The following is a 54,436-nucleotide window of genomic DNA, read 5'->3' on the forward strand; positions in this document are numbered from 1 at the left end:
AGGATAATAGTTGTACGTGGTGAAAAACTTTCAAAATAAATTTTCACTTTAATCCTATAATCTAATACATGCAAGGGAAAATACTACCCATCATCCATACCGGTATCTTGTTGATGAAGCCAAAGTCATGCTTTTAAGTTGTAAATGATTGGATAGTTACTTTTATTCTTTCAGATAAAGTTCATATAAGCGGTAAGGGAAAAAAAAAAGATGAATTTCCCCAGTATTATTTCTCTCACACGTATGTCTAATATTTCAATTATTCCCTTGATTTTGCATACCTCGACGTAACTCTATTATATGCACTTCCTCCTACCACTTTCACAATATGATTTTTTTTTTGGATCTTGATTGTGGAATTATTCATATTTATATAAATTTAAGGTACTGTTAGAACCGCTCACTCCCTATTTCCTTGTTTAGTTGTTTTTGTATTCTATTTTTCGTGTTTTTTGGGGTTTTTTTCTTTTGGTGAATGGTGAATATACAATATTCAACATCCAATGGTCTTTTAGACCCTATTGTAATTAATTATTGTCGGTTAATTTCTATGTTCCCAAGCTTTGCATTGCTTAAGCTTTTTCTTTTCTTTTCTTTTTTTTTTTTTGCAAAAGAAAGTTAAAAAGTTGGCTGTGCCAACGATATGGATACTGGTCAATGGTGATGTAAGAACTAGCCAGTTACCACCAAATTACAGAAATTTCGTTGTGGTATGATTTGTGAGGTGTTTTATACCTTATTGTTCAATTGTTAGATATTTGTTTTCCAGGTTTATACATTCCTTACATGTGTTTTAGAGCAGAGAGAGAGTTAAAAAAAAATTTGGATTCTCTCTATTTTCTTTTATTAATTACATAGAGGAAGCTAAAAACTTCAAGTAACTACCCTAATGGACACTCTATTAATTATCAAGGCAATAAGAATCAGATTGATCATTGAATCAATTAAAATATTAATTCAAGAACTAATAGTCAAAATTATAATTAAATAATGATTAAACTTTTTTTTGGAAAAAAACAATTAAACTAATTATAAATAAAGCATTTCATCTTGAATCAATAATCAAGATACATGATTTAATGGTAATAATTGAACCAGCTAAGTTGACTTGGTTTAATTTCCTTGTTTTTTTTTTTCCACCGGGTTTTCAGTATTAATAGTAGACTAATTGTGTACAAAATTGTTAGGTTGCTTTTTTTTTCCCCCCAAGCACATCCTCTATCTACATTTCTATGAAAACAAGGATCGGATGTGGAGTGTAACTTTTGGGATTTGGCATATGGGACATGGCTATACCTTCGAGGTGATATTTAATAATACCTTGGGATATTATTTATATTCGGCACTTTTAAAAAAATATTTAAAAGATCCTAATTCTGATGATCGGAAGGTCACATTATTTGTCTCCATATTGAATTGTTTATATTTGTATGTTAAAGTATATTTTACATTGATTTCTATTTTTTTAATATTAAATTTCATTTTTTAACTTTATAATTTTGCCAACTTTTTAAAAATGATTAACGGTATATAGTTAATATTCTAAATATATATCGTTTATGATAAAAGATAAAACTATAAAGGTTAAAATTAAATTAACTCACAGATATAATACATTAATATGACAATAAAGATGAACTTAAATTTTGACCAAAAAAAGATTAACTTAATATTGTTGAAAAAAATATTTAATTATCAACATTAAAATTTAATTTACTATAAAAAAGAATAAAATACAACAAACTTCCTTGTATTTTTTTAAAATTAAAGACTTTTTTTATTTTTGAAAACATATATTTTAGTCTAATTTTTAAAACCATAAAAAATATTTCATTAAAGATTTCAAAATACTTAAATTATTACTTATAATTATATTGAAAATTAAAAATTATTAATTTGAACTAATAATCTGATTGCCATCCGTCTCCCTCTCCCCAATTTAAATAAATTTTAAATAATGAAGTATTATATTATGTAAATAAATAATTTATAATGTCATATTAAAATTAATAAAATCTAAAGAAAATAAAAATAAATTATATTGAATAATTTATCATTAATTATGTTAAATTCTTATTGCATTAAATTTTTTACATACCAGTTTCAAATATCATTTGAACCAACTTATATATTTAAAGTTTTAAAATTACTAAATAATAATTTTTGATGAAAAATTAAAATATGAATAAAAAATTTTTAAATATATTTATTAATTTTTCTGTAATTTCAATGAGATATATATATATATATCTCTTTGAAGAAGAATATTTTAGTCTAAAATATGTGACTTAAATATTCACTAACAACTGAGTGAATGGATATGAAATTTTAAAAGTAAAGAGATATTTGTATTATACAATTATTAATTTTAGATGATATTAATATAATTTTTAAAACTGAAACAAATTTTTATACAGTTAAAGTAAATTTGAGGAGAAGTCAAATTAAACATCAAAATGTGATTTTCAATTTTTGTCCTATTTTAATTATATTATATTATAATTTTTTTTGGCCAAAGAGAATCAAATTTATTAATGATGAAAAGAGTTTACAAACTAGCTACCAACACAAAACTCAAAATCAGATAATATATTATAATTTATAAACAATGCCACTTACACGCGTTCATATATCGACTTGATTTTTATAACTCTACAGAGTCGTATTTTTGCTTTTTAAAGGTTTTTTGTTTTATTTATAAGCATGGTATTGTTGCTTCCTTGTTTTTTTTTTTTTTTGAATAAAAACGGAAGAAATACATTAACCAAGCTAACTAAAACAATACAAACTAAACGAGAAAAGAAAAAGAAACCAACAACCATCAATTAGCAACCCCATATTTGAAAATGAAAAATGGTAATTGATCAAAGGCACAAAAAGGGGAAGTGGTGTTGTGAGACCATTTAGCAACAGAGACAACAATTGCATTGGCTTCCCTGTACATAAAATTAATTGAAATCTCCCAATCCCTTTCCTGCAAGCTTTTAGCTAGGGGTGGACAAAACTAATCCAAAACTACGAATTGAATCAAATTTTATTATTTGATTCAATTTTTTGATTTGATTCTTTTTTTTAAAAAAAATTATTTCAGTCAATCGGATCAATTCGGTTAGTAAAATTTAGAATTGAATAAACCGAACTAACTGAATTATCATATATATATATATATATATATTTTACAAATTATATTTAGGTTATTAATTACTTTATTTTATTTTATTCTTTTTAATTTTATACTTAAATAAAAGTAAATATATAATTTGATAAATTGAAACCCTAACCCCTCATTAAAATGGGTTATTGTTACTTTACAAGCCCAATTTTATATATAAGCCTTATTTGTTTTAATAGGAAAAAAAACAAAATTGGCTCAAGTACAAACAACCCAACATGAAGTCTAAAACAAAATTAATCGACTGAACTGAATTATCAAATTTTTGGTTTGGTCCTTGTTCGGTTTGATTACTTTATTCGATTTGATTCAATTCATATTTTTAATATTATTTGGTAACTTGGTTTTACACATTTTAGCACCAAACCTATTGATATTCACCCCTACTTCTAGCTTCATTTATCATGTTCTAATATGGGTGTGCATAATGAGTACCTCTTGTAATGCTTACTTGCTTTATTGGCAGCGTGCTTAATTTAACCTTTTTTTTAAAGGACTTTTATTCAATTAGTAACAAAACGGGGCTTAAAAAAACCCATAGCATCCTTGTACAATAGCTCCTACAACTCATTAGGAGGGTCAATCAAAACTTGAAAGGGAAAATTTTAGTGAGGGACTCTTGACTAAAGATAATGAAAAAGAAGATCCTTGAATTTTTGAAATTTCACTGAAGGACCCGTATAAAATTTTGTTTGAATTAGTGACAGAAATAATAAAATTGCTCTCATTTAAATGAACAACATAAATGATTGTTCGTTTACTTATGAAATGTTGTTCATTTCTTTACTTCACTTGTTTATAGTCCTGCTTTCACTTAATTTCATTCCAAGGCCGTAAACAAGTGAATTAAGGAAATGAACAGCATATAGTATGGGAACAAACAAGTCATCTTATTGTAACATCCTAAATTCTTAATTACTTGATTAACTATTCATTGAGGGTAAAGTGATAATTAGTGTAGGATTAGAGATTTGGATGGTTAGTTGATAATTTAACTTGTTGGAATGTTGTATGAACAAATTGGGTGGAAAGATTTCATTTTGGGTCAAAACAAGCGTGTGTGGTGAGAATTTTTTTTTTCATTGTGCCACACGCCACGGCTTGTGCTGCATGCGTTACGGCACATGTATTAGAAAGTGATATCTTAAGTCATGAAATTTTAGAAATTTCATAATGGAAAAATCTGAAACACATGAAAGGGAGAAGAGAAAAGTGAAGGGTGTGCTAATGGAAGAGATTTCGAAGCCGTGGAAGGTACTTCTAATCAATAACTTGGCGAGTAAGCTATGTATAACTCTTACCTTCCATTTTATCCAAATTTCTCTAAATATGAGTTATAGAGAAATTGAATGGGTAAAATTTTAGGGGTTTGATTCTTGCCCAATAGTAGTAAAAAGGTTCTTAAAAGTTAAATTAGAGCTTTGTGATTGGTTTAGAGTTAAACGATAGAGCTTTAAACCCTGTAAGTTCAATTTGGCCCTAATTCTATGAGATTTTCGGGTGAAAATCATGTTTGAGTAAAATGAGACCAGTTGAAGTGATGTAAAGTAATAATTGAGTAGTAATGAACCTAAAACGGATAAATAAAAAAGAATAGACGGCTAAATATAGTCATAAATAGTAAATATGTACTTTTAGTTGAATTAGATCAAATGACTAAATTGTACCAAATATATTCAGATTAGCATATCGAGCGTGTGAGTTGAGAAAGGAAGCTTGTGATAAGTTGTACTGGTAGTTGAAATCTATGGGTAACCTTTCTAATAATAAAAGGGTTGAGGTAACTGAATAATTTTCTTTGTTTAACTATTTGTTGTAACTATGTGTGAGTATATTATGTAATACATGAAATTATTTTGAACTAAGCATATTTTATAGCATTGTGTGAATGATACATGAAAACGGCTTTTGATCAAATAACTGAGTAAGAACATGTAATTTCATACTTTACATAAATATATGCTATGTATTGAGAATATATGTATGAATGAAGAACCTATGAATGGTTCAAAAAGCATGATCATAGAGGTGGGAGTTCACTCATGTGGAGTGTGGTGATAAGACCATATGGCATATTTTCCTTAGTGCCCGACGGGGTGCGGTGTTGGAGAATTATACTTCCTTAGTGCCTTTCGAGATGCGGTGTTGGAGATGATAATCTTAGTACCTATTAAGGTACAGTGTTGGAGATTTAAATTCCTTAGTGTCTATGTGATATGGTGTTGGAGTCAATGACACCCCATTGTGTGTATTGAGAAAAACTATAATTTGAAAATAAGATAGAATACCTTTGGCCAAGTGATTCTACCACTAAAGGTGAGCTCAAGACCAATGAGTATGTACATTTAGAGGTTTGTGTTGGGGTGATTTAGAAGTTTGGTCGGTAATGATCATGCTACATCTTGCTATATGTTGTATTAGTGGAAAAGCAGAGAAAAGTGGTAAAACAAATGTAAAAGTGATGAACTAATTGATATAAGTGATATTCAAAATGAAACATTTGATTATATTATGATTGAGGGTATATTATGCTTTACTTTCATGTAATTGAATGTGATAGTCAATAGGAGTGAGTTATTTTGTTACTAAAATTTTTATCTTACCCTTGTGGTTACATTTTTACAGGATAGAGCAGTGATTAGGGTAAAGAAAAGAGTCAGGATCGGCTTAGAGTTGTGAAATCCATAAGATCATAGAGTTTGTGTAATGAATTGAAATTTTGGTAGATAATGTGTATATGAGTTGCCATAGGATCGCATGCATGTGTTGAGTAGTGTATTAGAGTAATTGTAGAGATTTATGGTAAATGTTATGAATTGTGGTGAATTTTAGCTAATGAAATGAGTAATTTAAGGCTAAGATTAAATTGTGAATGTGTTATGGATGTGGTTATATGTGAATATGTGTTGAGAAAAGGCCAAGTTGTGCCAAATTGTAACAAATTGTGAAAAATTGAGGAATATGAAAGTTGGCCGTTGAAGGGTCAAATTTCGGTATATGTATATGTATGCAATATATTGTGGTTAATTAGGTGTAGTAGATCCTTTTAAATTTAGTTCAAGGCCTTGTGTGTCTCATGAGAGAAAGGGATAAATCGATTTAAGCACTTGGGTGTGTAAAATTTTCAAAAAAAAGTAACTTTATGCACTCAGGTGTCTAAATTTTGATTGAACCATTAGATTGCATCTAAACCTGTCTCATTAGCTAGCTTATGAGATAATCTTTGTATGGGTACTTGAATCACTCCAATCGGATGTTGTATGTGGAAACAGTGCATACCGAAAGTTTATCATTTTTGTTGTCAAATGACAGCAGACAGTTCGAATGGGCACGTCGCAGTGCATGGCATCTCATACCGTAGTGCATGACATAGAGAGTCAAATGTATGGCTCTATACCACATGTCGCAATGTATGTACTGCATGTCGCAGTGCTTGGCCTAATTTTCAACTTGATTTTTTAATTTGAGATGCAGGCATTTGGTGCTATGAATGTACGTGATTTGCTTCCACTATGTATTGTTTAAATGTGTTCTAATTTTATTGATTTTGCAAACAAGTCTTTGGCCAAAGCTTTTCAAACAAAAAATTTGATTACTAATTAGTATCATTGATGTAGTGATTTAGTTAATCTTCTTCTATATCGAGCGAATATGGGAGGAGGTTACACTTATCATGAAACTAACACTTGAAATGAAATCAAGTGAAACTAAGGTTATAAATAAGTGAAGTAAGAAAACAAACAATATATAGTATGGGAACAAACAAGTTCTTTATGCTGTTCATTTAAATGAGGGCAATTTTATCATTTCAGTCATAAATTTGATAGAAATTTTGTACGGGTTCTTTAGTAAAATTTTAGAAATTCAAGAGTAATCTTTTTCATTATTTTTGGTCAAGGGTCCTTCGCTGAAATTTTCCCAACTTAAATCGGCCTCTCCATACCTAAGCTCCAATCAGTCAAAAAATTAGCACAAGTATTTCGTTCGCTATAAGTACAAACAAATTGTAAATCCCAACCTGTATTAATGAGATTGGCTGTACACTTCATAAATCTATTCTTACCTCCTCCCATTTTCATACAAATCATGTAAAATATTTACAACAGCAAGAGAATCAGATTCTACAACAATTTTACAATCTTAAAAGTTTCACTGGCTATAAACCTGACCGTACAGCCTATAACTTTGACTCAAAAGCAATGCCAAATCTCACTCTGTGACAAAAACCTCAATCTAGCTTCCCACATCATCCCTTACCAATCCTCCACACCCAATCTCCCCTGAACATTTATTGGTAGAACCATCAATATTTAATTTGACCCAACTAGAGATAGGCTTTATCCTAGTAATATTTAACCCTTTCTTTTTTAGCCGTAATTTATCACCCGTTTTTGGGCCAGCAATTTTGAAAGTTGAAGCCCATTGAAGAAGTTGAAACCTACAATTCAATTTACATATATTTTTGAAAGTTAATCAATCAACTATCAACTATATTTTACAAATCTCATAGAAGTAACATCATTGGCTGAAAAAAAACCCATTCTGATTGGTTCACAGACTGGTCTAACTTTAATATCCCAACCTCATTGGCTAATATCATTATGTGTGCACGTACTTGGTTCTGGTTATCTGCATCTCACATTTCAAATTTCAAAAGTTATTAGCTATTTCCACGAGAGTGTAAACCGTTTCTTCCTCTCTCATTTTTTATTGTTGTCTCCTCCCCTTCCCCATTTGTTACGTTTGTTTCTTTTTCATTCCAGGGGTCGTTCGTTCTATTCGTTTTCACCTTTAGCATCTTTCTCTCAGCGTTTCGTATCATTTCAGTTCCTTTTAGGATTCCTCTGTTCTTGCACCACTGATCAGGTTCTATGTATCCCATCTTCTATTTTCGTTTTATTACTTCATACAGTTTCGACAAAATAAAATGGTTTCATGCTTTATCTTCCGTTGTAGTTTCATTAAGAGTCATTCATTTATGTTTCTTTCATGTGCTCGTTCCAAGTTCCAGCTTTATTCCCCTCAATAGTTATTTGCGTTATTGTTGATACTGTTACAGAAGTCCAAGGAAGATTTGGTTGTTACTGTTGAGAATGCAATGATGGAGAAGAAAGGAGGTAACTCATTATTTTTCTTTTGTCAGTTTAATGCTTTCCTTCCACGCATATGCAGACAATAGGAAATCAGAACATTTTTGGGATAAAATTATTTAAATCAGAGCATGATGATGTTAAATTAACCATCTTTTTTGGGATTCCAATCACTTTTTACATAATCTAAATTATTTTTTTCTTTCAATTCTGTCAGGATACTCCTTTAACTAATACATTCTCTGGAGGTAATGATGTCTCCACCTTCTAGGTCTACTGAATCAAAGAAATCTCTTCATTCTTCAGGGATTGATGATGATGTTGAGCTTTCCAACTCCTGAATTCCCCAACCTTCAAGAAAATAAGGGTAAGAAGCGGATTAATCATGGGCCATTTGTTACCAAAGAAGATCAGATAGGAATAAATAACTACCATGTCTACCCCCAATTTCAGCTCCACCAAGAATCCACTCTGAAGAAGGAGAAGTGATCCAATTATGTATCAGCATTTGACTGCTGTTTCCTTTTGGTTTAATTACTTTATTATGCTTAAACTTCTTCTGGCTTTTTTGATCCTTATTTGTTTCGTGATTTCCATCCACTTTTAGAATGTCAAGTTTTATTTACCAACTTAATGCGCAATGCTATAGTTCCTAAGCAGTAGATTTATGGTTGACAGTCTCCTTGTTAACCAAACATTTAACTGATCATAAAAATGGAGTTCACCATCATTTTCATAAATAAATGTTAATATCTGCTGGCCACCATTACAGCTTCTTCTAAAAGAATCAACAATTAAATCCTAAGGACATTTGGCAAGCTTTTATATGTTTATATAATCGTTAAATGCAAGAGGTAGTTGTAAGTATGAGCTTACTATATAAATACATCAGTTTAATCACAAATATCTGCATTTTGAATCATTTAACACAATTCAATCAGTTTAAAATACTGCACTTCGTATATGTATTCCACCAAAAATAATAAGATATTATGTTTGTATATGAATTGAATATATGTAACCATTCTCTACACATCTGTCAATGTGAAGCTATTCTAAATCAGAAAATGCTGTTATTTCTCTGAAGTTAAATAATGGTTTTAATTATTAAAAGGAACTAAAATTTCAATTTCTATTGCAAACGTTGTGAAGTTACCACCTATCCTCATTTGCCATTTCAAGATAGCCTCTTCCATGGATTCAAACTACCTATATTCATTTCTACTTTATAATCATTCAAAGGAAGTAACAGGAACTTTCCCCAAGATAGATTAAATGATCTCAACTTCCAATTCATAACAAATAATCCCAACTTTTCCCATTTCAATGCAGCAATTGATAAAACCATCATCAGAGTATTTTAATCTACCGTTATAAGTAAAACAATAGCTCTTTCCAAGTTTATAAAGTCCAAGTAAATAGAATTGAAGAGAAACTCTTGAATATTATGCTAAAATGTCCCTCGTTAATCTAAGTATATATTTGTCTAACTGCAATACTCTCCTACACGCTTTCCATGGAGGGTGTTCAAGTGAACAAATTTTTAAAATTGTACTGATGAAGTGTATATTTCAATATATATTAGGCTAAAATATCCTCTACTAATTTCTGCTCAATTTTCCTCTTTGTTGTAACTTATCAGTTTATAATTTCGCAGACACTTGCTTCTAGGATAAAGCCTGTCCATCAAACAGTTTTGTGAAGATATATGTTTTTAATAAAAAGATATTTTTTATGACTGCAGAATGCAGGTATATATTTTATTAAAGTGTTCCCAGGCCTGTAGCACATTATCTTCATTCAAATATAATGTTCCTTGGCACTTGGGCTGATTTTCAATTTAATTGGAAGATGCATTGCTGCATTCTTCACATTGATATGCGTGTAGAGCTGGACAATTCAGTAACATCAATTATTCTCCATTTTCAATAAAACATTTATTATGATTGAAATGGGAGTTCCAAAGACTATTAGGAGTACTTTCAAAAATGAAGCACTGCTATTGTCATGTTCATATTACTGTAATGTCATCTCCTACTATTATTAATGGACAAATCCGTGTGTTCTTTTCATGTATTTTCCGATTGAGGGATTGGTTAATATAAAGGGTTAAAGTATATTTTTTAACCTTAAACTTTTTTTCAAGGAACAATTTTACTTCTGTATTGATAAATAAAGCAATTTTACCCTTAAATTATTTTTTTAAAGAGTACTTTTGCTCCTCGAAAAAATAATTTAGAAGTAAAATTGCTCCACTTATTAATACATAGGTAAAATTGCTATTCAAAGAAAAGTTTAAAGATAAAATTGCACCTTAACTCTGATATAAATTATGTTAAGATAACTGATAATACGAATAAGCCTTTAATCTATTGCCTATGTGAATATAGGTTCATCAAGTTCATTGATTAATGAATAATGGAGAATCCTACTAATCCCTGTATGTGATGAGAGCTTGAAAAATATGCTGCTTGTGTTGTTCTTTGCAGTTTTATTCATACACTAAGTCAACATGAGTTCAAACGGCAGTATCATCAATACTTCAAAACTTCTCCTTCACTACAATCTACATTAGTTATCCTAAGTTTTCCGCTTGCTATCTCAATTGACAGCTAACTTTCCTTAGAGATCAGTTCTGAGAATTAGAAGAGCTGCTAGAAAATTAAATAATGAAAATGAATCCAACCAAAGCCTCTCTCTTATTCATCAGATGGTACTGTTTGTTTGTTTTAACATAAGCTGCAATGGCCAAACTGTACAGTGATAATTAATTGCTTCCTTTCATTCAGGTACACTTGGATCTCAACCATCAATAACAAAAGATTTCATGTGAAGCAATCACTGCAAGGGAAAGCCTTTGCAAGAGATCCCCTCTGGAAAACATCAGTTGGAACACTCCTTTGTAGCTTCCTCTCCGATATGTAATGACGTGTGTGTCTCAAGTAATATCTCACGGAGGAAACAAAATTTGATCCAATTAAGCAACCGGTCTCCAAACTCAATGATTCATTTTCAGGTCAATTCCACTTTAATTTGAATGTTCAAATTTTACCTCTCTGAATTTAGACGCATTCCACAGTTATCAGTAGTAAGAGTATAGAATTGCATTTTTGTAATTACTCCATGATTGAAATAATGCTTTAAAATGGCGTTAGGTGGGACTTCTCGTGACAAGTGGGAAGGGGAGTTCACGAAATTAATGTAGTTTTAATCAATTGAAGAGGTAACTTTAAATGGCAAATGAGTCTTTTCAACAGTAACTACTAATAGAAAAAAATATGAGAGCTGCTAAAGTGCTAAATTTAAATTGCCAGAGCATTTCAAAGAAGATTTTTTTCATAGATAGAGCAATTTTGGCTCCCATGCTTCAAGTTATGGATCAATTGAATAATTACATTTGCTTCAGATTCCCAAGAGAGCCAGTAATATACATCAATTCTGACTCAATATGTAAAATTGACTAAAATTCTGACTTTTTTATGACATATATAACAAAGAGTTCTTTAATACAATTGAGAGTTCAAGAATCGCTCCACACAAGTTGACTCTTAAAGTTGGAATTCCAATGGTATTAATGAGAAATATAAACCAAACAAATGGTCTATGCAATGGAACAAGAATCAGAGTCACTTTATTGGGTGACCACATTATAAAAGAAAGTAACACTAAATGGTTAAAAAAGGAGAGTTTATATCCACCATGGATTTAAATCCCTCAAAGGAAAAATTACCATTTCTTATGCGATGTTGTCAATTCCCAATTGTCTTATCATTTGCAATGATAATAAATAAGAGCCAAGACCAATTATTGTCAAGAGTTGGAATTTATTTGCCAAGACTTGTTTTCTCACATGAACACTTGCACGTAGCAATGTCTAGAGTAAAGAAGGAGGATGCCTCAAGTTCCTGGTACACGATTCCGAATTGAAGCCATAGTGTCCTACAATTAATGTTGTTTTCAAAGAGGTCTTCCAGAATGTAGACAGATACAAGAATAATAAAAAGAAATATTCTTGAATGTTTATTCTTACATTTATCTAATAATTTCCAATGTAAAGTGTTGATTACTGAGCATTTGATTATTTGTTTAAAATAGCTTAATTTAAAAACAATCAACCACATTGGTTAGATTTTTTTTTTTGGTGTAAAACATTGGTCCGATTTTTGGGGGAAAAAAAAACTCAAGTCATCCTTTTATCAATGCCCAATGAAATATTGTTAGATGAAAATTTTGAAATCATTTTGAATAAATAACCTTCTTCAACGTTTTTTTAAAACGGAGAGTAAATCTCTTTGAAATAGAAAAATAATAATTTAGTTCTAAAAAATATGATAATGATGATGAAATCCCCAAAAACTTTTTTGATATTATGTGTAAAATTATTTAAATACTTATTTGTGAGATTATTTAAGTCATTTTAATCAAATCAAATTTACGAATACTTATATTAAATTTGTAAATGATATAAAATTAATTGGATTCATTGATAGAACTAAACTTGCAAAAATATATACCAAACTTGCAAATAATATAAAATTAATTAAACTTTATTAATAAAAAGTTGTGATTTTTTAAATTATTTTAATCATTAATATAACCAAACTTGCTAATACTATTATCAAATTTGTGAATCATATAAAATAATTGAACTTGCTGATTGAAGAAAATTATTAATAGAAAGTTGTAATTTTCTAAGTTGTTTTAATCATTAACAAAATCAAACTTCTAAATACTTATATCAAAATTGTAAACTACATAAAATTAGTTGCAAAGGATTACTAAAGTAATTTCACAAATAAATTTAATCTCAATAAATCCCTTAACACTTCACTGTCATTATCACACTTTGCATAACCAAATTACCATTTTTTTTATTTTACAGAAATTTACCTATCATTCTCTCTTTTTAAAAAACATTCGCTTCATTTTTTTCTTAATTTCAAATCTGTGCAACGGATGAAGTCTGGTTTCCGTGAGTTGCAATCGATTTCTAACATAACTAGTTTTTATAATGAGAAACAAGAATGTTAGAAATAGATGAACATGAATCACATTATGCAACTAATTTTATAACACCAAATAAAAATAATTGTAATAATACACCCTTTCAGGTTACATTTAATATATCAAAAAATAATGAATTTATACCAACACCATTAGCACAATATAAAAGTAAACAAATATCTAATTCAGGAATATGGTTAGATTTAAATTGTAATTTAGATAATAATAAAATAATAGAAGAATGGGGAAAAACAACATTAATAGAAAAAAATATAGATATACAAACTGATACAGAAAGATTAAGAAGTAAACAAAGTATGATAAGTTATAATATTTATAGAATAATAGAATATTTAGGAATAAATCCTCATAGCAAAGTAGAAGAATGATCACAAGTAAATATGATGAGAATAGTTAAAAATGAATATATGACTGAAGAAAAAATAAGAAAACAAGATATGTATAAAAATATAAAACAAACAAGAATAAAAACAGAAAAAATAAAAAAAGGTCAAAAATAATGAACAATAATATATGGTTCATACATGCATAAATAAAAAAATTAGAATTACAAATATTTGATAAAGAAAATGGAACTAATTATGCAAAGAAAAAAGAAAAGAAATAAAATAAAAATTAAAAATAGAAGTAGAAAGAGAAATAAAAAGATAAAATGAAATAGATGAAGAAGAATGAGAGAGTGCAAATAGAGTTGCAGAAATGATGTTAAGAAATTATAATTATAAACCTAAAAAGAAAATTCAACAAATACCACAACCAAAAGTAAGTATAAATATGACACAAACAATAAATGAAATAGAAGATGAAATGAAAAGTCAATATGAAGAATTAGAAATAGAATTACAAAAATTATTAAAAAATGAAGAAAGAGAAGAATTAGAAAAAATAAAACAAGAATATAAAAATTTGATAAATAACAATGATGATGAAGCCTTTATAAATATGCAACATTCACAATTAGTAAATTATGAACAACCCTATAGAATACCTCAAAATTTTAGACCACCAATTTAGATGATCCATCTTATAATAATAGAAATGCAGAATCAAGTAAAATATCAAAAGAACCAAAAGATACAAAAATGTTAGAAATAGATGAACATGAATCACATTATGCAACTAATTTTATAACACCAAATAAAAATAGTTGTAATAATATACCTTTTCAAATTACATTTAATATACCAAAAAATAATGAATTTATACCAACATCATTAACACAATATGAAAGTAAATAAATATTTAATTCAGGAATATGGTTAGATTTAGATTATAATTTATATAGTAGTAAAATAATAGAAGAATGGAGAAAAGCAACATTAATAGCACTAATAGGAAAAAAATGTAGATATACAAACTGCAACTGTTACTAAAAGAAACATTTATAGGAAATGTACAAAACTGGTGGAAAAATAAAACCCATGAATTTAGAGAAAATTTTAAAAAACCAGATAGAAGTTACATAAATATAAAAGAATATTATGCGATAATTATAGAAAAATATCAAAAAACTTTAATAAATGAATTTGTAGGAAGAACATCAGATATAAATGAAGTAATAAAAAAAACACTATAAAAATATTACATAAAATAAAATTATGTTCTTTAAAATCAAAATATTTAAATGCTTTTATATGTGAATGTAAAAAATATTATTATGAAGCAAGATTAGGAGACTTAAATGAGGAAAGATTTTATTTAAATCTATTTTATAGAAAACTACCAAAATTATTATTAGATACAATATTAAAAGATTATTATAATATTTATCAAGAAACTTCAAAAGGAAATGAAATAATCTTTTATGTTTTCATTTATATAACATCATTAAAAACATTTTTGTCCAATTTGCTTGATTACTTATACTATCTCCTTTTTCCTCCTAATAAGAAAGGTACTAATATACATGACAAATTTCCTACTGGTATATAAAAACTTTCTGAAATTTTATTTTGTTCTACTTCATATATTTTTGTTATGATGTTCATTATGAAAAATTTTCTAACACTCCTATAATTGCTATGCTTAAATATAAATAATAGCAGTACTCTATATAATTTTTATCTACTTCTAATTTATTTAGAAATTCTATAGTTTCAAATCTTATTGATTCTGCAATTAATTGTTGTAATCTAGTTTTATCTATTTATAAGTTATCATATAAATAATAATAGGAATATAATCTTTGAAAGAAAGTAGTTAACATTATTTGACTTATTATTTGAAAAACTATTCGCCCAATTGCAATACTATCAACCAAACTACTATTCAACAAAATATTCAAACCAATTAAAACAAATAAGGAAAGCAAGTAAACAAGTAACTGAGTTAAACAACAAGAAACTTTAGAGATTAAGAAATTCATATTATCTTCCTCTTAACGTCATTTTGACCTTCTGCTCTGATGCCATAACTGAAACAACTGGCTATGAATTGCTACAGGATTTGACCGATAGTGATTTAGGTCATAGCAAAATATGAAAGGTTTTCAATCCTCTTTCATACTGAAATTAACAAGCCGACAGTTTCTCAAGATTAGCTATAGACTTTTCACAGAATCACTTCCTTCAGACCAGCACAACACAGCCTTCCTTCGTTTTCTACTGGAGGCGTAGCCATAGCAACACATAACCAGTAATTTCCCTTACAGGATCATTGCAAAAATCTAAAATTTTTGTTAAGCATTAGATAATAATCCCCCCTTAACCCCTAAAAAGAAATTACTTAACCATACCTATTAATTTTCAATACTTGCAAAGATGAAAATAATTGAAATAAATACTTTTATTTATAGTAAGAGAGCAAAGTTATAAGGATGGAGGCAGAGAACTCAAGTGCTCAAGGAAGCTCTAAGGTTCTCTCAAAAGTGTGTGTTTTTTTAGAGATTACATGACTTTATATAGAGTTGGCATTACAACCCTGGTTACATGACCTTGGTTAATTTAACTCTAATAATTACAAGAAAACAAAACTACTTTTAACAAAAATAAAAAAGTAAGGAGACAATATAGGCTTAGACTTTTTGATAAAATAAAAAATTAAAGGAATTATTACAAGAGACAATATAGGTTTAGGCTTCTTTTTAGCTCTTAGACTTTTTCTTCTACTATTTTCTGTCCTGTCAACTAGTTTTTTTCTTTACTTGTCCGCAGATCAATCCCGAATATTCATGTTGATAAAAGGGTTTTCATAGTCTTTGTCGGCTTCTCTTTTTTATCACGAATATTTACATTTATGGATAGCATATTCTGACAATACTTGACATATTTTCTTCCTTGTCCCTTCATCATTATCCATCGTATTATTTCTTAGTCTCTGGTACCAATTATTGAAGCTTCTTGAATTTCTGCTATTCTTTCCTACTGAGAAAATACAAGTTGTTGGTCCAGTGAAATATATCCATTGTTCTTCTTCTGCAGTAGTTGTCCTATTGAGTTCTTAAAAAATAATATGTACTTTTTGTGCTCTGATAGTGGAAATCTTATATCTGAGGTCTTTAACTTCTATAATGTCTTCTTTCTCTTCTTGCTCATATTTAAATGGTCTTCTTATTGTCCCAAATTTAATCAGATTAATTGGAGGATAAAATTTGTCAGGAGTTATTTCTGCTATTGTAGAGTAACACTAAATAAAGACTCAGTATTGGGTTACTATTCCAAAATAATGTTTAGCAACTTCTTTGATAGAGTTTGAAAGTTTAGATATTTCAGACATATTATTAGGAGGATATATGAGTGGATGAGGCCATCACGAAAAAGGGTTTTTGCAAGTTCAAAATTAACATTTGGATAAATAATGATTTTGTTGAAGGAATAATGGAAAACATATTTAATATTATTGGTGTTAAGAAGAAGGAAATGATTGATCTTATTGATGAGGAATTTGAAATAATTATATTGGTCTAAGGTCTTAAAGGATGATAAAGTTATTGGGCTTGGACTTCTTCTCCTATAAGAGGTAAAAGTAGATGGACTATTTTGAGGTGTTCTTATCACTATTTGCACTTTAGGCTTTTGGGCTTCTTTTACTATTTGAGTGAATGGAACTATTGTACCAAGTCTAGTTGGACTATGAGGCTAAAATAATGAATCATGAGTTTGAAAAGATGACTCAATTACTTGTTTTACTTGTCTTTCAAGGGATTGAAATAATGGTTCCTTAAATTTCTCTAAAGCCTTCATTTTACTTGTCAATTCATTTACCTCATCTCTGAGATGAGTTACTATTTTAGATAATGATTGCATATTGTTATTTAATTGTCCCACAAGAAGGCTCATATTCATCTTTAAAATATTTACCCTCATAATTACTTGGTCTAGTAGGGTCATTGTTAGTCCTTTGATCCTGTAGGTAAACCACCACCACTACTACTTATCATCATATTGGTCTCTCTTCTATTTGGCTCTATCTGGTCAAATAATCAGCAACAAAATTATTTTTTCCTTTGATATATTTAATTTCATAATCATAATAAGACATATTTAATTGTCACTTAATTAACATCTTATGACATAATTGAGTTGTTTTTATTCCTTTATTCAACCAATGCTTTACTTGAGTATTATCAGTTCTTATAATAAATCTAGTATTAACAATAAATAATTTAAACTTTTGTACAATTTTTATTATTGCTAAAAACTCTTTTCAATTAGAATGATATTTGTTTTGAGAATCATTAAATTTTTCACTAGCATATTTGGTTATTACTTCTTCTTTTTCATTAATGTGATATAAAGCTACTCCTCAATAATTTTCACTAGCATCTATATATATTATCCATATTACATTATTACTTATTGAAATAGTTAATTTGGACAAATTTTGACATAAATTTTTATCTAATTCGCTATTTTTTCTTTTTCTTTATTTCATATCCATATTATCTTTTCTCCAGCTAATTTACTTACTTTTGCTATTAATTTTAATAAGTTTGGAATAAAATTTCTGACCTGATTTACTAATCCTAAGAATAATTGAAGTTTTTTTTATTTTTAATTCAATCAGATTTCAATATTTTTTTACTAATATGTTCTTGTAAAAACCCTTTTCAATTATGGCCTCATCCACTCAATATATCCTTCTAATGATATGTCTGAAATATCTAAACTTTTAAATTCTATCAAAGAAGCTATCAAACATTATTTTGAAATAGTAACCAAATACCGAGTCTTTATTCAATGTTACTCTACAATAACAGAAATAACTCCTGACAAATTTTATCCTTCAATTAATCTGATTAAATTTGGGACAATAAGAAGACCATTCGAATATGAGCAAGAAGAGAAAGAAGACATTATAGAAGATGAAGACCTCAGATATAAGATATCCACTATTAGAGCACAAGAAGTACATATTATTTTTCAAGAACTCAACAGGACAACTACTGCAGAAGAAGAATAGTGGACATATTTCACTGGACCAACAACGTGTATTTTCTCAGTAGGAAGGGATAACAGAAATTCAAGAAGCTTCAATAATTGGTACCAAAAATTAAGAAATAATATGATGAATAATGATGAAGGGACAAGGAAGAAAATATGTCAAGTATTGTCAGAATATGCTATCTATAAATGTAAATATTTGTGATGAAAAAAGAGAAGCCGACAAAGATTATGAAGACCTTTCTATCAACATGAATATTCTGGATTAATCTGCGGACAAGTAAAGAAGAAGACTAGTTGACAAGATAGAAAATAGTAGAAGAAAAAGTTAAAAAGTCTAAGAGCTAAAAAGAAACCTAAACCTATATTATCTCTTGTAATAATTCCTTTAACTTTTCATTTTGTCAAAAAGTCTAAGTCTATATTGTCTCCTTACTTTTTCATTTTTGTCAAAAGTAGTTTTGTTTTCTTGTAATTATTAGAGTTAAATTAACCAAGATCGTGTAATTAGGGTTGGAATGCCAACTTTATATAAAGTCCTGTAATCTCTGAGGCAACACACACTTTTGAGAGAAGAGTTGCATAAGAAACATTGCTATTACTCTTCTCTTTGAAACTGTGCAATAAGGACAAAACCTGACAAAGTAAAGATCACAAGACAACTCAATCAAAGACCTAATTCTCAAGTCGACAGTAAGCAGGTAAAAATTATGCCTTGGCAAATGTCATCTAGTATCTAATTCTAAGTAGGTAAAATTATGCAAAATTGAGAATAAGGTTAAAAATTAAACACAATACCTTAATTCTAAATAGTCAACATATGTTGACAAATGCAAAAGGAGCTATGAATGATTCATTATAGAAAGAGCCCATTATTGTAAAGAACAAAATCTTCATCAAGTGTGAAAACTACATTCTGCCATGTGAAAATATAACGAATCTACAATCTAATAAGCATCATTGGTAGAAGCACACAAATGTTAGACATAAAAAATTGGAAGAATAAAGACGGAAACCTAAGAGAAACTAAATGCAGTATAAAAAAATGTGATATAAAGAAATTGAGGGATGGAGGAAAAAAATTCACCAATGAAAATGTGGAGAATTTTGAAGGAATGAACTTTGAAGTGTGAATTTTGAACCTTGAATAGAGTCCAAAAAAAACAAGAGCTGTGAAGTCTAAATCAACAAATTTGTTTTGAACAGCAGCAATATCATGCCTGTTTGTGTATATAACTACAAATACACAAAATGAGGGAAAAAAATTGAGGGATGGAGGAAAAAAATTCATCAATCAAAATGTGGACAATTGTGAAGGAATGAACTTTGAAGTGTAACTTTTGAACCTTGAATAGAGTCAAAAAAGAAGAGCTGTGAAGTCTAAATCAACAAATTTGTTTTGAACAGCAATATTATGTCTGTTTGTGCATATAACCACAAATACACAAAATCTATTCCGCTTACAGAATGTCATTATGATATGTTTAATAAAAGTAGTCAAGGAAAATTAGTCAAACAATGTTGTAACATGTATATAAAAAACACGGGGACAACTTGAATGTGTATTGTAAGATAATTTCAACATGCCAAGTATTCAGAAGGCAAGTCCATTAGCATGCAATTCATATAGGTAATAAAATTTGATTGCCATAAATTAGTTTAGATTGCTAAAATATAATTGATGAACTTATCCCACTCAATGAGGTAAAAAAACTTAACCCAATGATGCTTTTTGAAAAAAAAAAAATGCAACAGAATTGTGCCAAACAACGATCCCAAAAAAGACACTTGTTTTGACAACCTTGACCATAGTACAAAGAAATGACTAATTCCCACACATTGTCACTTACCTATCTTAAATCGAGAAAATTGATATGTGAAATTAACAGTCAATGACCAGAGCTAAAGTTAAGTCCTCATATCTTAGCAGATCTGATGCTGGCATTGACACAAGGCTGCCTGTGTTTTTATATGAACTTCTTTCCAAATAGGATTGAGCCTAGCTCCCTTTCCGATGTTTACTTTACTCAAGTAACTCATATATTAATTAATAAATTAACAGTTAGTTTGATTTGCAAAATGCTAATTTCTTTCAACAAAAAACCCCCACCCGCAGTAGCTTCTCACCCAGAGCAATTGACATGTACATGCATATGTATGCCATTGAAGATTATGAAAATACAAAACTCTGCTTGGAATCAAAGTTCAAACGTACACTTCAGGAAGTAGAAATTATAAGGAAACAAAATTTTCATTTAGCAGTATGTGAACCTCCTCTACATGGTCAAGTCTATTTTGAGGCAATTCTCAGAAATGGGCCAAACAAAAATTCATCAAATGCCCTTGTTTACAACCATCATATACTATTAGTTTACATTTTGCAGTGTAATTCCAGCTTAAATTGATAGATAAATTAGTAAACTTGCACTCAATCATCAAGATGGATTTTTATCCTTGACGTGAAGGATCATATTCTGGTAAGATACTGAAATTCATGTTATTTCAACTAAGAAAGGGTACAAGTTAAACATACAGCAAAGCATATATAGAGATGGAACTCTGAACATATCATATATGAACAACATTTTTCTAAGTATAAACAGAAATTACCTTAATGAATGCTGATGCTGCTAACTCAGCTATCAACCTCGGATCTCAAAGAAATGTAGCTCTCGATGAACCTCAGTCTATCCCACCCAGTTTCTTCCTTTTCCAGAACACCATCATATGTCTTCTTTGTCCTCCTCCCCTTTAATTTGCCTACACCCAAGACTCTAATGTACCGTTATCAACACATAACCCATCTCTTGAAAACATTGAGGAGTTAATCTCATGTATAACTTAGAAGCCCCCCAAATAACGAAAACCACTCCCTCCAATTCCCCCGCTCCAACCCCATAAATAGTAAAGAAGGGTCAAGCTCAGATGATAAATCACCTAAATAAAACCTAAAATATACAACTTAACTCCTTCAATCTCCTCAAAATGCAGTCATCAAAACAACAGCCAGTAATTTAAACCCACAAGGAAAACATAGAGAGCAGATAATGTGGAGTAAAGAGTAAAGAATATGAGAAGCAAAGCAGTGAGCCAAAGAAGGGGGAAAAAAACAAAAGATACAGGCGCTTGATTCAAATTAAAAATGGATGGAAAAATCAAACAGAAGAAAAAATAGGAAACCAGAACGCGAGGATTACTAAATAAAAGTAGACTAAGAGAACCTGATCTGATAGGTGACATCCTTCTTCGTGATGCCTTTTGCTGCGACGGAGTCGGAGACCTCGTCACCCGTGACTCCTTCAGGCCACTGTAGAAGAGTGACAAAATGGGGGACGAATACGAGTGGGGAATTCTAATTCGCTGATGGAGAGAGAGCAGACGCGATGTTTCAATATCTCATAAGATTTCTCGAAGATTCGAACGCTTTATGTGGAGAACTGAGGATCGGACGACAACTGCAGTTTTTTCCGTTCTCTCCTCTGTAGGGCGCTCGCCGATGAGCTTCCAATATCCAAGAGAATGAAAGCATGTAACCTACTTTTTTTTTTTTTTTGGTCAAGCATATAGCCCATTAACCACAGCTGATTTTCCCTCCCCGATGACACTCACCAGTGGGCCCCACAACCAAGCAATCTACAATTTTAACGACTAATCCCATCCACTTAGGCCTAAAAATTCCCATCCACTAATAAAGCTCAGTGTCTTAGCCCATTTAACACTGTTTAAAAATTGTAGTTCTCCAGTAATTGATTATTATACTTTACACTATATAAAAGGCATGTTTATTGAAGATTAAAAAATAAATAATTTTTAAATAATTTAAAAATTTTATAAAAAGAGATTTATTTTATAAAAATCTTATAAAAACTAAATATTATTTTATATTTAATTATAATAATAAAAAATAATAATTAATTAATTATTTTTAAATTTTATTATATTTTTCTTGATTTTTATTTTATAAAAGTAATATACTGTTATATTACTTTAAAATTTTATAATATTTTTACGAATCTGTTCGTTTAAAACACTATTTTTCATTTATCGTATTAAATTATTTTTAAAAATTATTTAAAATAATTTTTTAAAATAATTAAAAATTTATTTTTTAAGAATTTTAAATATTTTTAAAAATTTAAACAAACATGATGAGAACTAATAAAATAAATTTTTTAAAAAAAATAAGCAATTTTTTTATTAAATAAGTTAAAAGAAATGGATCCAAAATGAAGTCACGATGTAGCATGGTAAATAGACTTAGAGATTAAGTCTCTATTTATCATAATTTAGCACCTTTTTTTTTTTTTTCTTGGCCAGCAGCACTTTTGGAAGTGGAAACCCACACTTGAATTTTTGTATATTCCCCGAAATTCCCACTAAATCCGACTTAGAATTTGTCGTTCATTTCGCATTCCGCTCCAAAAGCCTCCTCCTCTGACACAGTCTTTTTGTCCAATAGTGTCTCTTTCCTCAACCGGGTCTTCGCTTGTACTATAGCATTGACTGAGTAATACTAAGGTCTAAGGCAAACCACAAGATGGTCAGTTTCAGAATCGGAGGCTATAGAAAATCTAGTCACTATGAAGACGTTCTTGCACTAATGGCCTGCTAAAAGGTATGGGGGATTTTCTGCTAAGGTTTGTTGTTCTCCGTGTGCTTTTCTTGGGTTTGGTGGATATTACTGGTTCTGAATTTTGTTTATTTTGGTTTTGATTTCGCTGGGTGTGGATGATGAATTTGTTTTGGGTTCCTTGCTTGCCTTGTTTGCGTTTTTTTATTTTTGTTGAACCAGATGGTATAACTGGATGCAGAGAATTATCTCCTCATTCATAGACCTATTCAACTAATCTCTCTAGGTCCTAGAATATTCCCCTGGTGATGGCTTGTGCTAATTCATGTTGGCTGTTTGAAGTATTTTTGGTATGTGAATTATTGAATAACAAATGGATACATAATCAGAGTGATAACAAAATGACAAGAATATTTCAGTTTCTATTGAAAATAATCAGAGTAATTTCTTATGTAAATCATAAAACAGAAAAAGTAGTGATGTTTGACTGTGTTTAAGGCTTTTCCTTGTTTTGATAACTGGAAACATGCATAAATGTATGATGGTTGATGGTTCACGTGCACTTTTTTGGCTCCAAGTTTATTATACACTTCTATGTTTTTTGTTTTTTGTTTTTTTTTTGAAAAAAAATATCTGTCTTCATCTCATGCCTTTGTTTTTAATGCTTCAAAAAGTGCACTTGTTATAATAAGGATGGACCTCATTGTTATTTCTGTAAGTTTTCTGGTTGTGGTGGACAATTTGCAAACCATATAACTTTTGAACCCTCAAACAGCCATAAAGTAAATCATGTTGCATTTGCAATGAATGATCATCCAACATAGACATTTGCATGCTTTGTGATGGCATTACTCTTTATCAGGTTTCCTATCATCTAGAACTAATCTCTCTCTCTCCCCCTCCCTTTCGAAAATGCTAGAAAAGAATTAGTAAAGCAACTGTTATCTCTAACTGTCTTGGGTGTTCAATTTTGTCAGTACTAGCTGGTTGAAGTATTGGATTATCTTTGTGACAACTTTTTGACAGCGAACCACTCTATCATGAGGCTCCTGCAAGATAATTTGTTTGTTTGAATGTCAAGAGAGATCAAATAATGGTTCATGGAACTGATTTAGTTACCTTTGGAGTCTCTGCTGGTTTGGCCTTCGGAATTTTGATAGCTTGTCTTGTATGTTTGGTCATAAAGTGGTATAAGAAGCGTGCTCATCTTAGACATTGTGCAAATGAGCGTAGTCAAGCAACTCTTCCAATACGCACAAATGGATTCGAAACAAGCACTGACTTTAGTGCTTCTCTTACGAGCTCCATAGCTGCTCCAAGTTCAGACAATTTTCAGAAAGCTTCTCATTTTTCTTGGTGGAAACGTCCAAAGAAAGATCAGTTTGCATCCTCGTCAGGCATTCTTAGATACTCATTCAAGTATGTAAATTTTTTTACTGGTGCTAAATTTTATCCCTCTTTCTGTAATCTCTCTTTTGGTTGGTATGTTGATGTGTTGAAAATGTTAATCATGTTGCTGGCCCTCAAGATGGTCCTGTCATTGATAAATGATAACTACCATTAATATAAACTATAAAAAGAAAATATATAGTAAATAAGATCAAAATATATAGAATTTTTGATATGTGGAATTGATAAGTCTGTGTTGTCTGCATAACTAAGCTTCTTAATATCTTATGGCATCACCTGCTTGGCTATATTGGTTTACAATTCGAATTAGTTTTTTTTTTTTTTTGGAAAAAAAGTTAGAAAGAGAAAGTAGGGCAATGAATTATCAATTGTGGACAATTTTTTTGGTAATGGTATATCTAAAGGTAAATTTCCCCCTTCTAGAGAAATTCAGAAGGCAACACAAAATTTCACAGCTATGTTGGGACAAGGATCATTTGGCACAGTTTATAAAGCAACAATGCCTACTGGCGAGGTGGTAGCTGTGAAGGTGCTTAGTACTGATTCCAAACAAGGGGAAAAAGAATTCCAAACAGAGGTATGAACAAAAGCATCTTGACTTTAGTATTTCTTTCTTTTCATATATACTAATTTGTATAGTATTGTGATGGAGACTTGGTGGTATGGGATGTCAAGTCCCACATTGAGTAGTATGAAATGCTCAACGAAATATATAAGTGGGTTAGTTTTCCTACTTCAACAGCTAGCTTTTTGGGTAGGGTTCCCCATCCCACTTAGGTACCCATCATGTTGGAAGAGACTTTGTTAATTATCATAAGGGGTCACTCTTGTGTGATTATATTAGGACTAGTGAAGTTAGTTTTTGTTTTCACATCTCAAAGATGTCTAAATTGTAACTTGGTTACAAGCTAGGCTTGTTGAATTTTTCATGATCTAATAAGATGTTATTGTAGGTACTTTTGCTTGGAAGACTTCATCATCGGCATCTCGTAAATTTGTTAGGATATTGTGTAGATAAAGGGCAACGCATTTTGATTTATGAGTTCATGAGCAATGGAAGTCTTGAAAGGCTTATACATGGTGAGCAAAAGTTCTCTTTCATGATGATCTTAAATTAACTATTTTATTTTCACCCTTCTATCTGTGATTGTCCATATCCATGTGAGATAATAAAGCTTTTAAGTTGGTTGTTGAGGACCTAACAAACTCCGCCTATGTTTATAGCCGGTCCCAAGCCCGGGTAAAGGAGGAGGGTTGTGTTAGACCATCAACAGCCAATGTAAAAATTTGTTGAATCTATCATGAACATGGATAATAGACGTTATAATGTTAATGCTAGGTCGTTGCCCGTAAGTAACGCGCTGCATGGCTCGAGTACAGTGATAAGTGAGTTAGAGCCGCTGCATCGGCGCCCGGATGTAGTGTTAAATGAGCAAGGGCTACCGCGTCATTCTGGACGCACGCGGCTAAAGAAGTTAGTCCATAAGAGCAAAATTAGATTTGGTACTTGGAATGTTGGGACATTAAATTGTAAATCTGTAGAGGTTGTAGGGGTTATGATTCAAAGGAAAATCAATATCCTTTGCGTGCAAGAAACAAAATGGCGTGGAGAAGGAGCTAAGGATATTCAAGGTTTCAAACTTTGGTATACAGGAAAAGTAAGTGCACGCAATGGAGTAGGCATCATTATAGATAAGGAGTGGAAGAAGAACGTTGTAGAAGTTAGCAGAATTGGAGACAGAATTATTTCTTTAAAAATGATAATTGGACGTGAGACTGTTAATATTGTTAGCGCTTATGCGCCGCAAGTCGGGACAGAAGCCAGTCTTAAGGAATTATTTTGGGAGGATCTGGAGGGGTTGATTCGACACATACCACAGAGTGAAAAGATTTTTATTGGAGGAGACTTTAATGGGCATGTCGGGAGGGAAGCTGGTCAGTATGCGAGGGTGCATGGTGGTTTTGGTTTTGGAGAGCTAAACAATGAAGGGCAAACTCTTCTTGATTTCTCATTGGCGTATGATTTTAAGATTGCCAACACTTGTTTCAAGAAGAGAGATGAGCATCTCATCACTTACAAAAGTGGAGCCTCAAGGTCGCAGATTGATTTTCTTTTGGTTAGGAACACAGATAGAAAACTTTGTAAAAATTGTAAGGTGATCCCTGGAGATGCTGTAACGACACAACATAGGGTCCTAGTCCTTGATGTGTGTATTATGAGTAAAATCCAAAAACATCGACAAGTAGTAACACCAAAGATTAGGTGGTGGCAATTAAAAGGTGAGAAGCAAGATATTTTCAAGCGAAATCTTTTGGATAAAGGAATTTGGGATTCTCAGGGAAGTGCTAACATCATATGGGAGGATATGGCTAAAAAGATACGGGAGGTTGCAAAAGTAGTTTTGGGAGAATCGAAAGGTTCTAGTCCGAGAGATAAGGAGTCTTGGTGGTGGAATAATAGTGTACAGGACAAAATTAAGTATAAGAAGAACTGTTTTAAAGCCATACATTTGTGTAACAATGAGGAAAATTGGGAGAGGTACCGTATGGCTAAGAAGGAAACTAAGAGAGCTGTGGGTGAAGCTCGTTCCAAAGCTTTTGAAGAATTTTATAAGAACCTTGAGACGAAGGAAGGAGAGCAAAATATTTATAAGATTGCCAAGAGTAGGGAAAGAAAATCAAGAGATCTAGAACAGGTAAGGTGTATTAAGGATGAAGAGGGAAGAATTTTAGTTACAGATGATGAAATTAAAAATAGATGGGAGACTTATTTTTCTAAACTTTTCAATGATGGAGAGGATTCATCTAGTAACTTGGAGGATTTAGTAACTGGTGAAGGAGAACAAAATTTGTCATTCTATCGAAAAATACGTGATAAGGAGGTAAAAGAAGCTCTTAAGAAAATGGCAAATGGTAGAGCTAACGGACCTGATTGTATATCTATCGAAGCGTGGAAATGTTTAGGTGAAGAAGGGGTGAGATGGTTAACTAAGTTATTTAATGTGATTTTACGGTCCAAGAAAATGCCTGATGAGTGGAGGAGAAGTACATTAATTCCTATTTATAAAAATAAAGGAGATATTCAGAATTGTACTAACTATAGAGGGATTAAACTCATGAGCCACACAATGAAATTGTGGGAGAAAGTAATTGAGCACAGGTTGAGATTGGAGACAAGTATTTCTGAGAATCAATTTGGTTTTATGCCAGGTAGATCAACTACAGAGGCAATTTATCTACTAAGGGGATTAATGGAAAAGTATCGTTGTAAAGATAAAGATCTACACATGATTTTTATTGATTTGGAAAAAGCTTATGACCGTATACCAAGAGAAGTGCTTTGGAAAACGTTGGAAAAAAAGGGAGTACGGATTGCTTATATTAAAGCCATACAAGATATGTATGAGGGGGTAAAAACTAGTATAAGAACGCCTAGTGGTCAAACAAAGGATTTTCCTATAAAGATTGGACTACATCAGGGATCATCTCTGAGTCCTTATTTGTTCAACTTGATTTTAAATGTTTTGACGGAACATATTCAAGAGGAAATCCCGAAATGTATGCTCTTCGCGGATGATATAGTTCTTATAGCAGAGACAAGAGAAGAGGTTAATTGCAAACTTGAGTTATGGAGGAGGACATTGGAGTCGAAAGGTTTTCGTCTGAGTAGAAGTAAGACGGAATATTTATATTGTAAATTTGGTAAAGGACTATTCGAAAATAATTTGGAAGTGAAATTGGGAGATCAAATCATACCTCAAGTGGAAAAGTTTAGATATTTGGGAGCCATTATTCAAAATGATGGCGAAATCAGTGGAGATATTTCACATAGAATTCAAGCTGGGTGGTTTAATTGGAGAAAAGCTAAAGGAGTTATTTGTGACCGTAAGGTGCCTAATAAACTTAAAGGAAAGTTTTATCGTACTGCTATCAGACCGGCAATGTTATATAGTAGTGAATGCTGGGCTCTAACGGGACAGCAAGAGCATAAAGTTGGAGTAGCAGAGATGAGAATGTTACGATGGATGTGCGGACATACACGTAAAGATAAAATTCAAAATGAGCACATACGTGAAAAAGTGAGGGTGGCACCTATTGAGGAAAAAATGGTAGAAAATCGGTTGAGATGGTTTGGGCATGTACAAAGAAGACCAAGGGAGGCACCAGTGAGAAGAGTGGAACATATAACTTTGAGTCCGATTAAGAGAGGTAGAGGAAGGCCTAAGAGAACACTCTTGGAAGTTGTTGAACGTGATCTCTTAATTAATAATATTTCTAAAAGCTTAATAAATGATAGAACACAATGGCGTCTTGCAATCCATGTAGCCGACCCCACCTAGTGGGATAAAGGCTTGTTGTTGTTGTTGTTGTTGTTGAGGACCTAACACAACCCTCTTCCTTTACCCCAGCTTGGGACTGATTATAAACATAAGCAGAGTTATTTGTAATCAAAAGGTAATAAACTTAAAAGGAAAGTTTTATTGAACTACTATAAGACTTGTTATATTATATGATAGTGAATTTTGGGCTTTAAAAGGATAGTAAGAATATAAAGCTAGAGTAGTAAAGACGAGAATGTTGAGATGGATATGTAGGTATACACATAAAGACAAAATCCGAAATGAGCACATATGAGAAAAAGTGAGCATAGCATCTGTTGAGGGAAAAATAATAAAAAATCATTTGAGATGATTTGGACTTGCCCAAAGAAGATCATGGAAAGCATCAGTGAAGAGAGTAGAACAGAAAATTTTGAACTCTATAAAGAGGGGTAAAGAAAGAGTAAAAAGAACACTTATGCAAGTTGTTGATCAAGACGTCTTAGTTAACAACATTTCTAAAATTAAGTAAATGATAAAGCACAATAGGATAGTACAATCATTGTTGCTGCCCCCACTTAGTGGGATAAGGCTATTTCTTCTTCTTGTTGTTGTCGTCTCTGTGAAGAATAGATAATCTGGCATTGTTATGAGATCAGTGAGCCAAACAAAGCTGCAACACAGCAAGCCCCAGAAATAAGGGAAAGTAATCTGCAAAAGAATAATTAGAATGAGATACTAGAAGTCCTGTTTTGATGAGTTAAGAGACAGGAAGTTCTTTCCTTTTTTTTTTTACATGAATTAGTTGAAAAATATATTTTAACATTTTTCTATGTTGTAGATTTGTTTTAACAAAACAATTGAAGTGCACGATATCTTGAATATAGTCATGCAATGATTATTAAGTATATAATTGATTTCCCTCCTTTTCGTCTATCTGAGACATACAAGAGTAGAAGTTTTCTCTGATTTTTTTTTTACAGATGTTACATTGTCTCTAAGGTGAAAGTTCATACTGTGCATGCATCTAGGTGAAGAAAAGGTCTTAAGTTGGAATGAAAGGCTGCAAATTTCTGTTGATATTTCGCATGGAATTGAATACCTTCATGAAGGAGTATGTGCACTGCTATCTGTTATATTATGCTATTTGAAAATGCATTTGTTTAATATGAAAATGCATGGAACAGGCAGTCCCGCCCGTCATACACCGTGATTTGAAATCTGCCAATATATTGTTAGATCACTCAATGCGAGCTAAGGTAAGCTTGTTTTATGTACGAGTCCTTTCTAATGCAATAAATTTCTAATGTTTTTTTTTTTCTTAAATTGGTGTATGAGATTAACTCAAGCAAAAAATCCCTCCCTAACGCTATTAAATCTATCTGTATCATAAAAAACTTCACAAAGAATTGCTTTTGTAGATTTCATCCAAGACTAATTCTTTTTCAATATGAATTAAGTAATTACTATACATATGCTTCATGCAATGGTGATCATTTTCCTCTTCTCCCACGGAAATAGAAATTAAATAGACGACATTTGACATTATTCAGTAACTGATAACGACATTGCAAAATTGTTCTAATCTTTGAGCGTTGAAATCCTTATGCTTTTATGTATATTAGATTAGATGAGACTATATGCTGGTCTTGTGCAGACAACCCTTGCAATTTGATCTTAATTTTTCTTCACTATGCATAATTTAAAAAATAACTTTCTGAGATGCTATGATTACATTTTGGACATAGATTCAATGAAGCGATCAAGGAAAACCATTTTTTAAAAAAAATTAAAAGAATTTAAATGTAGACTCAACCAGTAACTAGTATTCACCAGTTTGATCGTTCAAATATGCATCTAAAGGCAGACTTTTTACACACACACACTGTCATTTAAGCCTCACCCCTCTCTTTGTATCAACTTGATCCCCCTACATTCATGCCTTCATGTATTTATATATATATATATATAGAGAGAGAGAGAGAGAGAATGTGACTGTACAAGGTTCATATCTCATCATCACATTCATCTATTCTTTTCGCTCTATTTTCTCTCCAAATATATATTGTAAATTCACTTTTATGGATGTAAGAGGTTCAAATTGCTCTTTATTTCTTTGTCCAGTTCAAGAACAGTGTTGTATGAGATATATTTTCCAATTTTCAGATGAGTTCACATGTTAATTTTCTTCAAATTGCTGATACTCAGGTGGCTGATTTTGGGCTCTCAAAGGAGGAAATCTTTGATGGGCGAAATTCTGGCCTGAAAGGTACATATGCCTACATGGACCCATCATACATTTCCACTAACAAGTTCACAATGAAAAGTGACATTTACAGTTTCGGTATCATCATTTTCGAGCTCATCACTGCCATTCATCCTCAACAAAATTTGATGGAATACATTGACCTTGTAAGCTACCCTCCCTCTGGAAAATTTAAGATTCATTATGGTACTTGCTTTGTTTCACACCCTTGTTGACTTGACCTTATATTTTCTTCTAATGGTCTCTTCGTTTTGGTGGAAACTGTTTTTTCTCAGAAAGTATTTTCTGTAATTGGATGCAAATCCCCTACAATTAGCATTTGGACTGAATTGTTGATCACTTTCAATTTTGTTCCTTATAAATTAGTTCTGATAATTTAGTCCTCTGATTTATCAAAATACATGCAGTGTTAAACTTCATCTTATCTGCATCCAAAAATTGAAAAATCATGATGACTTGGTGTGAACAATTTTAGGTAAGCCGAGTGCCAACAATGACAGTCCAATCCCTAAATGTCCAACTTCAATAGTATGTTAAATTATCAATATCACCAATCAATATAAAATCTGAAAATCTATAGGAAGCTGTATTATTATTCACAAACCTTAAACAGTGAGATTTCATTCCCCAAACTCCTAGGAAGGCTACCTAGTTTGGTATAAATTTTTGAATAGGAATACAACAATGTTATCAACATTGAAAGAACTTTATATTGAAGACAAGATTGGCAGTGAATAAACTGTAAGGGATCAAATCAGGGTTTTGTACGAACAGGACACTCAATATCAGCATTGTCACAATCGGATCGGACCGGCTGGCTTGATCAGGAACAGGTCTATGGTTTGGTCTGGTTATGGTACATTTTGGGGGGGGTATAACTGGTCAAGAACTTTTTTTTTTTTTTTGGTAAAGTATCTCACTCAAAATCTCAAGAACCAGTTCGGTTTCCTTTAGTGTTACTTAAACACACACACGTTATTTGATGATTCATTGGTTATTTTAGTTAATAATGGAAGCTTGTGTTGGCTTGGTTAGAACAATGTGGCATATTTGATACTTTTGGTTATTTGTAATCGAGAATAAATTGTTTTATTATAATGTAGGTGCAATTGACTGCAAATTTGACATGCATGATATGGTTAAATATTGTCTAAAATATTTTTATATCTCATACACAATCTTTAAATTTTATTATTTTCATTGAGACCTGTCAAATCATTATCTGACTGTTGTCCAATGAACCAGTATCTTGATTAGTTCAATGCATAGTCTGGTTATTACAACATTGCTCAAGGTTGGAACAAAGCAGACACTATATTCACTTTGCTTTTTCCCCATTTGAAGGCTGCAATGGATCATGATGGTGTTGATGGAATAATTGACAAGAAAATAGTGGGAAAATGCAACATTGAAGAAGTGAGGAAGCTTGCCAAGATTGGACACAAGTGCTTGCACGAATCACCCAGGAAGCGTCCTTCAATTGGTGAGGTCTCTCAGGCTATATCCAGCATAAGACAGAGACGCCTTTTGAAAGAAAAGACCATGTCATTTGCTAGCTCTAGCTTTTCCAGAGCTTTGAGCCGACTTGAGGATCAACAGGTTGAGTTAAGCAGGATAACCACCATGGCCCACTAGCTAGTAGATGCTTTAACTGGATACAAATATCGTCGGTTTCAGATACACATTCCCTAAATCAGATCATTGTTGATAACGATCAATATCAATGCCATCAAATAAAAATCAATCAATGAAATATAAGATGTAGCTTTCAGTGTAAGTTGTAGTGTTCACACATTGTGAACAATATAACTAATTTTTTTAAAAAAATTATTCAATACATACCTAGTTGGCTTAAACGATCATTTTAAAAAGTTAACAAATATTGGGACTCATGCATCAATTTTAAAAATTATAATTATAGTATATATCTATAGCATATATATTTAGAATTAATAGTCATTTTTTCCCCTCAAAGTATTTGCTAAGAAATTAACAAGTATCGTTAAGATAAAAACAAGTAACATCATTAACAAGTTTATTTAGTCTTGGTTTAGAAGTTTTGTTATATAATTAAGAGGTACCATCAGTTTAATGGTTGTTTGTCTTTTGGTGCACTGAGGGGTCTTGGTATAAACTTTTCCTTAGTCACCTTGAGGTATTTATCCTCTTATGGCCCGCTACAGGTGGTCCAGCTGCTACCATGGGGGTGGTCCGGAGGCCCGGTCTAGTGAGGTAGACTTGTTTTAAAAAAGAAAAATTAAAGGCATTGTGGTTATTTTCTTTTTCAAAGTTTATTTTCAAGTAAGTCCCTTGATTTTGCAGTGAATGTTCATATTTATTAGGCCTTATTTGAAAGAAAAAAAAAAATCTCATTTGTGATCTTATACCGAAATTCTCCCTAAATTATTACTCCGAAAGACGACAACTTATTAATGATACCTTGTCAAAATGGGGGGGGGGGGTGGACTGGGGGGAAGGATAAATGGATAATTGACCATTTTTTGAGCTGTTTTTTTTTTCCTGATTTTAAAAAGTTGTTGATTATTTCTTTTTAGGACAGCTTACCTTTTCTTTGTTTAAGATTAGACCAATAAACTTTTTTTATTTTTTTAAATATCACTTTAATAGTCAATGATGACAGGCAACTGTCGTTTTCATATTACTAAATAAATTTTTAATTTTATCTTTATTTAATATACACGCTGTGATAATATTTTTTTTAAAAAAAAAAAAGCAAAGAAAAAGAAAAGAAAACTGGCTTTCATGTGAAACGGTCAAAATGAGCAATAAATTCACAGCTCTTCTCCAACCATTCTCATTTAGTCCTTCTGCAGGTGAGCCCCATCCACTGCCAACCAACTTTAACCCCTGCCGCCTCATTTAGCTTCAGAGACAAATAATGGCTGTATCCAATATTACGAGATATTTTTAAGTGAATTATATTTTAAATAAATTAGTTAATTACTATTAAAATTATTTTTTTCAGGGATGCTGTGAGGGTTTAAAGGACAACAAAATAGTGGTGAGAATCAAAAATAATTTAAAGGTTTATCTATACACAAATAAATTAACGAACCTGTAGTTAAGTATTGATGAACTTTTGGTTATTTTCAGGTCTCACAGCCATTTTTCTCCTCTGCATCCGTCATTGCCTTTTTCCTTTTTTTTATGTTTATCTTTATTTAATAGACTTGTTTCAATTAGAAAACTTTATTAACTATATTCTTAAATAAAAAATTTTTGAAAAAATCTTATTAATTATATTTTTAATGATCCAAAACATCTTATATTTTTTAAATAATATACTTTAAAAAATGTCTTATAATATTGAATTGAGGGAGTATGGTTTTAGTATTTACTTAGTAATACTAATTTTTAAGCTCGCAATTTATTCACAAAATGAAAAAAAAAATATAACTCAAGATAAATGGTATTGAGTATGGCCTGTGAATAATGTGATTTCCTAATATTTATATAGATAATTAATTATAGGTTGATGGATAATATTACTTTAACTTATAAAATATTGATGAAATTTATTTTTATTTTTTATAATTTTAACTTAATTATAATTTAATTTTTCATGTTTAACTCGATGTAACTTAATTTTTCAATGTTGTAGGTAGTTATTTAATTCATTGATATGACTGAAACTTTATTATTTGGATACAACTTCTAAAATGACTAAATAATTTTTTAAAAGGATAGGGATCAATTGACTAAACAATTAAAATTTGAGAAACTAATGTTATCCAAAAGAAAAATTAAGAAACTAAACCAGAGGTAAGTATTAAACTTCAGACACCTTATTGTAACTCTAAAATTAAATGACTAATTTTTCTTAAAATATTTCATATATAATGACATTTATTAATTTTATTGAAATTTTATTGATAAAAATACTACAAAATAAGTTTCAAAAGTATAATGAGTAAAAAAAATAAATTTAGAGAGAATTATAAATTAGGGACAATCCTTAAAGGGCCAAAGACTAAATGGGTGAGTCTTTTTAAGCTCAATTATATCTTAGAAGTCTATTTTGCGTGATTCTACCGTGGCTCTCAGGGTTGAAGGGTTGGCTCAAAATGCAGTGGCCCTATTTTTTTCATTTTTTAAATTAAAAATTAAAAATATATATTTAAAATTTCAAATAAATTATTACATATAGCATTAAATTTAAAAAATAAATTTAAATCAATTCACATAACAATAAATTTAAGTCTTATAAAAAATAGCAACATTTCAAAATCAACCACAATGACAATTAAACTTTGTTAATATCATCAACTAAATGTTAATATTTTCATTATCACTAGCGTTTATATAATTTGATCTATTTTCATGGAGCCTCATCAATGACTAAGGTTTACTTTCAATGTAATGTTTATGTTTTTATATTAAATTTAAAAAATATATGTAAAAGAGTCGATATTTTTACTCCTGAACTTGAAAGCATTTGAAACTTAATTTATTATTTTATATTTTAAAGCAAGGGCTTACTCTTAATTTTTTTTTTTTTGGACTTTAAAAGACCGTTCAACTCCAAATGTCAGTCTTAAATTTATGGAAAAAAGTTAGAATTGTGAAAGTTTTTCTTTTTGAAAAGAAAAAAGTCACAACTTCACAACTCACAAAAGAGTTAATGGTAAACATCTGTTTTCCATTGGAAAATTTTCTTTTTTATAATTGTCTTTTTTTTTTTTGGTTGGGTAAATGATCAGATTCAAAAAGAATCATCAAAATAATAATAAGAAAAATGGCCTTTTCTTAATGATGTTTACAATCTGCGTCACCGTCATGAGTCTATACTCCTTTTTAGAAAAGTCATCAACCCGGCAGTCCGCAGTACCACCATTAATACTTAAAAAAAAAAAAAGACAGAGTGGGTCCCACCCCAATCTCAGTCACGTGCCAAAAGGCCCCTCGTCACGTGACTCGTCTGAAGATCATGCCAAACATGGAAAACTCAAAACAACACTGCTAGTTGCAATTGGGTGGTCCAGTCCGCTTTTCTGTTCCCAATAACGTTATTCCCAAAAAAAAAAAAAAAACTTCCTCTGAATTATCAAGATGAAAGATAAGGTCTCATTTACCCAGAATTAAATATACAATTAATTAATAATTATGGTCATATTTTTAAAATTTTGTTAGAATTAGTATGATTTTTTGTTTTAAATTGTATCTTAAAAATTAAAAATAAAATGATATGATCAACAAAAAATTTAATATTAAGACAGTCTTACATTAGTGTTGACCATTTTTAACTTGAATTAATTGAAACTCTATTTAAAAAAAATTATTAATGTTAAGAAAATTTAAGACACATGTACATTAATTTTGAAAATAAAAAGAATTTATGTAATTTAAAAAGTTTAAAAGATTCATCCAATTTACTCATATTTACTCATATTTACCATTAAAATATCATACGTGATTTAAATTAAGATTAACAGTTTAAATTAGCAATAGTGTCCTCCTTTCCTTTTTTATCATTGTCTTCACGTCAATTAATGTTATATGTTATCCGGAATAAAAAAAAGTAAGTTGCTTAATATTCCAAAGTACAAATGTAAGGGTTAAATTAAGAAAAATTCACAATATATTTATATTAAAAAAATTTTGGGCCATAAATAGAAAGCGACGCATGACAGTCTGCTTTGCCTAAATACTTGTGAAATTTTCCCTGAAAGGAAATGAGAAAAAAAAAAAAAAAGAAAAAACACCCTAAAACCCCATATAAATAAATATATATACATATATATAAAGTTAGTGTTAGATGCATGAAAAATACTTTCTTGCATCCAAAAAATTATTTTTTTTAAATGAGAAATATATTTGTGAAAAAAAAGAGAAATGGATGAATTTCTTATTTTGTTTATAGTAAAAAATTTTCCACCTCTCAAGTATTATCAATGGCCTTGTAACTTAGTGACATGCAAGTTCTCATGTGAGTGAAATATTGTAGGTTTTATCCTATTTATAACCTTAGATCTAGAGTTATCAATTAAAATGAATTCATTGAGCTGACTCTTTTAAACTTTAAAATAAAAAAGCTGGCCCTTTAAAATCATTATATATATATATATTATATATATATATATATATATTAATTTTAATATGAAAAAAAGTAAATAACACTAAAAGTTTAAAATCTAATTTCCTTTCTTTCGACTTTTAAGTGAGTTCTCATTCTTTTTCTCTTTAATTGATGCTCTAGACTTTAACCTAAGAGGAAGAATCAAATTATATTAATGTTCATGATAATGATGCTAGCAAAGTTTAATTATTATCGATGCTAATTTTATGATATTGCTATTTTTATTGGACTTACATTTATTATTATGTGGATTGTCTTAAATTTATTTTTTTAGACTTAATGTTATATGTGATAACTTTTTTGTGATTTTAAATAAATTTTTTAAATTAAAAAAATTGAAAAAAAATAGGGTCAAAATTTTGAGGGTCAATCATTTAGCCCTGACGATCAGGTCGAGCTGGCCAAAATAGAATCCTAAGGTGCAATCTGGCTTAACAAAACAGCTTGTTTAAGCTCTGATCTTTTAAAAACTAGTTTTTTAAGATTGAGCTAGCTCTAATTAATAGTTCTACTCACACCATTAATCCTTGCCCCATTAATTCAAAAAAGAATTGTTCTTAAAGTTCTAGTCTTGCCCAAAACAACGCTATTGGTTAATCAAATTATTTGATAAATGATTTTTTTTTTGTAGTAAAAGGATTCATAAAAGCTTAAGCACGAGATATTTTTTTGAGGGAGTAATTCGAATTGGACTGCATCATATTTAAATCAAACCTAATCATATAATCTTATAAAAATGAAGTTATTTATTTGACAATATAGGCGTAATAATGAACGATTTCAATAAACAAATAACATGATATTTCATTCTAATTTTATATTTTTATAAGATTTTTTGTATTTAAAAATTTTTGTTGACACTCTAGATTGACTTTTTATAAAAACAACGGAAAGAAAAGAAATCATTTTTGCCGTGATTAAGAAGGCTTGAAAAAACAGAGCCTCCTCTTCTGTCTGTACTGTATCATACTTAGTCCATCATCACACCTGTTTCCTCACGTGGTACCTGAATCTCTTACTCTCTTGCATAGAATTTCCTAATTTCTACTGGCTTCTCTCTGTTTCCTTCTTCTTCTAGGCTATGAGAAGCTCACATATAGTCCACACCACAGTCCCCACACAGATATAGAGAGAGAGGGGGTGAGGGTGAGGGATGAAAGGAGAGGCGAAGATGAATTCGAAGATGAAATGGATTGGTTTGGTTGGGCTTGTGCTTTCTGCTTTCTCCATCTTCGTCCACTTTCTGCTTGCTCGATTTACTGAGGACGGCATTGCAGATTATCAGTCCTCAATTACAGTTTTCTCTTGGAGACCCATCTTTGAGAATCCAGATTTCTCCTCGCAGGTAATGAATGCGAGGGTGCTTCACACTGAGATCTCAATTTTTCTTCGTTGACTTCGTTGACGAAGTGTTCTGTTATTCTACAGGCAACAAATTGCTATTCTTAAAAAATGACATGGTGGTTTAGTTGCTTTCAATGTCATTTTCCAAGCATAGGGATTTTTTGGCCTGAGCCTGTATTTATCTTATCTATGTCTGGGTCTCTAGAAATATTCAGTGAACAGTGAGCGACCATTTTGTTTTGCTCTTTTTGTTCAACGAGAGAAGCGCGGCTTAATTTTTCTTATTTGGTCTAGATCTGCTTTGTGCGGTTCTTCAATTTTCTGTAATTTTGGATATTATTGAGTCCTCTGCAATCGGAGTTGGCTATACTTGCGTGCATTTTCTGTAGTTCTTCACTATTTGGTTGGTGTCTAATTCTAATGCTTTACTTATAACTCGAGCTGCAGAGTAAGTCATATAGAAGACTATGGGGTTCTGTGAAGCGGCTTGAATCTTTGCATCCTGATGCAAATCCCAGAGGATATTACGCTGGTTGGTTCTGATTATTGTCCTTTCTTCAAATTCCAGAGGATTTTAATGGTGGTCCAAGACATTATCTGCCGACCAAACTTATGAACTAAAAGTCTGTGTTGTGTGTGTGTGGCCTAAAATGAATGAAAATTTAACTAATTGGATAATAGGCTGAATAGCCTATTTGCAAACTAGAATAGATTCATAAGTTTGCAATGTTGTATTTAGTGTCTTCTTGGTGCCACGCATAGGTTTTTGTCAAATATGTCCACCAAACGGTTTGAAATTACACATACCATTCCCAAGTATAGGAATTCCTTGGGGTCAGTATATGCTGCTAATTATTCATGATATACATTCAATCTAGCGTCCTGGTCTTCTTGGCCTTGGATTTAGCTTATTTAAAATATTGTCTCCATCCATTTCTAACATTGACTTCTCTGTAAATTGTACAAAGTCTGGTAGCATATAAAGTAAGCCTAATTAATTTCCATGGGATACTGTTAATTCTTCTCTGTAATCTCTCTGGCCATATTCTTTCTCTCGCAGATCCTAGCTCAGAAAGAAATGGATTTATCTTTGTCCGGATACAGGGCGGTTTCCATGAGATCAGGAACTCAGTGAGGAATTGCGTTTCAGCTAGTCTGTTCTTTTAATTTGATACCATATTGAATCAATCATGTAATGTTGTCTATTTATTTCAGATATGTGATGTGGTTGTGGTTTCTCGACTTCTCAATGCTACCTTATCAATTCCTGAGATCCAATCAACAACAAGCAGCAAGGGAATAAGGTTCTTGCCCTTTAACAAATTGCTAAGAAGATTTGACTTGGTCTGATGTATTCTAGATTAATGAATTTTGCTACCTTTGTTTTTCTTCAATAAATTTATGCATGCAGTTCTCAGTTCAAGAGTTTTGGTTATCTTTATAATGAAGATCAATTTGTACTAGCACTAGCAAAGGATGTCAAAATTGTCAAAACTCTTCCAAAAAATCTTAAGGGTGCAAGAAGAAAGAAGGAAATTCCATCTTTTAAAGTTCCTCGTTCAGCATCGCCATATTATTATTTGCACAATGTCCTCCCTGTGCTAAAGAAGCATTCAGTGGTAGAACTAGTTGTATCCGAAGGTGGATGCTTGCAGGTGAAGGCTATTTGTGTTTTAACTATTATATCCCTCACCTTTTATTTAATCTTGACTTCCCCCTTACCTGCATTAAATTTTGGGGGTAACCATTCAGAAATAGAACATTGTTAGATGTTTTTGCTTTTCTTTTACTCTTATGTGGTGTTTGGTGCCTGAGTATCCTAATTTTCCAAGAGATATTGGAAATATATCTATAAAACATTTGAGCTTGACACACATTAATTAACAAACTCTGTATTAGGACATACGACACAAAATTTTAAAATTTTTATGTTTGTTGTATCCTAACATTTATAAATAGGTTTCTAGACACATGCAATATTAAATTTTTCATATACCAAACGGTTTCTAGGATTTTATATTTTTCTTTATAAATTTCTGAATCTGGGCTTCCTGCAAAAAGCTCAAGACTTGTATTATTGTGTCTGATATTGATATGATAATTGTTTATTGCGCTCTCTTTGTCACTTTTTCTCCTTATTGTCTTTAATTTTTCACATTTTCTCTTGTTTGTGTGTTAGTTATGCACTCTCAAACGTCATTAAAACTTGTTCTTGTTTTTAGTCAATTCAGATGATGAGGGAAAAACATGAAGTAGCTTATTTGCCTTTTTTTCAACAAGTTTGGTAATTTTTTCTTTATGCCGATTCTTTGCATCTAGTCTGTGGTAATAAATCATAACAAATCATCATTAGACTACAAAAGTAATGGGTGAAATTTCAAATACTTGCTGTATTAGTTCTGAACCCATCTATTTGTATATGTTGATTCTATCTTAATTAGCCTTTTATTTATGTTTCTACATTGCAGTAAAACTTTGGTTTTTAAATATTTACTCTCTAAGCTTTTCTTAGGCCATTCTTCCTCCTCGTTTTGAAGAATATCAAAGGCTGAGATGTCGTGTTGCTTTTCATGCCCTTCAGTTTCGACAGGAAGTGCAAGAACTTGCCACCAGGATTTTACAGAGGCAAGACTGATGTTCACGTTGCCCTATCTCATAAATCTGTTCTCTTCATTTGTTTTCTTGCAGTTCTTAATATTTGGATAGCATTTGATATAATTATAGGCTACGTGCTCCTGGTCAGCCATTTATTGCTTATGACCCTGGTATGACAAGAGATGCTTTAGCATATCATGGTTGTGCTGAACTCTTCCAGGTATATTATTCAAACGTTAGAAAATTTTTGCTGACTATCTTTGAGCCTTTCTCAGCATTTAATATCTTCTCTATGCCTTTAAATTCTTCCCAAGGATGTTCATACTGAACTCATCCAACACAAAAGATATCGGATGATAAAACGAGGAATTGTGAAGGGGAAGCTTAAAGTAAACTCAGCTGAAGCAAGATTGAATGGTTCTTGCCCTTTAATGCCAGAAGAGGTAAGAGCACATGCTGTTCTAATTTCCAGCAGGTAAAATTTGTCCATGTTGATGAAATGGCTGGATAGAACATCCTAACTTCATCATTATCGTGTTTGAATTCTCAATCAAGTGTAGGGGTGTATATGATCTAATCTTTAGCTATCTAGTGTACAGTTCAACTAATTAGTGAGCCACATGAACTGAACTTGAAATTGAGCAAAGCTCTAACCAATCCAAACATATAGCTCAGCCCATTTATGGGTGCATATCCAAATAAGTCTGTATAAGCAGAGCCCTATCTGAATCTCAGTTAAAAGCAGCTCAATTATGTATTTTTATGATGATGCACAGTGATTTAGTCATGTATTTGTTATCTAAACATCTTTTATCCTTAACTGAGTGTTTCTTGAACTAAACAAGCCTGATGTAATACCCCAGCATTTTTATTTCATGGATGAACAGAGCTAAGCCTAAGCAATTTACTGACTACTTAATCCATGTGCAACTCTAACTAAGTCCATATGTAAAGTAAAGGACATGCGTTAAGGAAGCTATGTTGGAATTTAAATTTGTTGCAGATTGGGATTCTGCTTCGAGCATATGGATACCCTCAAGACACTATTATATATGTTTCTGGAGGAGAAATCTTTGGCGGCCAAAGGACATTGATTACTCTTCATGCATTGTTTGAAAATGTTGTTGATAGGACTTCTCTCAGCACTCCAAGAGAAATGAGTCAACTCTACGGCCAAGAGATTAATCTGGTTAATACTCCTCCTGGTCCACCACCGTCAATTGAAAAAGAAACTAAGCAAGATGCTTGGAAGAATGCTGGTCCACGCCCTCGTCCACTTCCTCCCCCTCCAGCAAGGCCCAAATCATATAACATTGAAGGTTGGTGGGGATGGGTTGCTGAGAGTGATGATGAACCTGATAGTACTGTCATGGAGTTGCGAACCAATGCCCATAAATTACTATGGGAAGCTATTGACTATGTGGTTTGTGTTGAAGCTGATGCTTTTATTTCTGGATTTGATCGTGATGGTAAGGGACAGCCAAATTTTGCTAGCTCGGTTATGGGGCATAGGCTTTATCAATCAGCTGCATTGAAGACTTATAGACCTGACAGGTAAATACCTAAGCTATGTGTGGGAAGCTTGTTTGTTTTCCACATTAAGCCTGAATACTTTTTCCTTGTTATATTTGTCTTTAAGAATCCTGGAGAAATCATACTTTATCCCCTTGAACTAAGGCCTTGTAACAGGCTTGGTACTTATATTTTAACATGTAAACGCCTACCTAAATTTTGGACCAAAATGACAACTTTAATCCTAGTTAAATTTTAGATCTAAAAACAAACTTTTGCAAATTCAAACATTCCTTTAAGCCAAGCTTTGTTATTGCAATCAAAATCATGTGGCTTCTTGCTGTTAATTTTAATTGGGATTTAACGTTTTCAATTTAGTCCCAAAATGTAGTTTTTCCTAGAATTATGACAATGTGAAGCAAAATAGTCGAGTCAGGTGATAATGTAATGCTTGCAAAATGATAACAAAGCTCTTATAACCTATGTTGAAACTTGGTGATAATTGACTATTTTTTCATAATTTTCTATCATGCTCTTGTTGATGCAGAAAGGAAGGTTCCAGACTTATAGAAGAAATTCGTGACAACATGTATCAAGCAAATCATACTTGGCTAAAATCTGTGCGTAGGCATTTGAGAAAAATATTACTTGATGAACTGATGGAAGCATTGAAAAAATCAAAACAGTTATCCTTTCTTTCTCATCCAGTCCCTGAATGTTCTTGCTTAAGATATAGTTCCTTGGATAGATCAACAGCAAATACTTCCAGTCCATCAACCTCATCGCAACTTTTGACTGCTCTTGGCGGTATTCCACATCGGTGTCCTTCCTGGATGGACACTGGTTCTGTTTCACAATTGAAAGAGAAGGAAAATGAAGACGATCTAGATGATGATGATTCCACATCATCTGGGTTGTTCTTTGGGCAAAACAGGGGAAACCATGAAGGTGATGGAGAAGTAAACAACAAAGATGAAAATCAGCTCGAAGATCAAGAAGAGCTTGATGGCGGAGACCGATGATATGAAGATAATGAATTCACATCTGCATTTAATCCATAAAAGTGGTTGTTGCATCAAATTATGGCTCCGTGGGTTCAATTCTGTGTGAAAAAAGAAGTTCAAATCAAATACTCCATATTTATACATTCATACTTTGGGAGAGAAAGTGACTCAAAAGAAAGTGGCGATATGTGAGATACACATGGCAAATGGCATGCTTTTTACCATCATCTCTTTTCTCTTTCTGAATGCAGCATATGCATTGACCTTTGTGAATATAGAGGATTTACATCCAGAGAGGATTCATATGAAGTGGTTCTGAAACTCAGCAATCCTGCTCAGGAACATGACTAAACTCAGCAATCTTGGGTAAAACAAGCTGTAAGCATCCTGCAGTTATGTCAATTTGGTGTGGCCTAGTTTCATCTTAGTAGACATGTACATTAGTTTAGCTTTTCATTCTTTGCTGGGAAAACTGTTCTGGTTATCCTGGCACATAAATTGTATTTAACTGATGTAGCTCTGATGATACAAACAGTTCAGCCACATTAACTTGCTGGGAGGAAGAATTTCATTTATGGCTGCCTTTGCCAGAATCCTTGTATTGTGATATTTACTAAGATTGTAATTTGTAATCTGATGAAAGGACATAACATATAATATTTAAAAATTCTTTGTTGAGATAATTGAAAATTGTCAGTAAAATTTCTTTTGCGACCAATGTATGCTCTACTAGGGTAGTAAAATCCCTCCCCTCTTTTAAATCCCTTCAACCAAACATGAGTAGTGATTGATTTATTTTTCTTTTTGGTTGTTTTTTATTTTATTGAAGGTATTCTTGTTAAAGCTAACAAGAGAGGAAATTAAAATATGTGACGTATTCATTTTTTTCATAGCATCCAGATGGACATATATACACGTAATATCTATTCTATTTCTACTACTTATTATTTAATAGTATTTGTTTCTTTTTATTTTTTATTTGAGGGCATAAAAGGCATAGCATATCTACAAAATCATTTTTCAATTTTATTTTTTGATTAAGAGTTCAAACCTTTTTCTAATGTATAAAAAATAAGAAAAAAAGAAAAATGGTCTTAGTGATCTTCATATTTTAAAATTTAGAAGGATTCAACATTCTTAAATTAAATTGGAGTTTGAGTTTCTTTTTGTTGGAATGATACAAGTGACCTTTAATAAATATTATTTATACATTACCAAATTGTTTTACCCCTTGTAGGCTTGTATTTACCATAATAATAATAATAATAATAATAATATAACAACAATAACAACAAACAACAACAATAATTGACTATTAATTTGATAGCAGGTTGGTTTTTTCTGCAAATTTGTTTACCAGTAAATTGCAAGTATTAAAAATCAATGGCTATTATACATTGGGAAGTGACTATTTTAGTTGTGCTATTGATTAAAACATAATAGAAAATGCATAGTATGAAAATCTGAATTAACTTGTTTGGTTGAATTAATAAATTGTTAAACTAGTATTTTGATTGATTTAATAAAATATTTTGTTTATAACCAGTTTGATTACTGTTTAACTACGATTTTGATTATTAACAATTGAATCAATGTCTTAATTGATTCAATAACCGCTTTGGTTTTTAGTACCTTAAGAAAATAACTATTTCTTCTTTGAAAATGACTAGTTTAATTATATTACACTTAATTGATAAATAAATTTGCAAAAAGGATATTTATTTTCTATTTCATTTTAGTTAATAACCCAATCAAAATAGTCATTTTTCATTATATAATAGTTAGTATTTATTTCCTTCAGATCACAATATAAGTATTATTAACTAATTTATATTTCTAACAAAAATTTTTAAAATCTTAATTTTCTAAAAAATTTCACATCTTTAGATTCATGCCCTTAAGTGTAATAAATATAAAAATTAACTTATTTAAAACCTTCTCATTAATTACTCAATAAAGTAAGAGTTTAATTGGAAGATATGTATATTTATATATATAACACATATTCAATACTCTATATTTTAGATTAAATAAAGTTTCTAAAAATTGACTTATATTGTGGTCAAGAGGGAGATTGCCTTTTCATTAGAAAAAAAAATGCAAACAAGTCCCTAGAGATTAAATTATAATTTTCACATTTAGTAGTACTCAATTATCATTTACATATTTTAAGGGTATTTTTTTAATCATTTCCCCATATATTATGCTTGAAAAGTAATTAATGTTGGGAGAATAACAATTAGGTCCCAGAACAATAAATTAATGATAATTAAATCCTCAAAAAATTTTTTTATAAAATAAGTTGAAAATATTGATTTAAATAATAAAAAATATAAGATTTTTAATTTCAAATAAGTATTTGAGTATTAAATATAACTCTTAGATCGTAATATGAATTTCTCTTTGTAATTATTTAAATTAATAGTTACAATCTATTTTTTAGAAAATTTTGTTAGGGACCTAATTATTGTTGATTCAAGGGGCTTTTACAGATATAATCCGTGTTATAAAATCAAACTAAGCAAAAAACCAATATTTATTACTCCCTTTGTTAAAAAATATAAGGCATTTTTTAAGAAATTAAATGTTCAAAAATATAAGACATTTTTAGTCTTTTGAGGTATAATCATTGTCTTTTTTTCAAAAGTGCCCTTATTGATAGTGAATTTATATTTATTATAGAGTGTTTAATGATGGTAAATATTAAAAGATAAAGTTAGTTTGAAAATAGTTAATTATTTTATTAAGGGTGAGATTCGATTAAAATGTCTTACATTTTTTAACGGAGGAAGTATATTTTGTATTATAATTGATTTATTATTTTTGTCAATGATATACTATTATATATCAATGATAAACTCTTTATATATCAATATAAACATGACATACTTTTAAATTTTTAAAAATTTGATCCATATTTTATGGGCTCAAGATTTGTTCGGCCAGTGAGCTAATTTATTCTTCATTTCAATTTTTTGATATTTAATTGTCATTCTTCCATTAATATTATATAATCCATCATCTAATGAGATGAGGCCTATTATTATGGTATATTATGTCCAAATTATGATAGAATTGAAATGTATAAAAAAATTGTTAATTCTCAACTATGGCCAAATAAGCGAACAGAATGTTCGTTGCAATGTACATAGAGAATACAATAAAAATATATTTCAATAAATCGGGATAAAAAAAAGTGAGTATTCATCCAAGGATTGTGGATGTGACATTCTTAAAACAGTTTCAAGACATTCTAACTTTTTTTTTTTAACAAAAATGTTAAGCCTAAATTGAAATAAAATTATAAAACAAAATTACCAAAACATCCTTCTATAATATGTTGTTATGCAATATGACAAGTGACACAAGAATTAATAAGTAAAGCAATTAAGAAGTAATATATTTAATCAATAATAAAAGTCCATATGGAAATTTAAATCTATAACTTGTTAAATCATTACTTGTAAAATCAACTATATCGTTTGTCAATTTTCTTGTGTTACTTGTTATATCCAATATGTTACAGCTAATATGATAACTCTTTGATGCCTTGGTTAATGTCCCAATTCAACATGTCTAAGATGTTCCTTGGGATCAAATTATTTTCACAACTCAAATTCCTCATTTAACCTTAGATAGGCCTGGTGGCTTACCTTAAAGAGCCACCCAATAGCAATGAGTCACTTTGCTTGGAATTGTCAAGGTTTGGAGGCTACCCTAACTGAAAGCCATCTCAAATTCCTCTTGAATAAATACAAGCCCTCCCTAGTCTTTCTATCTGAAACAACAATAAAGTTTGCTAAGATTGAATGTCTCCATCATAAATGTGGCTTTGATTGTGGTTTCTTGATTGACCCTGATGATAGATCAAGTGGCCTCTGCTTATGGTGGAACTCTGACTTTAAAGAAATTCACTTCTCTAACCATAATCTTCTCCATCTCATTATCTATAGTGGCATTTTCTCTTCCAAGTGTTTGTATTCTCCATCTCACTTAAGGAATTTTAGTGGAGTCACATGTTATGCTTGAACCCTGGTGAACACTTACCTTTGCATTGGTGATTTCAATGAACTTCTGTATGCTTATGAAAAAGAAGGAGGTTGTTAAATCCTATGAATACTTTTATCATTTTATGGACTCATGTGGCATGATGGATCTAAACTACAGTGGCCCTAAGTTTACTTGGGCCAATAACTGAGAAGGAGATGACTACATCTGCGAGCATCTTAATCAAGCTGTCTTTAATATTAAATGGCATGAAAATCATCAAAATGCTTTGTTGAATGTCCTGGAAGTAGTTGGTTTTAATCATTCCTCTCTCTTGCTCAAGTTATACGGTAGCACCATTAAAACCCTTAAAAGGTTCTGCTTTGAACTTTTGTGGTTGGATCACCCTAAGGTTCTTGAAGTTATTCATAATAGTTGGAACTCTTTTAATCCTGAGCTACTTGATGAAATCTCCTGGTTCAATGCCACTCTTAACAAGACTCGTGAATCTCTTTTAAGATGGAGTAAGGATCACTTTTCTAATAATGCTATTTTGATTAGTAAAATTCTTTATGATCTCAAGGGCTGCTATGGTGATGATTGGACATTTGAAAAGGCCCTCATTTCATGTACCTTGAAGCAGGAACTTAAAATTCTTTAGGATAGAGAAGAAAAATATTGGTTTCAAAGATCAAGAGTTAATTGGTGTAAATAAGGAGATAAAAACTCTAGATTCTTCTATATGACCACGGTTTATCGAAGACAAAGGAATAAGGTTCAACACTTGAAATGCCTTAATGGTGACTGGATTGACTCCCAAGAGGATATCGACCTATAATTTTCCTCTATTATAACTCTCTATTCCAATATGTGGGAGATCATAACGTTTTTAAAGTACTAGATTATGTTGAACCCTTTGTTTTTGACATAGATAATGATGTTCTTGAACAACCCTTCAATGTTGAAGAAATTCAACTTGCTATCTTTTCTATGGGAAGTACTAAAGCTCCAAGCCTTGATGGTTACTCTGGAATGTTTTACCAAAAAGCGTGGAATGTTATTGGTGAACAAATCTACTCTATGGTTAGAGAATTCTTCTCTAGTAATTTGGCTATTTAGGGCTTAAATGATACTAATCTGGTGATAATTCCTAAAATTGAACATCTTGAAACTTTCACTCAATTTCGTCCTATTGGCCTCTGTAACTTCTTATATAAAATCTTCTCTAAACTCATAACTAGTCGAATGAAACCTCTTATAGTTAAGATCATCTTAAAGAATCAACGAGCCTTTGTCTAGGGTAGAGTCATTCAGGATAACAATTTCATCATCCATAAAGTCTTCCACTACCTCAAATTTAAGCATACTGGTTGTCCAAAAATTGCAATCAAACTAGATATGAATAAGGCTTTTGATCGAATCGAGTGGGATTTTCTCAAAGCTATGCTTATTAAATTAGGATTTTCATGGTAATGGGTTGCAAGGGTGATAAGGTGTATTACCACTATAAGTTTTAACCTTCTCCTTTCTGGTAGAAAGGTTGCTGAAGTTAATCCTTAAAAGGGGCTCAGACAAGGCAACCCCCTATCGCCCTACCTCTTTATCATTGTTGCTGATGTTTTATCTCGAATGCCTATCCTGTTGGAAATTGTGCCCTAGAACCAATTATTGTATTATGCACATTGTTATTTAATGAATTTATTTTTTGTTATCATAACAATTGCATGTTCAATATGATAACTGTATCCCTAAACAAACTATAATGATTGTCCTAAATGTCTCTAGTTGGTGATCTTTGAGGGATCATAGATGAAACAAGATTGGCATGACTTTGATTAATTATAGAAATACAAATTAAAGTCATAGACACTTGAAAGAGTACAAGGTGCTGGACTGACCCGCTATGAGAAAGCTGCATGGTACAAGTCATAAGCTTATCTCATATGTAACTATATTACTAAGCCCTTTGACCTGAGATCATCATAGATTTCTACATGATGACCACTAAACGTTGACCTAGTCAAAAGTCACCTTTGATCGGGTGATCATAAAGGCTATGATTGAGTTTAGTGATATTCATGCAGATAAATATGAGTGGTCAAGATGGAATTTGTCCTTCACATTAAGTGAGAGATATTATTGGGTCCCTCAATGAGTAAGATTGAGAAAATATATGGCCATACTACAATGGAAAGGGTTTTCTCATTGCTACTATCAGTCTACTCAGAGATCAAGAAAGTAATGGTCAGGCAAAGGAGAATGACAATTCCATGTCTCATACTTGACCGAAATATTGCGTGACAAAAAAGATGTGATATAGTTGCATAATATGTTATATTGGATCATTAATCTACATGTGAATTGGGTAGTTGCAAAGTCTTACTAGAGGCCACTTGTAACTTGTGGGCTAATAGCGTAATTTGCCCACTGCCAATTTCATATGGGCCTACAAGGTCGCACACAAGAACGGCTCAACTCAAGTTACAATGTCCAAGTTCGTTGAATTTGGAATATATCTAGATTCAATGAATGTAATATAGAGTGAATGAATTATATATATTTATATATTTGAATATTTATTTGATAAATATTTATATATATTTATATGAAATATAAAATTTAAAATATAATTATATATATATATATATCCATATATGCGTATATATATATCAGATATATATATATATATGATATATAAAATTAAATATAGATAACATAATATATACATATATATAAATATATATATATATATGTATATATATATTCGTATATATATATAAAATATAATATGTATATGTAATATCTATTATATTATATTATATTATCTTATGTTAATTTTAAATTTAATTTTATATGATAGATTAAATTTAATAACTAACATGATAAGAGAGAATATCATCAATTTTATAATTTAAATTTATAAGATAATTCAAATTAGATATGATATTATGGATTAAATTTATGAGATAGATTTAATTAAATTTTTCATGAGCTTTCAACTGGAAGACAAAAACCCTTATCTATATATTATATATAGATAGGGACATCTTTATGAATGGAGAGAGAGAGAGAGAGAGAGAGTTAGAAAAGGTTTGACGAAAAAACACTTTGAGAGCCACGAAACACCTTATAGAAAAGAAAATTAACGTTCAAAGAAGAACGAAAGCTGAGAGCGCTAGCACGCTGTTCAAGTTAGAGAGCTGTTCATGTGGATACCAGTAGAGGGAGCATATCTACATTGTCAACTATTGAGATCCAAACATGCGCTAACTTCAAAGAATTAAAAAGATAACTCTTCTATCCACCTTGACTTAAACAAGTTCGTTCGGTCTATATCAGGATAAAAACTTTAAAATTTTAATCTTTCGCTGCGCCTCCCTATCCAACATATCCGTCACGCTTCTCAAAAACTTCTGATCAGTATTCGTCCCACTAAACACTGTCTTAGAGTAACCCACTCTTTTTTACTGATGACTTACTATTATTCTTTAAGGCTGATAAAGAGAATTGTCAATTGGTCTCGAACATTCTTCAGCGTTATTGCTTTGCCTCTAGTCAGTGTATTAACTTTGATAAATCATGTTGCTTGTCCCCAAATACACTTGATTATGTCAAAGAGAATTTATGCCTCACCCTTGGTATTAATGAAGCTGATTCTCTGGAGAAATATCTTGGCCTTCCTGTTTTGTAGGGATGCTTAAAAACTTAAGCCCTCTCATTCGTTCGTGACAAAATCTCTAAAAAGGTTAGAGGATAGAAGAATAGATTATCGTGAGGTACTTATCAAGGTTGTCGCTAATTCCATCCCACATACCCTATGAATTGCTTTCTTTTCCTTGCTAAGTCTTGCCTTGAGCTTAACAAGTTATCTTTGGCTTTTGGTGGGTCCAAAAGATAATGAAATGAAGTTACATTGGGTTTCTTGGAATCGCCTCATAGATAAGAAATGTCATGGTGGTCTCGACTTTAAGGATTTTATTTCCTTTAATCATGCTTTCTTAGCCAAGTAGTACTAGAGGTTATTAGCTAATCTATTAGATCTGTGGACAAAGGTTATTAAAGGTATCTTGTAACATTCGAGATAAATTAATCATGATTAGTTAACCCAATGATTTTGATTAGTGAATCAATAAGATGTGTGGCTAGAAGGGTCTAATTTGGTGTAATTGTTGTGATTTTAGCCCTAAAAGTGGGTTCGGATTAAAGGCAGGCTACCTGGGTAAAGAAAGAGGAAGAAAAGGTGAAGGGTTGCCCTCTATGTCACATGTTGCGGTGTATGGTCAATATGCCGCGGTGCATAGGAGTATATTTGAATACAATGACCTTTCTGTGTTATGCACCATGGTGGAGGGCAACGTGCGCTGTGGCGCACGGCTAAAATTTAATAAATTAGATGCATGTGTGCGTGCAAAAATAGAGAAAAGGAAAGGAGAAACCGAAGAGCACATTGAAGCTCTGCTAGGGCATGTATATTTAGACCTTTGGTGGATAGATTGAAGCTCCTAAACACATAAGGTAAGTAATTTAAGCCCTCTTCTTCCTTTCTCTCCCTCATTTATGATGATTTATGATAAGGTTTGAGTTAAAAGATTGATTTTCGGTCTACAAGATTATGGGTCCATTTTCATTGATTAAAATGAGTATAATAGGAGTTATTTAAGGTATTGAAACATCATATTGATGATTGTTGAGGTTATAGGTCCATAGGGGTAGTAAATACCCAAAAATTGACATAAATATGGTGGTTGGGAGAAGTTTATGTCCATTAATGGAGGTTTAAAGAGTTATTAATGATAATGTGTATTAATGAAACTTAAAGAGCCCATTGGGTATGAATGGATAGTGATTTATGAGTTGATAGAATAGTGTGTGTGGAGATTATATTGGTAAAATTCAATAATGATATCCTTGTGATATGGATGTAGTAAGGCTCGATTTTGGCACCATTCAAACTTGGGAGAAGCTTTGGAAGTGTTTTGTGTGAAGGATAAACCTTTGACCTCTTAAAGGTTTGAGATAATAGGGAGAAACTTAATTTTTATAGTTGAATGTTAATTATGTTTGTGAAATGTGGTTAATGATTTAAACTAATGATGCATATTGGCAATATGTTTAACTTGCAAAATGGTTTTGAAAAAGAAAACCTTGATTTTTCCACCTTTATTATTTGTAAGCTTGATTATGGTTTATTATTGTGGGTGGATAATTGTGATTTGACATGTGTTGATTGTGTGGACTAAGTGAATATGAGTATGTGGAATTATTTACCATGAATTAATTGTTTGAAATGCATATTATGTGAGGAATGTGCATAGCATGATCATTAGCAGGAGTTCGCTTAGGAGGAGGAGTAGATTGGTTTAAATCCATGTGGTACTGGTAGTAACTATTAGAATTGAGAACTTACCTTAGCACCAACCGTTGGAATCAGGAGGTAGCCTTTGTCCTATAGTTGATTCAGGACTGTACTATTTGTTCTACGAGGGACTCGAATCTAACTAATCTCTATCAGTTCATGAGGAGGTTATATTAGGGGTACGACACCCTATGGTTATTAGTATTAGGAAAAATAGGATTACATAAGTGAGTGAGTTGATCTTGGCTCGGTAGCTCCTCATAAGTGAAAAGTTGGGTTAGTCCGTTAAGGACATAGCCACGTGATAGCCACCAATTTCATGTTAGAGCTAACAGAAGGATATAAGGTAGGCATATGATCATGCATATAAATTTGGTTATATGATTGTTAGTATTATGGTCTGGCATGTGTAAGGGCACATGATTGGTAGTATTGTGACCCTATATTGTGCTTTGTGATTTAAAAATGGATATATATGTGTTTTCAAGCCCGGTCACATGATTGCTAGTTTTATGAGCCATGGCCAAGCTCTTTGTATGTGTTATTATTGTATTTTTTAGACTAATTGCATCTATCTACAATTGATATGCAATTGTATAGGTTAAGTGAAACTTAGTTATTGAGTGATTGTATTCACCTCTCAATTCTCAATATTTCAAAACCTAGCTCACTAGATTCGAGTCAAGGAAAACATAAAAAGGCTTAGGATTGTGAAGTAATCCTTTCTATATGCCTTTCTTATTATTTTTATGTGTATATGTTAATGCAATTGCCAACTAGGATGACATGCTATTGTTTTTGTATTACTTGCATTATTACAGTATAAATTTATATATTTTATACCTCAGATTAGTAAGTTTTAGTTATAAACTCGTGGATAGGGCTGAAATACTTGTGCAAGTAGGAACATGTGTATTTTGAAAGAATTGGAATGAAAATAATGATTTTGTATAACAATTTCCTCCTCCTTGCGTTTTATGAAAATTGAGGTTGAGTGATGATTTTATAATATACGTGTTTTTGATGGTGTATGGTGCGTTGCACGGGTCTACTTGAGTCTATTGAGTGTGGTCAGATGGTTGGTGTAGGCTTTTGACACTTGTGGTTGAGTTGAGACACCATATTTGTGAAATTTTGAGAAAAGTGATAAATATGGCTTTTGGTGTGCAACTTTTTATAAAAAAAGAATTTGAAACTAAAACTGATGCTATTAGCTAGAGTTAGGAGAAAGCTTCGTGTAGACACCGAAACCACCTTAATCAGACGTTAAACGAAGTTTTGAAATGCATCAAAAGTTTACTCCCTGTG

General features: G+C 31.2%; 2 protein-coding genes and 1 long non-coding RNA gene across 4 annotated transcripts; 2 read left to right on the plus strand and 1 right to left on the minus strand.

The window, feature by feature from the left end:
* Positions 1-11,718: 11,718 nt before the first annotated feature.
* On the minus strand, positions 11,719-22,198 carry LOC129320011 (uncharacterized). Its single transcript, XR_008595596.1, has 3 exons — positions 21,890-22,198; positions 21,279-21,442; positions 11,719-12,201 (listed from the first exon to the last, which is right to left on the minus strand). It is a non-coding gene; the product is annotated as an uncharacterized LOC129320011 (long non-coding RNA).
* An 864-nt stretch (positions 22,199-23,062) lies between these two features.
* Positions 23,063-33,004, plus strand: LOC129288703 (calcium/calmodulin-regulated receptor-like kinase 2). 2 transcript variants are annotated; one of them, XM_054925427.1, is made up of 8 exons: positions 23,063-23,283; positions 24,216-24,657; positions 25,072-25,225; positions 25,602-25,728; positions 29,999-30,081; positions 30,155-30,226; positions 31,176-31,379; positions 32,578-33,004. In XM_054925427.1, exons 2-8 carry the CDS (start codon positions 24,332-24,334, stop codon positions 32,866-32,868), a joined length of 1,257 nt encoding a protein of 418 aa, XP_054781402.1. In that variant the 5' UTR covers positions 23,063-23,283; positions 24,216-24,331; the 3' UTR covers positions 32,869-33,004. The 2 variants fall into 2 exon arrangements, with proteins under 2 accessions (XP_054781402.1, XP_054781411.1); XM_054925436.1 differs by having other exon boundaries at positions 24,265-24,657.
* A 5,272-nt stretch (positions 33,005-38,276) lies between these two features.
* LOC129305562 (O-fucosyltransferase 27) lies at positions 38,277-44,487 on the plus strand. Its single transcript, XM_054945588.1, has 10 exons — positions 38,277-38,675; positions 39,122-39,206; positions 39,735-39,805; positions 39,890-39,978; positions 40,086-40,329; positions 41,187-41,299; positions 41,399-41,489; positions 41,584-41,712; positions 42,273-42,823; positions 43,329-44,487. Exons 1-10 carry the CDS (start codon positions 38,484-38,486, stop codon positions 43,801-43,803), a joined length of 2,040 nt encoding a protein of 679 aa, XP_054801563.1. The 5' UTR covers positions 38,277-38,483; the 3' UTR covers positions 43,804-44,487.
* Positions 44,488-54,436: the final 9,949 nt, after the last annotated feature.

The sequence above is a fragment of the Prosopis cineraria genome, unplaced genomic scaffold (genome assembly GCF_029017545.1).
Source record: "Prosopis cineraria cultivar Desert tree isolate PC_DT_omini unplaced genomic scaffold, ASM2901754v1 PC1, whole genome shotgun sequence".
Lineage (NCBI taxonomy): Eukaryota > Viridiplantae > Streptophyta > Magnoliopsida > Fabales > Fabaceae > Prosopis > Prosopis cineraria.

Coding starts and splice junctions, on each gene's coding strand:
- LOC129288703 (XM_054925427.1), top strand. CDS start 24,332: ATGGTTCATGGAACTGATTTAGTTACCTTTGGAGTCTCTGCTGGTTTG. Junction 24,658..25,071: donor ATTCTTAGATACTCATTCAA/GTATGTAAATTT, acceptor TCCCCCTTCTAG/AGAAATTCAGAAGGCAACAC. Junction 30,227..31,175: donor ATCACTCAATGCGAGCTAAG/GTAAGCTTGTTT, acceptor GCTGATACTCAG/GTGGCTGATTTTGGGCTCTC.
- LOC129305562 (XM_054945588.1), top strand. CDS start 38,484: ATGAAAGGAGAGGCGAAGATGAATTCGAAGATGAAATGGATTGGTTTG. Junction 39,979..40,085: donor ACAAGCAGCAAGGGAATAAG/GTTCTTGCCCTT, acceptor TTATGCATGCAG/TTCTCAGTTCAAGAGTTTTG. Junction 42,824..43,328: donor AAGACTTATAGACCTGACAG/GTAAATACCTAA, acceptor TTGTTGATGCAG/AAAGGAAGGTTCCAGACTTA.